A 62,754-nucleotide genomic window follows, 5' to 3' on the forward strand; every position below is an offset into this window, starting at 1 on the left:
TCCTATTGCAAGCGAAAAGCTTTCAGAAGCAACCAATCGTGCTCCGAAGCCATTCCAATCGTCATCACGGTTATTGAAGGAGAAACGAACTCTGCAAAATGAGAGACACGCGGTAAGGACGTAAATACTACCGTGCTAGGGGAGAACGCCGTATGAACATTTGAGAGTTGTCAAATTTCCTTCGATAAAATGTTAATTTTTGAGGAAAGTTATGAATGTTTCCCTTAAAATTTTAAGGACCTCTAGGTGATACAGCGACCAAAATTACCTGCAAAAAGGGAAGGAAAATATTCATAAGTTTAACGGGGAATTCGTGTTTTATCGAAGAAAATTTGGCAACGCCTGAAGGTTCATAAGGCGTTTTTCCTTACCACGGCAGAATTGGATTGCATTTTGCGAAAAGGAACCACGAGTATTGCAATGTTGCTAAGATTGTGCAACTTCTTTTGTCTTGGAAAAAAAAACCTGATTATACATTGGCAGTTTCTATTTTATTCGTTGAAAACTGAGAATCCAAGACAGAACTTACCATGTAAATTTCATATTTTTCATGATCTCAATTATTTTACTGCAATGGATGAATTTGCACAATCCTAGCCACATTCACTGAAAAAAAATTCTCGGCGTTTTTACCAAGGTCCGTTGGTACCTTTACCATCTCACTTTTTTTACCAATTATTGGTAATTTTACCAAGACAGACTGGTAAGCTTACCTAAAAACAGGTATTTTTACTGTTTTTTTTTCAGGTAAGAATACCACTTTTATTGGTAATCAATTCCCGGTGATTTGCCATTTTATCTCGGTAACTCTACCACAGTCGATAAAAAATATTGGCGTTTTTACCAAGGTCCAGTAAAATTACTGAGAAAGTTCAATAATTTTGCCGAGATTTCTCGGTAAAATTACCAATTCCATAAATGGTAATTTTACCAAGAAAAAACTGGGTTCAAATAGAACCCTGAATTCTTGGTAATTTTACCCTTTTCTTAGTAAATACACCGAGATTTTTTTTTTCAGTGCAGAATCCCAATGACCGAAAACTTTCGTGTTCCACAAACCGAAGTGTTTTCGTGCGCGGCAACAGCGCGAAGCGCGTCGGTGGAAAATCGGGTGTAGACCGAAGGAGGCATAAGCCATCAAAACACGGGTTCTCGGGTACCGGCTACTTGGCGGATCGGATAATGTAAACGAGTGCTGTTGCTGTTGATAGTCGCCTTTCTCTCTCGCCGAGGTGGGACGGGGTTCTGTCGGGGGGTCGTCTGCCGACCAGCCCGGTGAATCAGCGCCGGCTGGGGCCCGACCAAAGAGGATCAGTTCACGATCAGACGCCGACACCGAAGCCTCGCGCCGCGAATTCGGTTCCACTTCGGTTTCGCGCGCTTGGATCACGTTGCGTCATCCGCGAAGCTCTCTCTAACACGCTCCGTTTTTTAACCCCAAAGGTGCTATAGATTGGATCCTACGAACTGACTGAAAAAAGTGTCGCTCGTTGCGTTATTCGTTTTTGAAGGAGCTTTGCACATTTTCTCGAGACGCTCAGTTTTTTCAACTTCAGAATGTGCTATCCGTAAAATCCTACGAACTGACTGAAAAAAGTGTCGCACGTTGCGTTATTTCTTTTCGAAGGAGCTTTGGACATTTTTTGAGGCGCTTTGTTTCTTTGGCTCCGAGAACAAAATTGGATGCGAACCTTGTCGACTGATTTGAAAAAAAGTGTCGCATTCCACGTGCGCGAATTGCCAGTGATTGGTGTGTTACTGCCGAACAAGTATCGATAATTTTGTGTCCTAACACGTACATCCGTCTTCATAATTTGAAACTTCGGTTTAATGTGACATTTTTTCTTCAAAATTTGAATTTATGCACCTCCAAGCTGTTTCAACGGACGACATCACTGCCATATATTATGCTGTGATTCGATTCGAAATATTAAATAAGTTTATTTTGTAAAAAAAAAATTGGACTGTTTTCGCAATCGGTCAACGATACGTGCTTTAGGTGAAAATTAATAAAAAAAAATTCTGCAGAATTCATAAAAACAATTTGAACGTATTTGCCTCCTGTGAAATTTTTTGAGGTGTGTAATTTAAATTTTAATTGTGACCTGTGTTGATGTCTACATTGTCTCCCGTTGTTTTGGAGTCTTGTGCGTGCTCGACTCATTTCAAAGAATAAATTTCCACTCTCGAAAAAATTGAAAACAATTGTCTCATTTTTCAAGAACTGCACTGCCATCCGTTCCTGCTAACTTCAATCCCTGCAACAATAGGTCTCAATCATAAAAAGACCTAAAAAGAAGTGGTAAATATCTTCAAAATCTGTGAGTTTCCATCTACAACTGCAATGTAAATTACTCGCACCAAACTTTTTTCGAAGGAGAATCCGAAAATATTTCCCACGAGGGTTTTTTTTGTAACTTCAAAAATGTAAACCTAACGTCTCGCAGAACCAAATCCACACCATGGAAAATTTCACGTCACAAACTTTCTCAACCGAAGAGACATTCTCTTCCACCGAGCTCGAAAACATCGTCTTAAAGACGAACAAATTCAACGATTGCGGAGGGGGCCTGGTCAAAATCAAGCGAGGAATCTCCAGCGAGAGTGGCTACCAATCCTCGCCCAGTTTCGAGAACCTCCAATCCCTGGCCGACGAGGACAGCCCCCGCGGATCCCCAGCATCGAACCCAAGACCCGATTCGGTCCTCGAACCCCTAACTACCTACTCAAACCCCCAGTCATTCTACCAAAGTGCCAACGAAAGCGTTCAAAACGCCGCTCAAAACTTCAACGATGATGAAATCATCGGTTGGAAGGACACTTTCGACGTTCTGAACATTCTAAGGAGTGAATATAATAACGTAACCTGTAGTAACTATGACGTTGAAACCGTGCAAAGGCTACGCGATGACGTCCAAAGGTACGACGAAACTATCCAACAACTCCCTAGTCCAGAACTCACCGATTTATCTAATTGTAAGGGTGTGCAGAATTTGGATCCCCGGGGGGACCCACCGTCATATCCGGGTCTCCCGACCGAGAGCGATCTGCGCTACGATTCGGGGTTCGAATGCGAGCGATCCGATTGCTCTAGTCCACTCGGTGACGCTAATTATAGACTGATTTCCTGTGATCTTTCCGATATCTCTATGAATCTCATCCGGATGCCTGATGATTTCGAGTACAAAAACTGTGATAAGGACTTCTCGGTGAGCTCGCCGGCTACGTCGCTGACGTCATCGTTGGAGGAGCACTGCCAGCGGATATCCACCCCTTCGTCGGTTTCCGTTTCCGGGTCAACGCGTCCGCAGTCGGCGATGACCGTTTCCGGGGACGACTGCCCCCCGGCTTCGAACCAGAGTTTCCAGCTCCCTGAGACCCCCTCGTCGATGGACGTTGACGATGCCGTCAACGAAGACAAAGAGGAGACTGAAGACCAGCGAGAAGTGTTTGTTCCTACTGGTGAGTAGCCTGATTTTATGTATCGTATAGGAGCCTATTTTTACCCGTGGTGCACTGGAAAAAAAACACATTGGATCTAGAGTCCAGACTCTTAAAAACATCGACAAGAAAAAGTACTCTTGATTCAATCAGAATCTAGCTGAAATCAAGGACCAAGCCTCTTGATTTAAGCGGATTTCGTTTTGATTCAAGCAAAAATCCGATTGAATCAAGAGTGTTTTTTCTTATCAATGTTTTCAAGAGTCTGGACTCTAGATCCAACGTGTTTTTTTCCAGTGTGCCATTTTAGTTTATCGGAGATTTCGGAGTTTCCGGAATTTATTCCAATATTCCAATTTCCAAAAGTTCCGTGAAAAATTCAGATTTTTCGAAAGTTCCGGGAAAATATTCCGAAATACGCCCGGACTTGGTTCTGAAATTCGACCAGAAAATCATCAAATTTGATCAAATCGGTCAAACTGACGAAGAATCCCGAGATTCCGAAGCAGAGCTGGAAATTCCGGGAATGGAGAATTTGCACGCAAATTTTTTATTGCTTCATCTGAAAGTGCTTAAAGAGCTGATTTCACAGAATTTCTTTATAATGTTTTTCTGATGTGGGAAATGGTGTAAAAATAGATTTAAAAGTGAGAAAATGCACCGCCTAGGGACGTCATCTGGCGGCATTTCCCATTTAAACTCATGTATATTAGCATATTAGATCATTTTGTCATATCTTTTCCAATAATTGTTCGTTTCCTGAACCATAAGGATATCCCCGTGTTCAGTTCACTCAGTAGTTTCCGTTTTAACATGGAATTCATCAAATTTCAGACACCTGCAAATTCTCTATTCTGAAGATTCCGAGAAATTGCAAATGTTCCGAAATTAACTCCGGGAAAAGGCAGCACTTGCCCCGCAATCGCACAAACTGTGCTTGGTCTTGGCATCGTGGTGAATTCAAAACTGAATTTTTACAATTATTAACGATTCGTAGGAGCAATAGTTGGATTTAATTTTTAAAAAAATTTGGCGTATCCCGACATCACATGACGTGCCTGAGAGGACCATAGATATGGTCCTCCATGCTAATTTTGAATGAGATGGAACAAATTAATGGTGGAGATATGGCTGCGATTACTGATTAGAAATAGGGTGCGCCAGATGGACGGACACACATTTTTCAAGTAATTTTAAGTTGTTTCCACGATGACAATACTTTCTCTATCCGCGAGGGAAGCGAAAAAGGAAAAATTTAAGAAATTCGATCGCGAAAAGTCATCATGTATGATGCAATGGACCACTAGACAAGGTACGAATTTCAGCATTCAGATACATGTCTCTTAACCAAAATTTCACGTATAACACGACATGCACAACGAAAATTACCGAAATCAATACCTTACGAAGATATTTTATGATTCTTGATGCGTGAATTCAAACCACCCGCTCATGAAAACTCAATGCTCAACGTGATTCACATCGCGCATCGCGCGCTAAACGTTATCATGACAGTCTCTGCGATATAAAAATCTGGCAACCTCAATCTTGACGCTTTGGCTCAGCTGTAGCAAATTGCTAATAGTTTGAACAACGTATGGTGGGAAATGAACATTGCTCGATTGAGAGGCTTGCTGAAACCGTTGTAGTGCGCGATTTGACTCACGTAGAGCCTTGAGTTTCTTGTGAGCGGCAGTTCAAATTCCTCGTAACCAATGTGAAATAAAAACGTTAATATCTTTGTTAGGAGTTGATTTCAGTAATTTTCGTTGTGTGAATCGTGTTCTGCGTGAAATTTTGTTTAAGAAACATGTATCAGATTGCTTAAATTCGTACCTTGTCTAGTGGTCCATTACGATGCAAGATTGATACAATCGCTACATGATGCGATCGGTTAGTTACACGTGAGCTCATAACCTAGCAGGAGGGCCACATAAAAAATGCCAGCATTCATAAAAATGTTACATTTTTTTTATGAAACAGATATTTTCTAGGATGTTAAAACTGAACGTTTCTATAGCATAGATGGGTCCAAACAAAAAATTAATCATGAAATTTGTAAAATTTAGATTTTTCACTGATTTCACTTCCTACTATTGTTCCTGAGTTTTAAAGTCTTCTTATTTGGAAGCTGGCTTTGGAGTTTATTTAATTTTTTAATACCAACATATTTTTAAAAACTTACGCACGTATTTACTTACTTAAAACGTACGATTAAAAACTTTACCAATTTTACGCACGTGCAAAACGTAAGAAGTAAACATTTATAAATACATCGGCATCTTACATGGTAAGTATGCCCCCTTCCCACTTTTTGGAAGTTGAAAATTGGGTCTATTGCTAGATTTATCAGATGTTGGGGCTCAAGTCTTACTCAGGGTGTCCCGAACCAATATGTGGGTACTTTCATAATCAATGATGTGAGCCAAAACAAGGCTCTTTTGCTTCATTTTTTTCATATGGGTCATTTTAAGAGAGGATAATTTTTATAATGAAACTTTGCGTATCTTTAATTTAAATTGTACTCGTTTATTGAAATATTAATATATGAAATCATAGATCATTCTCAATAATTTTTTCTTACCTTACATTTTTTCAACGTAAAACTTGTGTAAGGATCATATTATTTTCGATTTAATAATCCATGAGCGTGTATCGTAAAATCACAATTTTGTGACATTAGCAACTATTTGTAGAACCCGTCTCGAACATGAAAAGTTCGCCTTTCGCAACATTGTCCTTATCATAAAAAGCTCAGTTCTCTGCAAAAAATACAGACCTCAAATATGTCCCAAATCTGTTGGTATAAAAATTGTGCCCGTGATTTTATGTGCACTCCATGCTCCGCGCCGCTTAAAAATCATGCACGTAACTTACATTGTGTATTTCGGAAAAATTGAGGTAGTTACAATACTTTGGGGGACTGATTCAAAATCATAATGATTGCAAAATCGTTTAAATTGATGCATGATTATGTTGCTAATATAGGTGGAAAGATTAGAACTGAGGGTTCGAATACGGTAAGACGTATTGTGCAATAAAAAAAAACGGTAATATTTTTTGTGAACTGAAATAACTTTTTTCTCAAATTTGTGGGGATTTTTTTTTAAGAATACAGCATAGACGACACACTGAAGGGTTTCAATTAATGGTTAGAGGGTAAAAAATGTATAGCCCCCAAATTTTTTTTAAAAAAAAATGTATTTGTTAAAAGGACTTGAAGAAAATAATTGATTTACTTTAGATCTTGTGTAATTATCTTGTGTGTGATCTCGTGATCTTGTGATCTTATGATCGTGTGATCTTGTGATCGTGTGATCTTGTGATATTGTGATCTTGTGATCTTGTGATCTTGTGATCTTGTGCTCTTGTGCTCTTGCGATCTTGTGATTTTGTGATCTTGTAATCTTGTGTGGATCTTTACAATGTGGATCTTGTGTGGACAATTGTGTGGATCTTGTGTGGATCAATTCAATTTTATAAGTTTTTCCGGAACGAGACACCCACTTGTGACTAAGATTTCTGTGCGTTTTCACGCGCTAACTCTCCTCGTAAGTTTTCTGGAAATTTAAATCGCAGAAAGTATAGAGGAATAAATTCTCTAAAGAAATCAATATTCTCTTGTTTGCTTTGAAAACGATTTCAGCGCTTCTTACACCAAAAATCAATATTGCTTATTCAAAATTTAGTTAAAGAAATGTTCCTCAGCCACTCATAAAGCGCTAATAAAAATGCGTTTGTGATGATAAACAAATAGTTTCAGTTTCTATATTAGCAACCAAATTTGAGTTGAACTCCTGACAAATTTATAAAAAGGAAATCTTAAAAAAATATACAAAAATAAAACATATTTGTTTAAAATAATAATAACAAAATCGTATTTTATCCCGGAGAGGAAGATGAATTTTGAGTACACACAGACACACCACTGCGTGTGTGGTAAATGATACTTCTGAAGCAGTGGATGATTTAAAAGTTAATGTAATAGCAAAATTTAATTAAGGATCAACTAGAAGCCATTACTTATCATTTAACTCATTTGCAAATCCGAGCTGGTTAAAATTTTCCCATGATTTTCTGTTGCCAAAGCGTTTGAATTGAGAACAGTCAGAAAAAACTTCCATTGTGTGACGATAATTTGGCCGGTGACTACACATCTTTTTAAAAAATGAGTTTGTCAATCAGTAATATCAGTTTATATTTGTGATCGGATCCGTGAAAATGAGTTTTTATTATCATCCGGGAAAAGAGTTTTTCTTAACTTTTTGCAATCACTTAAACCACGTTTCTTGTAATACCTTAGATTTTTTATCTTGGAACTTCATGACTCATGGACGTATTTTTAGCAAACGGAACTATGTGCATTAAGACATGAGCCCTGAGACTCAAAAGAAAACGATATTTAAAACGGAAAAACCTGCAAAATTAAGTATTTTTGCAAAAATGCGTCGTTTTCCCCCTCAAATCGCGCTAAAAATTACGTTTTCTCCGTAGAGTCCCAGCAGTTTATACGCGCAGACTCATAAACAAGTCATATTTCTGAAATTTTTGAGGAAAAATGGGTTTTTATAAGAGGAAGGCTGGGAACTCCTATGACTTGAGATAGACAGACTAAAATTTTTTAAAATCGAGTTTGGGACGTATTTGACGTGCGCGTAAAGGAACCTGTCAGAGTCAGCACGAGATTTGAGCTAAAGTTTTTGAGTCTGAGGACTAAACGTCCGGTCTTGTAGTCAAGAAATTCTTGCATCCTTACAGTCATAAGGAAATAATAATACTTATATAAAGGGATTAAAAACTAATAAATTGTTGAAGGTACCGTCTTCTATCAAAACTGTCGCATGCGTCGATAAACCAAATCTGTTTTTCTTCTAGTTGAAATTAATTTTAAACCTCGTCAAAAGGAATTATTTAAAACTCAAGCCGGAAGATAATTAAAGAGGGTCCTGACCCGTGTTTTCCGGTCGTTTTCTTCCTGCGATTCGCATTGTGCTCGAGCTTGGATTATAAGTCTGCCGTTTCAAGGAAGAACGCCGTATGAACATTCCAGAGTTGCCAAATTTCCTTCAATAAAATGTTTACTTTTAAGGAAAGTTATGGATATTTTTCCTTGAAATTTTCAGGAACTTTAGGTGAAATTGCGAATAATATTATCTGAAAAATGGGGGAAATAATATTCATAAGTTTACCAGGAATTTTGTGTTTTATAAATGGAAATTTGGCAACGCCTGAAGGCTCATACGGCGTTTCTCCTTAGCACGGTGGTGGCCACGAGTCAATATCCGGATGACTCACCCGCGGGAGCGAGACCTCACCGCGGCCGGCCCGCGCGGACAGCGCGGAGTAGCCACAAGACAAAAAGCGACTCATGACTCAGCCCCCCTTTCCCCGCCACCCGCCACACCCTCGCGCCATATAAATATAAAATCGCGATTCCAGGAACCGACTCGGTCATTTGCCCGCTAAGCGCGAGAAATACCTTTGCATAACATTTTAGGATAAAGTTTTGTGGAACGTTCTGCTCGCGCTCGGTCAAAAGTGCCGTGGGAAAAAAATGGATCGCGTTTAGCAAAAAGGAACCAGCGCGATTACGGTGTTTTCAAAATCGTGCAACTTCTCCTTCTCTTTTAAAAATACTCAATGTATGTATAGCATTAAAATTTACACACACCGATAAAAAAAAATGAAGTTGAATGGTAATAGGAGAAAATGTCCAAAAATAAAAGTCCAAAGTACAAAAATGTCTAAAGTCAAAAAAGTCCACATCTAAAACATGTCCAAATATTTAGGTAAAAAGACGAAGGGAAAATGGAGCGATCCTATTGGTTGAAACGGGTGATTCTTACAGACCATTTGGGAAAATGATGGAGTAACTACAGAGTCTTGAGGGGCCCGCCTCCACCAATGGCATCGCTCCATTTTCTCGTTGTCCTCTTTCTGTACAGTTTTTTCTATCACGTTCAATTATCAGCCTGCTGTGCTGAAAGGAAACGCCGAATAAACATGTGCTTGTTGCCAACATTCTTCTAATAATACAGTAAATGTCTGGAGAAATGTCGTACATTTTCCCTGAAATTTCTCTCAGGCTTTTATTCGCAATATTCAGTAAGAAGAAATTTGGCAACCTTTACATTTTACTCGTCAAACGTGTATACTAAACAATACGAACAGTGGCACCTTTCTTTTCAAAGGTATCACAATTTTTTTTCAGATATTTATGAAGAAACAAAAACATTATGAGCTTAATTCAACAAAATCTTGACGAAAATAATCATTAAGGAAACTCAAAATCATATTTTTTCTTAACACATCCTCGGCCCTAAAATATTCTATTTCTGATAAACAGTCCATGAGCCACTCAAGTAAAGTAAACGACTTGCAATGCATCAACATTACAGAGGCGAAACTCCCTGCGATCGGCGCGGCAGGTGACATTTTTAGGGATACGACTATTCGAACTCCGGTGTCGTGCGTGTGTATCAAGCGAGTTTGAAGGCGCATCATAGGTCTGACGCGTATCGAGACTGTTGCTATACGAGGCAACGACAACGCGTCACGCACGACGCGACGCAGCAGAGAGCGCGCGTTATTTTGAGGTATCTACGAATGATTGTTGAAAATTGCGTGAGGTTTTCTATTTCTAAGTCAAAAAATGAAAACATTAAGATCATTTGTCACACACTCTGATTCATCTGATTGACAAGTGATGCATTCTGGATCGCTGATAATCTAGTGGTTTTTTCTTTTCTTTTCATATGAACTGATGTGTTTTTAAATCACTCCGGAAGTAGTACCCTGACCAATTTTCTTCATACAATGTCTGCTTGAACATAGATTAGGAGCAAGATCACATCTGCAAAAATTTTAGAGGGAAAACGTTCTACCTGCACAGAGGTACCGTCAAAGCCATTTCAAGTTTAATATGTCCATGGTGCAGAGCTTTGTTTTTATAGACATTGTACCGAACTATAATTTTTTGTGAGGCTAGAAGTGCACCTCATCTAATGAGGGTCCTGGGGCAGTAAGATACAACCCACATAGAGAGATCGATAGATGCCCGGGTGGTCTTCCAGGGAAAATTTGGTAAAATTTTCTGACAGCTTCGTTGAACAAATTCTCTGTAAAAAATGAAGTTGCGGCGGACATTTTTAAACGTCGCAAGGAGATTTTCGATACTTTGACCGGAAGGTGATGACATACATCCAAATTTTAAGAAGAAAGTTTTAAACAATCAAAATGATTGTCAGTGGTTTGCGAAGTTTTCCATCGGTAACGCACTAAATAAAAAAAAAACTAAAAATGTCAATAAAAATAAACGAAGATCTCTATGCTTGATGCGATGTATAGCCACGAATGATTCAAATCCAGCTGTAACTTCTGCAATTTATCACCTCTCGCCGTCAAACACGTGATTATAGATTGTTCTGCCCTCAAGGTTCTCCAATCACAGATTTACTCACCAACAGTCAAAACGAGTACAAACCCATTAACATGCGATGAACCCAATGTCACAACCAAACTTCTGAAACTCTTTGCCTCCCTTAATTTAAAAATCTAAATTTTTGTATGTACACCCATCTTCCGAATTCTCTGTAAAGACGTTAATAGCCTAGGTTGCTGAATGTCTATAAATAAACTAACTAACTAACTTAATTTCGCTTGTGTCGATACGATTCCTGGATCTCAATGTTATGTGCTGGTTACATGCTCAAATTCCCATCAATTTCCGATCAAATGGTGACTGGTGCGCACCATCTACCATCAAATTTCTGCGGCCTGCAAAAATTTGATGGTAGATGGTGGAGCTGTGGGGCTCATCCATCATCTGATTTCCACACAACCGTGCTTATTTCATGCTTATTTCAATCAACCCGCTCTTTTAATTATTTTACTCATCAATCTAGATTACTTTCGACCGTCATCTTGGTCATCATTTTGATCGGAATTTGACGGGAATTCGATCGTGTAACCAGGCCATTAAAAGCACTCATGTTTTCATCGCCTATTTAATGTTTTCTCAGAGCTTATCGTGAAACTAAACGTATACATTAGTTGGGTCTGCATCGGTCAACAATGTCGCATCGCATTTCGCGAGAAACAAAACTATTGTTCCGACCGCCAAAGACACGATATCCCACAATCATACAAAAGCAATAATTAGTTTGAGAGCCCCCCCCCCCCCTCGGCTAGGGCGCTCAGGCGCGTGGGAGATAAAAAAAATCAGTGTCCGCAAGACTGGCCGCATGCAAGGGCCGAAAGCAGCAATCAGCCGTTCTCGGAAGCGAGGTCCCAGGTCTGATCTGTGAATAAAAATGAAACACCTCGTACCATAATTTAAAAGGACGAGCTCACCCACACACGCGCTCGGACCTACTCACACACGCGCGAGCAGAAAGTTTTTCTCAGAAAAATTGTCCAACCGACGCTGCCTCTCGCACGACTCCTGAAACTTGCTCGCAAGTTCTCTCTCTTTCTCTCTCCCTCTCTTGTGTTTTAGACTTCTCTCTCTCTTCTCTCGCAACTAGGATTTCTGTCCTTTTTCATTCCTCCCTACCTGACCGCATCTCTCCCTCTCGATTCTAATTCCTCCTGTCTGCCCGCTCCGATTTTTTGTGGCGCGCTTAAATAAGTTTTATTGAATTTGATTTTAAATTCCTGGGCGCTGTTTTTTCCCAGCGCGCTAGTCGGAAGGATTTGTTGTTGCTAAGAGCCTTCAAGATGACGGTTACCTGGAAAACGTTTTGTCTCCAGACGAGAAGGCTTATATACAGCTGGAATTTTTTATGTTCCTAGACCAGAGGCTTGTTGAAACGATCTCATCAAGACTTTTCTTGAAATAAGAAGTTAAGAAACCAACGATGAGCAAACTCGTTTTCGATACACTAAAAATTAGAGGAAATGATACACTGAAAAAAAAGTTCGGTAAATCCGAACTAGTTAGGATCATATGGCACCAGGTTTTGTTCGGTACACACAACCGAATTTTTCGGTCTGTTCAACCGAATTGTTCGGTTTGTGCGACCGAACCATAATAAATTCTTACAGTTCGGTTCAGTGGACCGAACAGTTTTGCTGAGCAGACCGAATAATTCGGTCGTTTCTACCGAACAAAATCGTGGTTCCATGTGATCCTAACTAGTTCGGATTTGCCGAACTTTTTTTTTCAGTGTAGTTTAAAATTGTCACTTCCTTGATGAGTCTGAAATGCTAAAGAATATAATTGAGTCTTGGGTCTTTGCCAGTGTTCTCCATTTCTAGACACCTCGCCTATCAATTGAGGGGCCTGGGAGACAAAGCGCATAAGGACAGTTTTTCGGACCGGATCGATGTAGGTTCTCTTGAAGCAACTATTTTAACTCGACGGATGCGCGGGAAGTGAAATTGATTTTTGAAGGCGCACTGACTTTACAACTTGAAATGAGCATTAGTCAGATATTCCGCGTGTAATAGGGGACATTTGTTGCAATTGTTATGAGCTTGGCTGGACGGAATTTAATAGTCGAAGTCAAACATCGATATCTAAGTTACCGTGCCACGTATTTCGGTTTGCGACATTGTAAATTTCTTTCAAATTTCTCTCTTTTGAGGTTATAATTGAGGGGCTTGGAAGACAAGACGCATAAGAGCAGTTTTTGGTATCTCGAGAAACACGTGTTTGAAGTTCTGAAATCACATGGATTCTTATGACGGAGAGAAAGTTCAAACTGACTTTTTGATGCTTAAAAATTGGAATTTGGGAGCGAATTTTTCACCGAATATTCATTGAGATTAGTTTTACTTGAAACCATTAATTTTTTTAAAATTAAATCTCATTTTTCTTCTATACTGCACTTATGCACCTTGTCCTCCGAGCTCCTCACATGTTCAACGCAATTTTACCATGAAAAAAGTTCATCAATAATATACCGCCGTGCAAAGGAAGAACGCCGCATGCACATTCGAGAGTTACCAAATTTTCTTCGATAAAATGTTCATTTCTGAGGAAAATTATGAATATTTTTCCTTGAAATTTTCAGACACTTCAGATCAAATTACAAACAAAACTATCTGAGAAATGGGCAAAAAAAATATTCAAACACTTTCCTGAAAATTAGTGATTTGCAAAAGGAAATTCAGCATCGGATGAAGACTCACATGGCATTTTCCCTTAGCACAGCAGAATACAATCGCACATCTGGAGTAAAGTCGTAAATTCCATAGCTTCTTCTGAATGTATGATTGCAGACCCCGGTGACTGGACGATGGAAAACATCAAATCATGGCTGTGTTGGTGCTCTGAGAAGTTCAATTTAAGGTCTTGTCCTGACGCAAAGAAATTTCCTCCCGAGGGGGCCAAGCTGCTAGAGCTTTCTTTGACTGACTTCGTTTCTTTGGCAGGCTCCAAAAGGGCAGGAAAACTTCTCTTCGTGCACCTTTCCTACATGAAAAGCACTTTCAACGGAACAGTTCCTATCGACCTGGATCTCTCTGACACCGAGGAAGAAATCGGTGAGTCTCTCTTCTTTCCCTTTATCATTTTCTGATGTCTTCGTTACCTAGACTAGAGTCCCTTTATACTGAGAGTCAAGACAATTTGAATCCATTTCTGATTGGTTCCCGTATTTTAGGCCTCCACAGTGTCACAAACGGGAATAAAGATTACATTATCACCAATTGCAAAGATTATAATCTGGAATGGACCAGGGAATTACGGGTTCGGCAAGGAACAAACGGAATGAGAGGAGGAACGGAGAAAGGCATTTGAGAATGGGCCGATCAAAGATTACGAAAAACGTTCAATTTCTGTAATCTTTATTCCCGTTTGTGACATCCATGAGCCGAATTGTCTTGACTCTCAGTATAAAGGGACTCTACCTGGACGTATTTCTATCAAACGGAACTAAGCGCCATCGGGGGAGGAAGGGAGAGGGGGGCTTGGATTGGCGGGTGTTGCGGAGCGCGATGCTCGTTCCGTCCTATACTCGCAATGCTTTTCCATAGCGCTTGGGTCCATTTGACAAAATGCGCTATCCGGGATTCTAAAATCCTCAAAAGGAACTCAAGTTGGCGCTTAGTTCCGTTTAACAGAAATACGTCCACCTCTGGTTTGACCTACCTATTGAAACTTTTCTAAACTTATTTTTAACCTCACAGACACTGTGTACGAATTTCAACTCCGTCGAAGGAGATTTTCTTTAACGAAACTCCACTTATTTTTCATGCGATGCTTCTAAAATTCTATACTTTTGTCGATAGATAGATATAGGAATCATACTTTATTCTTATCCTTAGGTATATAGGTCCCAGGTATATCATCTTCAATATTTAAAATTTTAAAAGTTTTTATGAAATTAAAAATCTGAAAATTATAAAAATGCTAAACGGTGATTATATACTTGAACGTACTTATGCTAAAAAGAACTGTGTGCATAGGGTTTGTGTGAAACATAGTTCCTTTTAGCGTAAATACGTCCACTTAATGGAAAGAGAAAAAACACTAAATAATGCCTCAAACTGTATGTAACAAGCTGGTGAAATGGTGCTGAGTCCACACAATTTCGCTTGGAAAACAATGAAGCCAAAAATTTCCAAAAGTTGAAATTGTTGGAACTTTTTGACTTTGTTTTCCCCGCGCAATGGTGAGGACTCAGCACTATTTTACCACCCTCTTAATAGATAAACTCCCCCTCAGTTTCGCACTGGTGCGCATTAGAGTTCAAAAAAATTAATTTGGACTCTAATTTTAATTTTTGGAACTTCTTGGCTTTGTTTTCCCCGCGAAACGGTATGGACCCAGCACTATTTCTCCTTGTTACATACAGTTCGGGCCACTTCTTAGTGTTTCTTTTCTCCATTAATAGATAAATCAGTTACAAAAAAAATTGGAATTTTTTGCTTTTATGAAAAGACTGAAGCTTTCTCGAGCGAGAACTGGCAGCGACGCACTATGGCGAGGCTCGCGAGAAGGGGTAGTTAAGATGAAGGGTGGTGGAGAAACAATTACGTCGGTGTGAAGTCCGAGATGTTTATCTCGGCCCCCGTTCCGCTGGGAGACGGGATTAAGGAACGAGTCATTTACCATCGGAATGGTCAACGGTCCACTCCAATGCGATTTAGGGGGCTTTCCGTTTATTATCACGCTTTCCCGATTACCCCGTCTATTCATCCGTCCAGTTAAGCAATGAATCGTGACCGGACCTTTTGAGAAAAATCGATCGAAGTCAATTCGTGGATGAAAAAGGACATTTTGGGATTGAACTTTGTTTTATACTGAATATCGAATTTTCACGGTTAATTTAGATTACTTAGGTGCTTGGCCATAGAAACAACGGTCGCAAAAACATTTTGGCTGATTGTTGAAATTGATAGACAAAGCGATAGATAAAGAAGACAAATGGAGTATGGAGCGATTCTAATGGTTGTTTCTTATCAACTAAGGGGGTAAATTATAGACAAAATATGGGGTCTTTGTTGGTTGCCGTTAGTTAGTTTACTACCTAAATCCTATGTCCACTGCGACCACCCGCTTCCACAAATGGGATCCCTCCACATCCTTCGTCTTCTTTGTCTATAGCTATGTCTATAAATCTCAAAAATCAGCCCGCAGAAAATGTTACGTGTTCAATAAGAGTCGAACTTTTTCCTCATTGGTGTAGGTAACTCATTATTTTCGCGAGTAAAATTTCCATCACCACTCAAACGATTCTAATAATTTTTTGTAAGAGGCTCTGAATGGTGGCAAATTTTCCAGGTGTGTTGAATACAACAATTCGAAAGTATTTTGTGCTGAATGTAAAAGAAAGTGCAGTTGGTCTGCGGAAATGCGTGGAAGTCAACATAGATTTAGAATTTCTATCAAAGGGATTCTTTATTTGTCACCCTTTCTTCCTGAATCAAGCATCTTTCCGTCGGTTTGCCGTCGAAGTGGCGCAAAATCCCGGTATCGAAGTCTTAAGAATCTGAACTTTACGGGCTTTCGATGCAAGGTACGTGCTCGAAACATGGTTGCCAGATTGTGCTGACAAATCAGTACTTTTATCCTATTTAAACTCATGTGAAGTATCCGTATTTTATCGCATGCTCTGACAACCGTGCCCGCGAATCGTAAAGCACGATGCGCCACTTCCACCGCGGTTCGACCGAGGGATTTCCTCCGCCCCCGCCCTCGTGCCCTCGCCTTTTCGCCGGGAACTTTTTGAGGCGTCGAAAGTTCGGCGGAATTAAAGAGCCGCGAGGAGAAGAAAAGGCACCGGAAATGAAGCGCCATTTCGCGCCGAGCTTTCTTATTCTGGAGACGATGCCCGACTCGAAATGAAAGGACTCGCCGTTGCCAGATTTAGGGGGTATTAGGGGGGAAGATATTTTACTGCCTCCGAACTGTACTGCCCCGCCAAAAATGAGGACAGTATGTAAGGCATAGGCGCACCTAGGTCATTTTGCTAAGGTACCTGGCCCCCCCCCTACCACGAGGGGTTCTGGGGTAATGGAATACCCCCCTCCCCGCTTAAGGGGGTTCGGAGGGCCTCCCCAGGAAAATTTTTGAAATTCAAAATCTATTTTGACTTCCATGCATTGCCGCAGACCAACTGCACTTTTTTTACATTCAGCACAAAATACTTTCGAATTGTCGTATTCAACACACCTGGAAAATTTGTGAAATTTTAACTTTATTTGGACGCATTTTGAGGCTTCCATGACTCAAATTTGTCATCAATTTCTGCAGAAAAATTACGGCTTTTCATATTTTTAGCAATTAAGCATTGAATGACCCCATATTATGTCCGTCGGACCTGACTTTTCAGAAAAGACAAAGAGTGATGAATAAACTTATACGGTTATGTAGTTTAAGAACACCTTCATTTTCGGCTAGATGGCATTCTGCTTGCTGAAATAATTATTAACTCGGAAAAATAAAGGCTGTCACGGTTGAACACGTAGCGTTTTCGTGTTTCTATCGGAAATTCCAATAAATATCCATAATTTATAATCAAATTTGAAAAAAATTACGAAAGAAAACTACACAAATACACCTTGAAACTAAAGGCGATTGCCCCCTCTTTGGAAAAAAAACACATTTGATCTAGAGTCCAGACTCTTGAAAACATTGGCAAGAAAAAGGACCCTTGATTTAACCAGATCTAAGCTTAAATCATAAGGAAATCGGCTCAAATTAAGAGGCTTGGTTCTTGATTTAAGCTTACATCTGATTAAATCAAGAGTATTTTTTCTTGTCGATGTTTTTAAGAGTCTGGACTCTAGATCCAATGTGTTTTTTTTCCAGTGCCCCCCTTTCATTTGATATTTTACATATCTTGATAATCTTGATTTTCAGCGCCTTCCTCGGTATTTTTTTAAAGTTTTGCCCCTTCAGCAAATTTTGTTCTCGTGTAAGAGCCTTTGCTACACCTCCAAGATGTTATACTAAGAATAAAGTCTCTGCACAAAATCGAGAGTTCTTTGCCACAGTCGGCATCAGCTCACTCTGTCGGGGCGAAAAGAAAAAGGCTAATAAATGCACCCCGCCCCCTGCGGTTCCGTCTTAACCCCCCACCCCCACCCCCGCGGTCGACCTGCGCACTTTGTCAACCAATGGGGTTTTATGAGTTTCCCGGCCCCCGGCTGTGAGGGAAATCCGCTCAGGAAGGAAGGAAGGAAGGAAGGAAGGAAGGCGCGCAGAATCTTGTCGGAATCTAATCCTTTCCCGCTGTCGAATGTCTTCGCGATAAGTCGATTTTTTTCTCGAACAGCCCCTCGTTGCTTCTTCTCCGTGCACCACTACACCCTTATAACCTGGCCTTATGAATGTTTGGACTACATTTTGCAATATAAAACTACAATTTCTGGCTCAATTTAGACACATAATATTTGTATTGCGTTTTGCAAAAAGGAACCAAGATCATTCCAATGTTGCTAGAATTGCACAACTTACATTCTTTGCAAAAATGTATAGAAATCATGAAAAAAATTAAATTTACAGAGGTGATTTTTGTATTAAATTCACAATTTATAGGGAGTAAAGATGAAACTTTTTCAAATGATCAGTTTCTATTTGCAAGGTGAAACAAGTTGCACAATCTTAGCGACATTGGAATACTTGTGGTTCCTTTTTGCAAAATGCAATCCATTTGTCATTAATGTCCTTATGAAAACAAGTGATATTGCGGATGAACCACAAATGGAGCGCATCATTTAGCAAAAAGGAACCAACGCGAATACAGTGTCGTAAAAATGTTGCTTTTTCATAATTATCAAAATATTCTCCCAGAATAACAAAAAGTTTTTGTTTCCCACCGAAAAATTGAGAATTTTATAGGAAAATAATTGTGTGAATTTAAATACCGTACATATTTCGAGTACTCAAAAAAAGAAGTGGCACGATTTTGAAAACACTGAATACACTGTATTTCACCATCAGATCCGATTTTGTTCCTCGACAGGCTCCAACTCATACTTCTCTTTCCTTTTTTTAACGAAAGCATGCGAATTGACTTGAATGAAACATTAAAAGAATATTTTCATCATATCTCGGAAAATTATTGGCAGATTTTAGTATTTTTATTGATCCAGTTAGAGAAGGCACTGAGAGGCTTGCAACGCTGCAAATTAAATAAGATAAATGTATTTTACTTCAGCGTCGATGATGAGAAAATGCGTCATTTCACACGCACCAGAGTGTGATTTCTACGGTAATCGTGATCTGCCAGGCGCTCTGAGCAACTATTCCGCCACAGGAGTATTGCACAGTATCAGACGGAAATGAAGGCGCACTAACTTTCGCAAATTGCCTGGTACCAATTGTAAAGTCCTACTGATCGGCTACAGTATGATTCATTTTGGTGAGGATTGGTGTCGGGGGCATTTTTTGACGTAAAAGTCGAACCTTCAGTCAAATTTTCAAAATTTATAAAATCCAATATGGCAAAAGTGGCCTAAAATGCTATCTTAGCCTCTTCGGAATCATCCTACTTTGCAATGGAGGTATCTGTTTTTTTTCTGTTCAGTTTCAAAATCGACGTACTCTCTGTGCAGAGTATAATTCAGCGGTAATCGTGATCTCGTCACCTTCCGGCTGAAGTATCCCAAGCGCCATGCGACGTTTCAAAATTTCCGACGCCTGTTTTCTTTTTTTACAGAGAAATTGTTCAACGAAGCTGTTCGAAAATTTCGCTGAATTTTCTTTGTGCTGCCGATAAAAATCAGTTAAATTTTCAAACGGATTCAATCAACAATTTCTCTGTAAAAAAATAAAATAGCGGTGGAAATTTTGAAACGTCGCATGGCGCTTTTGATACTTTGGCCGGAGGGTGACAATCCTCTGACATCGAGTCGAAGCGATACTTTTGAGGGCGTTGTGAGCAACTACGGTTGGCCCGGTCAAGCTCAGAACTAGGACCGATAGTAAGTCGCAATTAAGATCAATATCTTCTGGTGGGGTCAAAGTTGTTGTTGAGTCTGAATGCTCGCATCTAAGGACTCGATTTGACGTGGATAGAATTGAAGGGTTTCTTGATGAAACGGCAGATGAGAAATCCCATTTGAAGGGTTGAATTTCAGTATACATCCCAATCGCTATTGAGTGTTGCCAAGACTGGGTAACTGTCCTTTTCAGTACAAGGAAATCTAGCAAAGGAATGGTTAAAGATTTGTATTGCAATTAAATCCTCATGATAGAGGTAATAGCTCATTTGAAACAAAATTGTTTCTCATAGATTTTCACCGAAGAAGAGATTCGGTCATTTGAATCGTACGATTTAAATTTATTGTCAGCCTTATCAGCTATTGCCAAATGTGATCGGGCAATTTAATTTTTGAAATGAAAACGATGGTGCGGATTTTTGTGCAGATTTCAGTGGAGTTTCTGCATAGTTCGAAGCGAATTCTTTAAAATTTTCAAAGGAATCCGCACTCCGTTCTCCGTTCAAAGGAATCCGTTCTCTTGTAAAAAATTAAATTGCCCAGTTAAATTTGGTAATAACTGATGTGGCATGGTTCCTACCTGCTCAACGCGGTCCATTTGTCGCTGCGGGAAATCGTACTTTAATAAGCATTTTCCGTCCATCGTGAAAAATTAAATTCAATACTGATTTTTACTTACACTCAATAGCAAAATCACCATGTCTCTGCTGTGTTTACATCAGCTAATCCAGCTCAAGATCCAAGTTAAAATTCCAAAAGATTCGCGGCATCCGCTCTTTCCGGCGCCAAAAATTCCTGCCGGGTGCAAAACACGCGCATGTTTCCAATGACAATAAAATCGGGCATAAAAAATCCTGACGGGAACATGCCACTGTTCCAAACGAATCACGCTTTTATTTTCATGAATTTCATCGAATTTTTACTTGATTCTTGCTCTGCTACACAATGCGAAAACCGCATATCTGCAATGGTTTCCTACCGAACTTCTGCGCTTCTTGCGTAGCATGGTAGAGCTCCGCCTAGAACCTAATAAAATTCCTCCTCCTTGATGGGGCTCAGTGAGAAAATTCAAGTTTTCCCTCGCCCACACGCCAACCCGAGGGGTCGATGCCTTCTCAAGGTTTTCTTCTCGAACGCAATTATGCGATTCATAGTCCAAAAATAACCTCTATATCGAGTGGCCTTGAGTCACATGCTTCAAAATTTCCAACGGGCTCCTCGGACAATTGTGAGTTATACATGATTGCCAGGTGGTGGAACTGAAAGAAAACTTTGATTTGTGTAAACGTCTTGTGGAATAACCTAGTTTTACTTTCTAATATTAATTCAGCGGAATTTCCATTTTTCTCGACGCCGAATGGAACAACTGCCAAAAATTGTACCCTGGAAAAAAAACACATTGGATCTAGAGTCCAAACTCTTGAAAACATTGACAAGAAAAATTACTCTTGATTCAATCAGATTTTTGCTTTAAAAAAGGGAATCAGCTCAAATTAAGAGGCTTGGTTTTTGATGTAAGCAAAAATCCGATTGAATCAAGAGTATTTTTTCTTGTCGATGTTTTTAAGAGTTTGGAGTCTAGATCCAATGTGTTTTTTTTTCCAGTGCATTGTTGAATGTGCATTTCTGCCGTATTTCCTAACAGCTCGGGAAATTATTCAAAATGGTGACAGAGTCGCTAAAAAAGCATCTTATTCTTGCTATCCTCAAGAATCATTATCCTTCTTCTGACAATAAGGAGGAACGAGACAGTTTTTTTACTCTCCTGGATAATCGTGTTTTCCGAGATACGCTCTTCTGCACTTTCACCATCGATTAGTACCTAACACATAGCGGTGGCATGCTGCCAGCGCGGAACGCGCATCAGCGCCTACAAACCTAAGGGGATACCTCAAGCATTGCGCGGAACGCGCATTGGCGCCTACAAACCTAAGGGGATTCTTCAAGCATTGCGCAATGCGTGAAGTATCCCTGTTGTATTTTTTCTTGTCGATGTTTTTAAGAGTCTGGACTCTAGATCCAATGTGTTTTTTTTCCAGTGTATGTGAAAATATTTACGGGGTTTTCTCTGAAAAATTGCAATTCAACACCTCGATTATTATCTGCACCGCAAAAAAAGATGCAGATTCAACATTCTGGATGTAAAGAAAGTGTGCGACAAGGGACTCGCAAAACGCTGAATTAACCGTCACAACAGTTAGTTTTACATCTTGACATCGCTGAAGTAACTGCTCTCGCGGTTAATTCAGCGTTTTGTGGATCATCGCACACTTTTCTACACCTAGAACGTTAAATCAGCATTCTTTTTTTTTTCGGTGTGATTTTTGTCATTATACCTACGAAAAGTCTATTCACTGGACGTTACCTAAGGCGTGCAACAGATCCATTCTGGAGATTAATTTTCAGTCAAGGACTTTTTCAAGGGGAACCCTGAGTTCCAAAATTCCAGCCTGCATGTACCCTCTTAATCTTGCAGAAATCTCGTCATCTCCCCGGGAGAAACCCCGCAATGGACCACTAGACAAGGTACGAATTTAAGCAATCTGATACATGTTTCTTAACCAGAATTTCACGTAGAACACGATTTGCGCAACGAAAATTACTGAAACCAACTCTTAACGAAGATATTAACGTTTTTATTTCACACTGGTCCGAAGAATTTGAACTACCCGCTCACGAGAAACTCAAAGCTCTACGTGACGCACTACAACGGTTTCAGCAAGCTTCTCAATCGAGCAATGTTCATTTTGCACCAATGTGTTGTTCAAACTATGAGCAATTTGCTACAGCTGAGCCAAAGCGTCAAGATTGAGTTGCCAGATTTTTATATCGCAAAGACTGTCAAGATAACGTTTAGCGCGCGATGTGAATCAACGCCAGAGGTTGAGTTTGTATGAGACGGAATGTTTTGCAGCGATGTGAATCCAAGTTGAATTTCATAAGCGGATTTTAAATATTTAACTGAATCGAAATATCTTCGTATAGAGTTGATTTCGGTAATTTTCGTTCTAGCTGCGCATCGTGTTTTACGTGAAATTCTGGTGAAGAAACATGTATCAGAATCCTGAAATTCGCACCTTGTCTAGTGGTCCATTCTCAGCCCCACTTTGCAACATGGCTATTTCGGCAATATTCTTTTTTATTCGCACGGCCTTGGCACGGCTGCGGGCGGCGACCGCCATGGCTGACTCAGAACTGGGCGCGAATTGGCGCCATTTTCAATCTCTCCCAGGTTTCGGGTTGGGCTCCCGGCCGGTCCGCTTGCCTAATTGTACCTGTCTCATAAACTTCGATAAATCAACACGCAGGTGAGCTTGCCAGGAATGGGATTCCTTTTATTTTTATTTTATTTATCGCGTCAGGGCCAACGGCTTATTTATCGCGTGCGATCGACTGGTTAAATGAATGTATTCAAACCGAAAAGACATATCTCCATCCTACCGTGAGCCTTGTCATGCATGTATTTACATAGGCTCCAGGGCCAATCTCACCAATGGAGATAATTCATTTTGATTTCAATGAACTCAACTGACGGATTTCCCAATCGTTAGGGCGGCCCTCGGAAAGTAAGCCAAGGCGCATGCCGACTGTTTAATCTTTGCCTCTCAATCGGACGTATTCCTGTCAAATGGAACTATGTGCATTAAGACATGAGCCCTGAGACCCATGAGAATATATGCATAACAGGGCTCACGTCATAGTGCACATAGTTCCGTTTGACAGAAATACGTCCAATTGAACACCATGCTTGGAAAATAGCATTATTTATCGAGGAGCCCCGAATCACTTACGTCCTTCTTCAAACAGTCTGTCGGATCCAAATTGATGCCTTTAGCGAGTTAAACAGATTCTTTCTTTACCAGTTATATCCTTAACTCCATTTTTTTCTTTCACAACGTCCTCTCCAAGTCCTTCAAATTCTTCTTCTCCTTCTTCGTCCTCGTCTCTTTTGTCGGCCACTTACTTACCAACCTTCGCAAATGACGACTTGTAATTTTTGTTTTCGAGATGTTGTATTTCGGGAGGTAAAAAATCGGACGAGATGAATTCAGGTACTTAAATTAGGATGTTTAGATGTGATGAAAAGGCACGCAAATACACCTGATGAAAAATTGGATGAATGACATCTAAAGGGAAATTTATATTCGAATGTGTCAGGAGCGTTTTAAGACAGAAGTCTACTACCTATGCTCTTAAGAATGGTAGTTTTTTATAGATTGGAAATAATTTATAAGCCAATGGTGGCAATAGTTTTTTTCCCCCTTCTCGTTCATCCATAATTTAAATTCAGTCAGTTTCCCTCTTTCGTCGTTTTTTTAACGCCTTATTTTTGACTCCTAATAAAAGAGACAATATTTGTGTTCCGTGTACAGTAGGTACAAAAAGAGGTGAATTTCATTTTACGAAAAAATTGCAGTATTGTAAAGATTGTGCAAATTCTGTTCAAAATAAATGAGCTATAAGCAACCATTGATCATTAGCCATCCCTATTCATGCGCAAACAGAGACTCAGATTGAATTTTGACTTAAGTACACTATTTTCACGAGAGAAAATGCATTTCAAAATCCTCATTAGTTGCATGGCACCGTTGCCACGTGGTGTTAGCAACTTTTTGAAAAATTCAGTCTACTAGTTATACATTCTGTCATAGTTATTTACATACATGCATATGAGTTGCTGTCACAGCGATCTCTGGCGCTTTGCGACGCATGATCGCCACAAAACTCGGTCCTTCCACTGGAATATTATAGTTACTTACTCATTCTTTTTTCTTAATCTTCTTATGAGAAAAAGTCAATCAAGCAAACAATCAAACGTTAAATATTTTCTAAAATGGTTAAATAGGAATCAACTTTTGAAAAGGCGCAGCACCTCAACCCCCGTCGCGTCACCAAAGCAATGTGTGCATTATCACTCAATCCCTAGAAATCACAGATATTTGATTTGTAGATGACCCCTCCGCCCTCCCCCTCCCTTAATACATCCCCTCTCCCATCCCTGCTCGAGTAAGGGTTGATGCGACGAGACAAGCCCCCTGCTACATCTCCATGGCCCACTGTGACAGAAATTGACTTTTTTCTCGCATTAACCCACCCTTCTTCCTCTTGTTTTAATAAAGTCACATGTCTGCTAGCAGCGTTGTCAATTTGTCACTGTTTCGTAGTTTTCCTCGGAATTATGTTGGAAGGTCGCTTCAGAGATTCCAATTTACTTAAGCTCAAAAAACGAGTCATTTTCATTTGCTATCAAGCCTTCCCTCGGTTTGTTTTCACGTCTCTTTCCAGCTTTCATCCTTGTCTCTAACATTAGAGCCATCGATATTCCACGTACCGATTCCGTAAACTGTCAAAATTTGACTACCGGCCTAGGCATCTGATAAAATGCCTGATTTGACTAATTGCCTTCGACACATATATTCGTACGGGTCTTAGGGCGTATGTTCACTGAAAAAAATATAGTTACGGGCTATATAGACATACCGTCCGTTCCGGGCTGAAAGGCCGAAAGTTCCGGGTGCTGGAGCCGTATCTTTGATTGCTCCGGGTGCCAAGCCCGGAACTTTCAGCCTCTGAGCCCGGAACGGGGACGGTATGTCTACATAGCCCGTAAGTACGGTCTCCACGGCCGGAGTTTTATTTCAGCGTAATGTGCATAGTTCCGTTTGGTAAAAATACGTCCACTTGAGGAAGGACTGCCAATTTTTGAGCCACACCGAAAAATAATTCTCGGCATTTTTACCAAGGTCCGTTGGTACCTTTACCTTCTCACTTTGTTTTACCAATTTTTGGTAATTTTACCTAGACAGACTGGTAAGCTTACCTAAGACCCGGTATTTTTACTGTTTTTTTTTTTTTTTCAGGTAAGAATACCACTTTTATCGGTAATCAATTCCCGGTAACCTTGCCATTTTATCTTGGTAATTCTACCACAGTCGATAAAAAATATTGGCGTTTCTACAAAGGTTCAGTAAAATTACCGAGAAAGCTCAATAATTTTACCGAGATTTCTCGGTACAATCACCAATTCCATAAATGGTAATTTTACCGAGAAAAAACTGGGATCAAATAGAACCCTGAATTGGACGTATTTCTACCAAACGGAACTATATGCATTTAGACATGAGCCCTGAGACCCATAAGAATACATGCACAACAAGGCTCACGTCATAATGCACATAGTTCCGTTTGACAGAAATGCGTCCAATTCTTGGTAATTTTACCCTTTTCTTAGTAAATACCCCGAGATTTTTTTTTCAATAATAATAATAATAATTTATTGTTTCTTTTGATTTAAAACAAAAGATTACAAAGTCAAAGTAAAAATTGTTATAAATCTAATATACATAATTTACTCTAAATATTCATCAATACTATAGAATACATTCTCCTTACAAAATGTATCTACTCTTCTTTAGAAGGTGCTTCTCTCTTCAATTTCTTTAATATATCTAGGGAGTTTGTTGTATATCTTTGAGCAATTGTATTTGGGCCCTTTGGCAATCATTCCTTTTGGTATCTCTGATATACTTGTGTCCACCTCATTTCTACCTCTATAGTTCTCTTTTTCTCCATTAAATTCGAAGTAGTGCTTATTTCTATTTACAAACAAAACTGACTCCCTTATATAAATATTGTATACAGTCATTAATTCATTTTCTTTGAATATCAGTTTACATGTTTCTCTTTCAAGCCTTCCCCATCCAAAGGCTCCTGTGAGGAAGCCCACGAGAAAGCGGGTAGAAATTAGGTTGACAGAGACGCGGAAACGGGGAATTGAATGCGGAGCGATAAAGCGCGTAATAGAATCCGGGAGTCAACAGGGCGACGCGGGGTGAAGCATTTAATTACCAGATGATTGCGGGCCGGGGGCCGGGGCGAGGGTTGCGGGTCAGAGGTTAGTTGTAGGGGTGCATTCGAAATGCGCCCCACCCCTCCCGCGCCCCATCGCGGCCTCGGCTCATGTTTATAAACTGTTTCCATTTATCACGGCGGAAAATCTCTCAATGTCAAGTGGCATTACTTAACATTAAATTCATATCAAAAGCCCGCGCCCCGAACTTAGCGCCGTGTCAGACAGCTTTCGTCCCGAGCGTCGCCGCGGGTGCCGGCTCGGCCGTATCTCCGTGGTCCTACGGAAAAGAGCAGTATGTCCGGAAACTGGGATTTTCAAGTTTTCGAAAAAATAACAGAGAAAATCGCATGCGGGTTGTAAAAATCCGTAGATAAAATTGAAAACTGTGGCCCTATCTTCAAAACTGGTAACATCGGGCTAGTAATTATTAAAATTGGTAAAATTGGTTGGATTTGGTCTTTTATAGTATTATTTTCATTCTTTTTATTCAAAGGGGCCAAAGTAAGAAAATACCGAAGAAGAGGCAAAATATTAAATAACAAGAGGCCCGCGCTCCCTGGTTTCTACGCGGCCCAACCCCCAGAGGACACTTCGCGCTCTTCAAGGCCCACCTTCCCGGCCTCTGTATTCTAGAGGCGGTTTGAAAACAAAAAGCGCACTCATCGGCTGAGCGCTTTAAAAATAAATAATACGAAAAAATAAAAATAGACTTGACAACTCCTATGATTCATCTTTATGAACTTCTTTCCGTATAATATGGACGTTACATTTCACCTTGCTGTTTGAGTTTCGATGGTGACTTCAGACGTCTTTTATCATTTATATTTTCCTCCTCTCCTACCCACCGACTCCACTTTCTTTATATCTTCACCCCGGGGGGGGGGGGGGGGGGCTACTCGGACAGCTCCTGCTCTTCACTTAATTTTGATGTCATGAGACTTTCCATCGGAGCTCCACTTTTCTCCAACCGACAGCCACGCCACGAAAACCTCAAAAGCTCTCACCGCTTAACTTGATATTAAAGGTACAAGAGATTGTAATACTACGATTTAGATCATCATCAACATCTTCTAGACTCAAATATAAGCACATCATATTTGGACGCAGCACTGCAGCAGCAGCAAATCTTAATGTACAATAATTGGACAGATTTCTATCAAACGAATCTATGTGCATTATGACGTGAACCCTGTATTGCATATATTCCTATGGGTATCAGGGCTCATGTCTTATGTCTTCATGCACGTAATTTCGTTTGATAAAAATACTTCCAATTGTACATACGCCCACCAGGGTGGCACGAAACGTGCGAAAGAATTGAAATATCGGAAATTTTAGAAATATAGGAAATTTTAGAAATTTTGGAAATTTTAGAAATATTGGAAATATTTCATGAGATTTCACGAGGCTATGAAATATTTCATATTTTTCAGAGGGTAGAATTTTCGCCCCGCACTCAGACACACAAAAATAAAAGAAAATTTCGAAATATAGCAATAATGGAAATACGTAGTTTGGCACTTTGGCCATCGTTATATGACTTGATTCCTGTCTGTTGCACCCGGTCAAAGCGCTGCATGTTGCAACCGTATCTCCTGTCAGTTGTCAGAATCGTGCCTTCAAGAAAAAATTTATCGTGCAATTCTCCCGAGGATTTCGCACTTCCGCTGAAAGTGGAAAGTTGTAGAAAATGCGACTGTGGCGCCACTGCGTGGAGGAATATCGCATTCCAGCGACCGTAAGTCCCCCGATTGCTCAACCAGCAACCGGTGAGTCACCTGAGACTACGTGAGCAACTCCAGCTAGCTCGTGAGTCATTTTGTGTGAATTATCTTGTCCGATTAACCCAGAGCTTCCGCCTATTATAAAAAACAGTGGGTCACACACCGATGACCAGTATCAAGATTTTTAAAAGGAAAAAACGAGTGGGTGGTGGTTTGCTCATCGACATCGACGATGGTGCTTACGATCTTTTATTTTTTTTTTTTTTTTAAAAAACTATATTCTGTATTCATATCGGAGATGAAATGGAGTCTACTTTGGCACTAATTGGACATATTTCTGTCAAACGGAACTATTTTCATCAAGACATGAGCCCTGAGACCCATCAGAATATGTGCATAACAGGGATCATGTCATAATGCACATAGTTCCGTTCGATAGAAATACGTCCAATTAAGAGTCGAGTTTGACTTCATTTGACTGAATTTGATTATCTTAATTACTTTAATTGCCAGTAAATTTTACTCTATCCGCACACTTTTCAATTGGACGCATTTCGGTCAAACGGAAGTATGTGCATTATGACGTGAGCCCTGTTATGCATATATTCTTGTGGATCTCAGGGCTCATGTCTTAATACACATAGTTCCGTTTGACAGAAATACGTCCAATTGACTCAACCTATTCTCTACACCTGTACAGAATATCTTACTTACGACAGTGCATGGATGGGCATTTATTTTCTATATCCAAAGGCTCTATCGTCCTTCCCCTTTTCCTTCTCAAAATAACGTAACTTCATTTCAATGTTGCCAAATTTCCCCCTCGCGAATTGCATATTAACCAAAAGAATCTTGGGCAATTTTTACTGAAAATTTTACTGATTATTCCCCAGATTTCATGCCGAAATCATAAAAATTTTGGACAAAAACTGCACAGGGACATTTCTGTAAAATTAATCAATTGTTTGAGTCAATTTGACAACCTTGGAATGGAATTACGTTCCTTCGTCCGGGAGACGACGCTAAGTGTGTGTCAGTGGCGTGGCGTGCTTTGCGATATATCGATTGTCATGCCATATTTAAACCTATGGAAAAGGATCGATAAACAGCAAACACCTTAATAATCGATTCTTTACCATAGGTGTAAATGGCATAACAATCGATATATCGCAAAGCACGCCACGCCACTGGTATGTGAGCTAGTACAACTTGACTTGCGTAAGCTCGCTATCTGTGAAATCAGGTGGATGTTGAAACACGGTCTGGGTTACGTACATCTTTACTGAATGATATATCACATATATTGAGGGCAGTGAGCTGGTTTTTAACATTTTTAGACGTAATTCTTAGATAAATTACTGTATATCATGCCCGAAATCCTTACGTAACTCAAATTAGAAGGGTTGATGGCAATGGCTACAAACCTGTTCTGTGTTCATGCTCCAATGACAGGCCACGGGCGTGACTGAGAAAGGCACGACTGAGGACTCATAATTGGACTGCATTTCGCAATTTGGAGCTATAAATTCTGGTTCTTCTGGAAAAACACTTATGTGCATAGAGAAACTAGTGGCACATACGTTGTTTTTAAACCGGGCTAGAATTTATAGTTCCAAATTGCAAAATGTAGTCCAATTTCAAATCAAATGCACGTTTGTGTCATCCTGGTGTATCCGGAATTCTTCTTTAAACTTTGCTCAAATTAAGTTTATTCTGCACTGAGAAAAAGCTGAATGGTTAAAGTTACCAAAAAAGTGTTCTCTATAATACGAGATCTTAATCAACAGTCGTCGTAAAAGCTTCCTCAGAGAGGTCGCATATCCATAGTAAAATCGCATGATCTGTGCCGCGGTTGTGACTTTTTTCTTTCATTTTTTAGAGAGAAACTAGTAAGCTTCATCGTTCAAAATGCTCACGAAATTTCGATGGTGTGAATGGGGAAATGCGCATCTCCAATTGCGACGAGGCATATTTCCACAGTTTTTTTTTTTTTTTTTTTTTTTTTTTTTTTTTTTTTTTTTTTTTAAGATGCACTGAAAACAAATTGCGGCCATCAAAGCCGTACTTACGGGCTATATAGACATTCCGTCCGCGTTCCGGGCTCAGAGGCCGAAAGTTACGGGCGTAGCACCCGGAGCAGTCGAAGATACAGCTCCAACACCCGGAACTTTCGGCTTTTGAGCCCGGGACGGACGATGTGTCTATATAGCCCGTAACTTTTTTTTCAGTGTGAACAAACGGTATTTCATGGAAAATTCTGTGCGTTAACTTTCATTCGTGCAAAAATATCAACAGCTCAGATTTCTTGAAAAAATAAAATATGTACAGAGTTTTTTTAACGTTGTAATGGAGGTATACCATACCCATTTTCCGCCTCCAGTAATCGATACCTATGGTCGAAGTGCGAAACCCTGTATCTCCGTTTGCGGCGTTGTAGACTTCCTGTCATACTTTATTTTTTCCAAGGGAAACTAGTCAATTTAATTTCTTCAAAACTTCCTTGATTTTTCTTCTCTGTTCGCAGAATATCCTGTTTAAATCTCAAGCTATAAAGTTATCCTTTTTCTCTTCGATAAAATAAAATTGTAGCGGAAATTTTGAATCACTTCAATTAAGGTATGCATTTTCGGACTATAGTCATCATTATTCTATGAAAGATGATGAAAGATCAATACAAAGTCCAAGAGACAAGGTTTTTTGGTTCCCCTGTGAAAAATAATAAAAAAGTACACTGATAAAAATATTTGTGTTCTTGTGTTACTTTTGATTAATATAAGTGGAACAAACCAACACTTCTGTGTTGATTTTGTTAGGTATTTATTTACCACTCGCGCTTTTTTTTTATTGAATTTCTTCAAGCAAAGCTGGCATTCTCTCTTGAAATTGTCAACCGAAAGCTAGGATTATTTGGGTCAAATTCATCAAAAAGGAACCAACCCACATCAAGTTGAAACTGAAAAAAAGAGGTTTGAAGTTTCGCATCGCTCAATTCAAAAAATAAAATTTATCACCTATCTTCACAAAGAAATTTCCTTTTTTCGACTTTCAACATTTAGCAGGAGAGAATTCACGGTTAGCGGTTCAAAAACATTCTTAACTCGATTTTTTCCGAAAATATGGGTCGAATCCTTTTTGATAAACTCGATGCATTTTTTTTTTTTTTTTTTTTTTGTGTTCCAGTATTAACTCAACTTTTGGGTTGAAATTCCTCCCTGTGCACAAGTAATTCTCAACGTTTGAGGGTTTGCAATCCTCAAACGTGCCCTAGGACGACATGTAAAGAAACGATGGCTAGGTACTTGGAAAAAATCTTGACTCACTGCTTGCGACCCAAGTCTCGTCCGCTCCGAAGTAGCGGTTCGTGAAGGCGGAGACCTAAGTCCCACATCCCGCCCTCGTACCCACCCAGTCATCTTGGCTCCACCTCCAGCAAACGTTGCCTCAACGCCACGATTATCATCGTTTTCGTCGGCCTCGCTGCCGTGCTTTGGAAGAACGCCGTACACTGAAAAAAAAAATCTCGGTGTATTTACTAAGAAAAGGGTAAAATTGCCAAGAATTCAGGGTTCTGTTTGATCCCAGTTTTTTCTTGGAAAAATTACCATTTATTTTACCGAGAAATCTCGGTAAAATTATTGAACTTTCTCGATAATTTTACTGGACCCCGGTAAAAACGCCAATATTTTTTATCGACTATGGTAGAATTACCGAGATAAAATGGCAAAGTTACCGGGAATTGATTACCAATAAAAGTGGTATTCTTACCTGAAAAAAACGGTAAAAATATACCGGTTTTTAGATAATCTTACCAGTCTGTCATGGTAAAATTACCAATAATTGGTAAAAAAAGTGAGATGGTAAATGTACCAACGGACCTTGGTAAAAACGCCGAGAATTTTTTTTCAGTGTATGAGCCCTTCGTTCAAAATTTTGTGTACTTTTTCTGAAAATTTTAAGGAAAAATGAAGCGCGTTAGGCAGAGAGGAACCAAGCCACATCAAGAATTGAAAAATTTTGTTTACAGATTTGATTTTTTCCATGAAAACGATTGTGCGCATTTTTGTGCAAATTTCCGTGAATTTGTTGCATAGTAAGAAGCAAATTTCCTTAAAATTTTCGAAGGAATCCGCACTAATGTTCTCTTGTAAAAAATTAAATTACCCAGTTATGGTGATTCAATGGACGCTATATTTTGTGTCTGAACGACATGCGGTATGTCGCATCGATTACTTTCATTTTTTTCAGTTACTTGTCATTTTTCTCAAATTTTGAGATCGGAATTCTGTTTTCGATACTGATATCGAAACTGGACGCGAATGCGATATTTTCTCCAAAAAAAACACGCCTATATTACGTTAAATTTGTTTCTCAAAATTGGGAAGTGAATTTTTCAGTCTCCTGACAACAGAATTGCGATCTTAAAATTCGAGAAAAATGACGAGTAGTTGAAAAAATGGAACCAAGCAATGCATTGAAAAAAAAAAAGTTCGGTAAATCCGAACTAGTTAGGATCATATGGAACCAGGTTTTGTTCGGTACACAAAACCGAATTATTCGATCTGTTCAACCGAATTGTTCGGTTTATTGCGACCGAACCATAATAAACTCTTACAGTTCGGTTCAGTGAACCGAACAGTTCGGCTGAGCAGACCGAATAATTCGGTCGTGTGTACCGAACTAAATCGTGGCTCCATAAGATCCTAACTAGTTCGGATTTACCGAACTTTTTTTTTCAGTGTGCGATATATCGCATGTCATTTTGACACAAAATATGGCTTCCACGAATCACTATAAATTTGGTACAAGCTGATGTGGCTTGGTTCCTTCCTACGAAAGGCGGTCCAAATATTTTAAGTTTCCGTTCAAAAATAAGTATTTTTTTTTTTGGTGGAAATTTGGCAGCGTTTGAATGCTTAAACGGCGCTTTTCAGTTGGGGTGGAATTTCGTTGGTTTCCGCCGCAAGGAAGGCGAGCTTCTCGCTTCCTTCCGATAGCCGAGTTTTCCCGGCACTTGTTGACTTCCTCAGTTCCGTTCCCGGGTCGCGCTCTTTCCGGTCGATTCGCCTGATTTTTCCGGTTCCGGCGAAACGACTTACAGTGGATTTCAGTGTGCGACGACTTACGCGCTTTTGTGTGTGCGTATTCCGTGTACATTCGTGTCGAAAAAGTGCCGGGTGCGGATATTTTAGGCTCTCTTTCCCCTTCCCTTCCGGTGAGATCCGTGAATCTTGCTGCTGACCCCTGCCTCTTATTTTAAATTTTCACATTTCCACAATTTCACAATTGTGAATTTTCGCAATTATTTCAATAAATTTTTCACATTTTTTCCAATTTTTTTTTTTTTTTTTTTTTTTTTTTTTTTTTTTTTTTTTTTTTTTTTGTGGTTTTACGATAACTAGGATAGTTTTGTCGCCGTAACAGACAACACATTTTTCGGTCATATTTTTAGTAGTAATGATAATCACTCGAATTTTTAAAGGGTTACGTACTATAACGCTTTCTAATAATTTTTTGCTCTACTTCTGAATTAATATTATGGAATTTCCGAAAATGTGCTGTCTGTTCCGCGGTAAAAAGTCAGAGGAACAGACAGCACATTTTTGGCCATTTATATATTAAAATTGAAAAGTAGAGCGATAAAGCGTTGAAAAGCATTATAAGGCGTAACCCTGTGTAGATTAATGCAAAAAAATTCGAGTGATTATCATTACTACTAAAATTATGACCGAAAAGTGTGTTGTCTGTTACGGCAACAAAACTTCCAGTTATCGTGAAACCACCCTTAACGCCGAATTTGGCTGGCTAAGCTATTAACGGAACGGCACAGTAAGTGAAACATCAAACGAGATTAAGTCCAAACTTCAATTCAGGTTTCAATAAACCACGTATAGATAGTTGAATACGCTGAATTATTTTTTGGCATTTAGCTCGTTTGATATATCATTTACCGTATCTTTAATTTTTCAACGTGTTTATTTTTTGTTCGCTTGGCCCGTGTTTTCGAAAGTTCATTTAATTACGCATTGAAAAAAGGAGGGAATATTTGCTAATAAAACCAACTTCCCGCAAATCTTACCCCGCTCGGTGAAGAAAAATAAGAAAAAAAAAGTTTTTGCATTCACTATAAACACAGTTTTTGTGTTTTATCAAAGAGAACTTTGCAACGCCCAAAAGTGTATAAGGCGTTTATCCAAAGCACGGCAGCAGTGTACCAAAGATGATTAAATTCAAATATTTTAGTATATATTTTAGAATTTTAGTATATTTTATTGCCGTCAGTGCTGGCCTCAAGACTTAAATAACATGCCTATTTTGCCCCATGCAACTGAGCTTCCTACATATCAGTGTTGTTTTGTGAGCTTCTGATATTGTGAAAAGTATTTCAAGTGCGTTTGAAGTATGTAAGAGAAATTAGTTTATTTAAAATAACATCTCTAATACAAGAGAGACATCTCTGGTGTGATGAAAACATGGATATGACGGAGCCATTCAACTGTGTGAAAAATGACTTATGTGCAACAATGAAATGGCGGGCGACAGAAATTCGAAAAATATGCAAAGGAATATGATGTGATGTGGCCTTTGACTGCTGAGCATGAGTTCCGACGGCACTTGCACACTGCACTGCACGCGTGCAAACATCTTCAGCATGCCTCAACGATGATTTACAACGGTAAAATAGTTGATTCTTTGCTCCCGTCAAAATGAAGGAAATATTTTTCGAAAATTATTAGTTTTTGTAAAGTTACACGTTAGCTTTTTTAATGAAACATTAGAACTCTCTCTGATTAGAAACCTCGTCACCAAATAGATGCGCCGGATTTGTTTGTTCTCACATCAAACTTAACGTATTCATCCGACTCGATTTTTAAGTTGCGCACTCGGTGCGCCTTCAAAAATCGATTCCACTTCCCGCACAATCGTCAAGTTGAAATAGTTACCTGCAGCAGAGTTGAAGGCGCGAGAACCATCGAGGTTTAACTGCAATGCATTGCAACATTGCATTGTACAGTTTTATTTGACGGTTAATTTTTTAAGAATGCCTCGAGTTTTCTTTCTTGCTTCGAGCACTCTTCGAGCTCTCTGTTTCTTTCTTTTTCCCCTTCCAAATCGACGAAATTAAAGAGCCAAGCGTTGAAACGGTACTTTGGTATCATATTATGTGAAAATATTGCAAGAGGCTGTCAGCTCACCGCAAGCAAACAGGAAGGAGATACGGCTGAAAGGCGCGCAGGGAAAGTAATGAGCGGCTGAAATTGAAGCTTCCGAAGAAAAACACACGTCTCGACCCGGCCTATTTTTATCATCTCTTCCGTCAATTTTCCGTGCAGATTTCCACGGAAAATCCGTCGCTGCTATCACCGTATAAATCACGAGCATCGCTCAGGGCAGAAGCGTGGTCAGAAAGTTTCCCAAAGAGCCCTTTTCTGAATTGTTCTCTCGTATTTTCCACCCTTTTCCTCATCGGAACTTTTTGAATAGCTTCCTTTAAAAAAAATGTCGATAGCTGAAATCAAAACATATGTATCTTTCCCAACGTTTTAAAATTACCGATTGTTTTCATGGTTGCTACAGTCAGGGAAAAGCGGGAAATGTCAGGGAAAATGACGAAAATGTCAGGGAAAATTTGCTAAATGACCTCTATTTGCCTTTTAGAATGGGTTTGAGGTTTCGAACTACAAATTTTTCCTGAAAACTATTTTCAATCGTGCCTTCTTAACCATCCGTCACATCTTCAATTGTCAGGGAATTTCATCAAAATGTGTCAGAGAAATCAGGGAAATGTCAGGGAATTTCATTTTCTAAATTCTGCGGCCACCCTGTGTTTTTCATTTTTTTTTTCAAAAAAAACTAACTATGGCGGTTTTGTTTTAATATTTGGGAAGTATGTTTGAATAAGTGAGGCAAATTTACAATGATACAATCATTGCTCAAGATACCCAGGACTATATCGATGGTGAAACTGCAGAAATGCGTATCTTGGTTCGCGACGTCGCAGACTCCCTGTCATACTTTACTCTCTACGTGGAAAACTACTTACCGTCATTTAAGCCATGACGTTGGTTTGGTCCTTTTTTGAAAGAGAAAATAGGAGCGGAAATTGCTAACACCGCAACCGAGATTCGCCTTTTTGTAGTTTTATTGTCGATGTTTAGGGAGGGTATGGATTCGATCGACATGAATCGATCGAAAAATGAAAACGTGAATCGATCGACATGAATCGATCGACACCGATTCGATCGACAGTTAATTCAAAAACACCCGGATCGATTCGATCGTTATGAATGGATCGAAAAATCAAAACGTGAATCGATCGACGTGAATCGATCGACAACCGTGAATGGATCGACAAACCCTGTGAATCGATCGACAAACCCCGTGAATGGATCGACAAGCCCGTGAATGGATCGACAAACCCGTGAGTCGATCGACAAACCCGTGAATCGATCGACAAACCCGTGAATGGATCGACAAACCCGTGAATGGATCGGCAAACCCGTGAATGGATCGGGGGGCGACGTTTTGGGCGAGTGCTACTGAAAAGAGGGCGTTTAGGGCGGGGAAATGGGTGTCTTTTGGGCGGGGATAAAAACGGATGTTTTGGGCGATTAATTAATTAATGTAAAACAAAAAGCAACACTGTAATGTGAACTCACCAGTCGCCGGTTGAAACGGAGATTTTGAAGACATTTTGGCGAGTACGATGAATTTTTGGGTTTGGTTGGCAGGAAGTTCTCAAACACGGCTTCTGACTCAAGAAACCGAATTTGGGAGCTTCCCTCCCCCCCAAACCCTGATTAATAACATGAATTGCTTCCAAAATGTAGCCGAGGAATTTGTCATTCATTTCAAATCTAAGTACTGTATCAATAAATATTGGAAAAACTCCTATCTGACCCCTTAAACATTCAAAACAATTGAAATTGTCAGTTAAGTTAATTTCACTTTTTCCCACCTTTTTTCTCTTTCTTCCCTTGATGAAGATACCCCATTTCTTTTAGGTATTTCAAACGGTCGGTGTGAATAGTAAGGTGACAAGATAGTTGAAAACAACACTGCCCGAGAATGACAGCGTTGCCACATTTTCTGACTTCGCCCAGTATGTCCAAAATACCGCCGTTTTTTCCAGCCCCTTTCCTCGCCTAAAAGAGACCCAAATTTTGGATGAGTTTTATTGCCTCTCGCCCAAAACATACTTCCCCAATGGATCGACATATCCGTGAGTCGATCGAATTTTGTCGATCGAATCGGTGTCGATCGATTCACGTCGATCGATTCACGTTTTGATTTTTCGATCCATTCATAACGATCGAATCGATCCGGGTGTTTTTGAATTAACTGTCGATCGAATCGGTGTCGATCGAATCGGTGTCGATCGATTCATGTCGATCGATTCACGTTTTCATTTTTCGATCGATTCATGTCGATCGAATCCATACCCTCCGATGTTTAGTCTTGTTGTATTGACAAACTGGTAAAATATTGCCGGGTCCACACTATTTTGCAGGGAAAAGAAGGCCCAAAAGTTCAAAAATTTCAATCAAAGTCAAGAATATTGAGCTTTCATGAGTATCAGTACACACAGTGGTTTCGAATCCAAAAGAAAAAAAAATGTACCTAAAAACGGTAGCAGGGGGTGAGTCTACGGTACGCGTGGACTCAAAAGTCGCGAAAAATCAAAATCTTGGCTGATCCTAGTTTTGAGATATCTCAATTTGAAGAATTCATACTAAATGCAAGTTTTCTACTGACTTTGATCTGTTCTTTTTTTAATTCTTTTTCCATTAGATCGGTTTTGATCGGATCACGTTTTTATTTTTCGTTAGATTTTTGTCGATCAAATACACACCCTCTTGTTACATGCAGACTACCTGTCATTTTCGTTTTTTCTTTAACTGAACAATTTGCCTTCAGCTGCGTCTGCAGAAATTGTTGTTACGAATGTGTTGTGCGTGCCAATTTCAACTCATTACATACTCGACTCTCTGAAGGCGTTTCAGGTGCGCAAGTAGAGCACCCTGTTAGAGAATAACAGAAGTGAAATTGAACGAATCGTCCAATCCCTACTTCATTCCCCGACAGATTGCGCTACTTTCGCACATAAAACGCCTTCACAGAATCGAGTATGTAATGAGTTAAAATCAGCACGCACAGCATATTCGAAACAACAATTGCTGCAGACGCAGCAGAAGGCGAATTTTTCAGTTAAGGAAAAAAAAGAGTATGATAAGTAGTCTACGTGTAACGAGAGGGTATGTATTCGATCGACATGAATCGAACGTGAAACGTGCCTCTGAACATTTCCCTCTGAAGTTTGTGAACTTTTTTTAAGTTTTGATGAGAATGCTCTTAATTTTCTCGCTGTAAACATGCCTCCGTTAAAGAATGAAGGAAGAAGTCATCAGGTCAGATATGCAGCAAATCCCTCTCCATGGTTCTCATGCTTTCGTTTATCCAATTTTATGTTCGAGACGTAAGATCAAGCTCTGAAAACGGGGTACAAAAAATACACTTGAATTAAATTTTACATCCCGAAAGAATGGAAAGAGGCCTGGACGTCCCTCTAAATGACCAAGAAACGCTTTTCACGCTATGCTTTGCTGACGACCTGGTAGTCATAAGTCAAGATCACGATGACGCGGAGTATATGACCCGGAAGTTGGTGGAGGAGTACCGCAAATGGGGCCTCGAGGTTAGTGTCCGTAAGACAAAAAAGATGTCAGTCGGAGGTGCTCAGCAAAGCATAGTCCTGGAGGATGGTCAACATATAGAAAGTTGCGAACAATACAAGTACCTGGGGGTGAACCTGACTTCGGATGGGAAGCTGGATCAGGCCATTCGGGACCGTAATCTTCTAGGAAGGAAAGCCATCGCCATGCTTAATGGGATCCTTTGGGACCAAAGGATTTCCAAAGACAACAAGAAGAGGATTTATAACTCGGTTGTCAAGCCTATTATCACCTATGGCAGTGAAGTGTGGCAGTTGAAGAAGCGGACCCAAGAAATGCTCAAGGCGACCGAGATGGATTTCTGGCGAAGATCGGCTGGAATCTCGAGGAGAGAACGTGTCAGGAATGAACGTGTCCGAGAGATAATGGGCGTTGAGGGGACGATTGTGCACGATATCATGACCAAGCAATTGGTATGGTATGGGCATGTGCAGAGAATGGCTGATACCAGGTTGCCGAAGAAGGTGTTGGAGTGGGTCCCCCCAGGTAGGCGACGGAGAGGGCGTCCAGCCAAACGGTGGGTAGAGGGCATCCGTGAAGAGATGGAGAGATGCCAGCTTCCGGAGGATCTCTACCATGACAGATTCCTGTGGAGAATAGGCGTCGCAGAGCGCCCTAGTGCGCCGTAAAAGCGGCTCATACATACATACATTAAATTTTATCGAATATTAGTCCTGCTTATTCAATGTTTGATATTATTTACAGCTATTCAAATTGTAATTCCAGAATATTTAGAAATGGAATAATAATAGAATATTAAGAAAATCGATGCTTTTTCGGGATTGAAATTGATTATTCTCTATCCGTGATAGGAGAAATGAACCCCACATTGTGGGAGTACATAGGTTCCTATGCATTTTTACACGTAGAATCGATTTTTATCCTTGACAAGTTGATGTATCGATCTGACATACCAGTTTTTGCGATTTCTCAAGGAAAAGCAATGGTTTTTAAGGTAGGGCTTTAACGAAACCAAGAGATAGGATCAGGTGGGATGAGAGAGAAAGCTATCTATTATATCTAGTTCCATAATATTTGTCTTGTTAGATGAGTTGAAAAAATACATTTTTTAAAAGATTTTTTTTAAAAAAAATGGATACTTTTTTATGTTAAAAAATATGTTTTAAAAAAATGTATTTTTTCAACTCATCTAAAGAGACAATGATTATGCAACTAAATCTAATAGATAGCTTTCCCTCTCATATTTGCAGTGACATCACCGTGTGAACAGTGGCGTGGCGTGAATTGCGATATATCGATTGTGGTGCCATTTAAACCTATGAAAAAAGATCGATTATCAGGGTGTTCGCAGCGAACACCTTAATAATCGATTCTTTACCATAGCTTCAAATGGCGGGATATCGATAATCGATTGTTCACGCCACGCCACTGCACACCGTGTGAACAACGTGATACATAAAATTTTCATGAACAAACATCCGTCATTATAATCTCCCAGCACTACCGCTTTTTTGAATGTGCAAATGTGAGGACTTAAACGCGTATTAGAAAAATAGATACGACGGGAAAAAAAAGATGTTGAAAAAAATGTGCGACAATTCTTGGAAGTTGCCATTAAAGTTACATTCTAGGATGAGAGAAAAGTTTTCTTTCCCGAGACAATAGTTTCCTCTAGCGAGAGAGTAGTTTCCTCTCCTGAGCAAATAGTTTTCTCTTCCGAGAGAAAAGTTTTCCCTCCCGAGCGAATACTTTTCTCTCCTGTGAGAATAGTTTTCTCTCCGGAGAAAGAAGTTTCCTCTTCCGAGCGAATAGTTTTCTCTTCCGAGCGAATAGTTTTCTCTCCAGAGGGAGTAGTTTTCGCTATTAAAAAAAAAATGCTAATTTAAGCACCCCTGCTGTTAAATTAGCTTTTCACTATTATAAAATGTACATTTGAAACAGGTCGGGCATATTTTTAACATTGTCATTGTTAGATGGACCACATTTAGCAGAGGGGAACCAAACCACATCAGCTTTTGCCATATTATTTAATTGGGCAATTTAATTTTTTTATAAGAGAACGTTGGTGAGGATTCCTTTGCAAATTTAAAAGCATTTGCTTCGTATTATGCAGGAAATTCACTGGAATTTGCACAAAAAGCCGCGTAACCATTTTCATGTAGAAAGTTAAATTGCCAAATTAAATTTGGCAATAGCTGATGTGGCTTGGTTACTCTCTGCTTGAAGTGGTCCAAGCCAGCAATCAATTTTTCTCCATGTATGAGAGCAACACGTTGCACGTAGGGTTTTTCCCAAAAATCCCAATGTAAATGTGTCCCTATGGCTGCCGTGCTAAGGAAGAACGCCGTATGAACATTCGAGAGTTGCCAAATTTCCCCGGATAAAACATGTACTTTTGACGAAATCTATAGATTTTAATGATTAATTTTTTACGAGAGAACTTTCGTGCCGATTCCTATAAGAATTTGAGGGAATTTGCTACGCAACGTGCTGAAAATTTACCGAAATTTGCACAAAAATCCGCACATCCATTTTCGCGTAAAAAATGAAACCGCCTAATTAAATTTGGCACACATATATGTATATTTTTCATCAAAATTTTCAGTTGTTTTAGATTAAATTGCGAACAAAATCATCTCAAAAATTTGAAGAAAAATATTCACAATTGGACCGCTTTTAGCAGAAAGGAACCAAGTCACATCAGCCATTGTCAAACTTAACTGGGCAATTTAATTTTTTACGAGAGAACTTTCGTGCCGATTCCTATGAAAATTTGAAGGAATTCGCTACGCAACATGCTGAAAATTTACCGAAATTTGCACAAAAATCCGCACATCCATTTTCACATAAAAAATGAAACCTCCTAATTAAATTTGGCAATAGCAGATGTGGCTTGGTTCCTTTCTGCTTACCTAACGCGGTCCAATTTCGTCAATAAATTTGTATCTCTCCAGAGGAAATTTGGCAACGCCTGGTGGTTCATACGGCATTTTTCCTTAGTATGGCGGATTGCTTGTATCCACTCATTTACTATGATGGTATAATTTATCCGCAACTCGTTGATATGTGTGTTTGCAGATCCGTACGAGGTGCTGAACGCGGCGAGCCGGGGGCTGGTGGCCCAGGGCTCCGGGCAGATCCAACTGTGGCAGTTCCTCCTGGAGCTGCTAGCTGACTCGAGCAACGCCTCTTGCATCGTCTGGGAGGGCGCCAGCGGGGAGTTCAAACTCACCGATCCGGACGAGGTGGCGCGCCGCTGGGGCGAGCGAAAGGCCAAACCCAACATGAACTACGATAAGCTCAGCCGCGCTTTGAGGTGAGCCCCAAATCCCTTCGAGGTTTCACTGAACTACATTGTGAAATTAGGATGTGCGATTTTTCGCTCATCTGTGCACACAAAAGCTCAAATGGACTACATTTTGCAACTTGGAACTATAAACTCTAGCCCGATTTAAAAACAATGTATGTGCCGTTAGTTTATTCCCTATGAACATAAGTGTTTTTCCAGAAGAGCCAGAATTTGTAGTTCCAAATTGCAAAATGCAATGCAAATAATAAGCGCAGGGAGAAGAATGACACTTACGTTGTTTCTAAAATGGACCTCGTAAAGCAGAAAGTAACCGAACCACATCAGCTATTGCCACATTTATGTGGGAAATTCAATTTTTTACGAGAGAGCGTTTATGCGGATTCCTTTGAAAAGTTTAAGGAATTCGCTTTGTACTCTGCAGAAAATTCATAGAAATTTGCACAAAAATCCGCACAACCGTTTTCATGTAACAAATTAAGTTATTAAATTAAATTTGGTAATAGCTGATGTAGCTTGGCTCCTCCCTGCTTTCGCATTCAAAATGAACTGAATTTTGCAATAAGGAACTAGTATTTTTGGCTCATTTTGGAAACAACGTTAGTGCCATTCTTCTTCCTGTGCTTATGTGCGCTTTTGTGCTCATAGATGTGCCAAAAAAATCACTTCAAAATGGACCGCGTTAAGCAGAGAGGAATCAAGCCACATCTGCTATTGTCAAACTATGTGTGCTATTGTTACATGAAAATAGTTATGCGGATTTGTGTGCAAATTTGAGTAAATTTTCTGCATAGTACAAAGCAAATTCCTTAAAATTTTCAAAAGCACCCGCTCACACGTTCTCTTGTACAAAATGTAAATGCCCAGTTTTTGGCGGTAGCTGATGTGGCTTGGTTCCTTTCTGCTAAACGCGGTCTCTTTCAGACTTATCTGTATACACAAAGCTGGTACAAACACATCAGAGAGAAGAATGGCTCTTACGTTGTTTCTAAAATGAGCCAGAAGTATGAGTGAAAAATGAGTGTTCCTTTTTGCAAAATCAAGTTAATTTAATTCTCATTTTTTCAGGGATACCATACTTAAGTTTCACGATTCGAGTGTTTCATCTTTTCTCTTGCGAAATTCAGTTTTTTATTCTCTCTCTCTCTTTCATTTTAAACTCTACGGAACATTTTTCGAATGATTTGATCCGGATAGCTCAAGGAAAAATATTCAAGTGATGAATTTAAGTAATTTTTTAACTACCGAAAATATCATCCAAAAAACTACACGGTTTATGAAACGTAGTGTTCAGAAATATGCCGTTGGGCGTGATACCACTATTCGACCTCCTAGGAGCTCAGTGTGCCTATTCAATTAATTGAAGGCGTTTTTTTCCCCGTCGCGTCGCTTCACGCTAGATTCCTATGAACTATAGTAACGAGCAGATTCTCATTTGTAACTGTTTCTTCTTCGAAGACCTTTTCGCATAGGATGTCTGAGCTACCGCACAGTGGGCGTTGAAATTGATTTGACTATTTATTGAAATTGATAGGCACAGCCATAGATAAAGGAGACAAAAGAGATATGGAGAGAGCCTATTGGTGGTAGCGGGTGGTTGCAATGAACAAAAGAGGTAGGTAATAGACTAACCAACGGCAACCGCACGAGAGACCCGACAGTTAGTCGGTCATTTTCTCCCTCTGTCCATAGGAACCACCCATTTCAAGCACTAGGATTGATCCATACTCCCTATGTCTTCTTTGTCTATAGCTTTGCCCATCCAGTCCGCAGGGGAAAAACGCCTTAAGAGCATTCGAATGTTGCCAAAATTCATGCACCTCAACGATTATTTCAAAGGCAATAATTTTACCATACAATCGTAGTTAATTACAACCTGTAATACTTGGGAATGACACTCATTATTACTGCTAATTGTTAAATTTGAAATAACATTGCTGCCTTGCCGAGGAAGAAAACCGAATGAGCCTTAAGACGTTGACAAATTTCTTTAGACAAATCACAGATTTTCGGAAAAATTTGTGAATATTTTTCTTCCAATTTTCTAGACAATTCCGTAATTGAATCTAAAAAGTCGAAAAATTTCAAGTAGAAACTTACTTCAATTTTTTCTTCAAATAAATGTTTTCTGGTAAGAAATTTGACGACTCTCGAATGTTCTGAATTCGAATCCGTTGCACGGCAGTATAGGGTTTTTAAAGGACTATCCACTCTTTGCAAAATTGAACGGGAATGAAAGATTTTGGTTTCCACCTCCAATCCATTTAGACCGCGTTTAGCAGAAAGGAACCAAACCGCACTTAAGCTATTGCAAACTTTATCTAGGCATTTTCATTTTTTGCAAGAGAACGTTTGTGCGGATTCCATAAAAAATTTGAAGGAATTTAATTCGTACTATACAGATTATCACTGCAGTGTGCACAAATATCCGCACAACGGTTTCCTGGCAAAAATTAAATTTTCCAATTACATTTAGATGTACATATTTATGCTAAATAGAACTATGTGACAATGGAAAGATGGGGTGTGCTCGTTAATGCTCGGGCCATAAGAATGAATAAGAATTTTAAAGCGCCAGTGACGTCAGCGGTGACGACTGGGCTCGACGACGTTAACTCATGAGCCTTGTCCATAAGGCTCTTGCCACATGTCCACGGCTCAAGAGTTAGTGCTCAGTTCCTTTTGATTCAATGTCAAATCCCGCTTTTCCATTTTCTCGAAAGGAGCTATACCTACTTATACAATGTTTCTTATCCAGCGCACCACGAGCACACCCCCATCTTCCCAATTCCACATAGTTCCTTTTTAGCATAAATACGTCAATTTTGTAACAGGGCCAGATTAAGGGGGTGGCCACATGGGCCGCGGCCCATGGCGGAAAATCTAAAGGGGGCGGCAAATTTTGCAATTTTGGCGCGTATACGTAGTATACCGCCTTTGCGATCGTTTCGAACCCTGCTCGATACAATAACCGAGTCCCTTAGTTCCTTACCGAAAAGTGACTACCGCGAACTTCTGAGATTTTCCAAAGCGTGTAAAAAGTTTATTTATCCATCAATAATTATGATTTAAAGTTGTTTCTCATTCTGGGGGTCTCTAGTTTATGTGCAGTGAATACCAAGAGTCTACGTTACTTGGTTTTTTTAAAAAAAGCCTAAGAATGCGACGCGCTGATTTAAAATATGCATATATAAGAAGAATCAAGCGAATTGATTCGAGGATGGCTGAGCAGGTCGGCACTCTCGGAATGAGAATTTAACTCCTCCGTTTTGTTCAAAACGTTGCTTTGACAGATCTGTAACCTCGGTTATAATTTTCAAAAGTTGGTACCCGTGCTCTGATAGTGCAATCTGTGTAAGTGCAATCTGTGATGAGCCTCGAGACTCATTAGACCATTAGCTAAACGTGGCTCATACAGGAATCCACTTACCCTTCTCTTCCCCACGCTCCTGCTCACTGCGTCGGCGTCTCGACGAACAATAGCTAATGACGGTCGCCAAGCGACGATCCTCAGCCCCTCGCCCAATAGATCGTATTCGATACATCAAACGGGTGAGATTGTATCGATATCGATTGGTTCAAAACATAAACATAGCCTCAAAAGTAAATTCAGAAATCTGAGAGAACGGATCTTTTGAAACAGATTTTTTATTCTTTTGAGTACCAAATGCCAATGCAAAGTGAAATTGTCAGGAAATTTCTCATTTTCAGCTTATCCAATTAAAATCCTTGCAGTTTGGTTTGAGGTTATGTTCTATTGTTTTGAACCAAACGATACATCGAACCGTTATCGAATACGGTCTATTACTTACGCTTCATTAACCATTTCACCGTCACGCTAGGATTCGTCCAATTTTCAAAGAAAATTGTTTCGCGAGTTTTTAGCAATTTTTTCCTTCCTCTCCGTTAAAACACGAATTAAAAGAGGTCTCATTCATGAAAATCGGCCAAATAGAAGAGAAGTTACAGTATTCGAAATCCGAAGAAATCAACAAAACTTCTCCAAACAAAAAATAAAATGAAGGGGGAAAAAAGGAATGTATAAATTACAATTTAATATGATTGACCTCAGAATGTGACAAGCAATTCAATTATAAAAAGGAGAAAAAATTGAGTGAAATTACAAAAAATTAGCCTCTTGCACGGGGCTTCCTTGTATGAGTTTTGACCTGAAGACAAGTAAATCCCGTTATATTATTAAAACGAAATTGACTCCATAGTTTAATGCCTTAGTTTCTTGAATACAATTATTTTAAGCACTCGAAAATTTATACCAGCAATTTTACCCATAGGGTGATTTCCTAAGAGCTGATAATATCACGAATTTCTCATAGAGCCCTTCAAAAATGGCTTGCTTTTTGGGCAGCCGATTCGGCCATCAAACCGGAGTTTAAATGGAAGCTGATTACAACACAAAGCTCTGAGAAACATTTTGAGATGAGTATAGGAACGGTTTGTAAATTACGAGGAGATGCGAGCATTCTGTTCAGCATATCGATACATAAGTATTTTCACACGTAGAATTTAATTTTCACGTCAGGGAGTCGACATATTTTGATTTTTTCGATTTTATACGGAAAATTTATGGTTTTTCGGGATTGAAATTACTAACAATTGTTTCATGAAAAATGAATGCACCCAAAATGACTATAGCATTTTGACTTTCACATACGTGCACTCACTAAATTGATTGGTAAATTCAAAGAGTGGGTACATCGACCTGGTATATCAAGTTTCTGCGATTTTTTACGGCAAATCGGTAGATTTTCGGGATGTGGATTGCTTACTTTCAATTCATGAATGAATAAAGCAACGACATGGTTGAGCTTCTTTGCATGAAAAGGCGATTAAAATAACAAAATCAAGACATATTTAATACAATTGCATTTATATCGAGTCAATTTCTTTTCAATAATATAACGGGATTTATAATACCGGTGATTTGGGTATTTTAGCCCCAAAATACCTTTAAATCGACTTTATCTTCTAGGAGTTCGACAGAATTTTTCCTTTCTTCGCTTAAATTTTTCCGTAGCACTTTTCTTCAAGAATCTGATAAGATTTTGCTTGAGGCAGATCAAAAAACTTAAATTTGTTCGAATAGCTTTCTAGATTCACAATACACGGTCTCGTCAAGGTGCGTCGTTGACCTTGCAGTGTTGGATCGTGAATTCTCTTGTTGTGCTGCTTGCCTTTTTTGAAATCTCTGTAAATGAAAACTAAAGGGTTTGGTATGTGCGAGTTAATGACGCGCCTTATCAACACATTGTGTTGGAGTTCACTGCTTGTTTTAAAATGTAGGTATAAAAAAAATTCGGATTTAGAAAAAAAATACAAACGAGAAAAGGCGACAAAATCTCTAATTTTCTAAGAGTATAGTAATTTCTACTTTTGTCGTCTTTCAGCTATACAAGAGGCAGCACCTTTAATTAGTCGAGTTAAGAGAGAAACCAAACACGCAATTTGGCCTGGAACGGCGCGACTTACCTAGAGAGAAATAATGACGAGGACTTGAGATGAAAAGGAGAGGCCCTCGGCGCGGCGATCGGCATGTAACACATATTAGCGCCTACAAGACTGCTCGAATACTTCACGCATTGCATCAAACACGGTGCAGTCATTGCGGACAGCGTGAAACGGATAGCGCCTACAAGAATGCATGAATACCTCACGCATTGCGGCAAACACAGTGCGATCAGCGGGAGACGCATAGCGCCTACAAGACTGCGTGAATACTTTACGCATTGCGTCAAACACACTGCGGTCTGCGAGGCGCGGCGGCGGAAGTTACAATCATTAATCCACATTTATGTTTGTTCTTTCATAATTTTTTCGTTCATTTTTTATGAATGGAGGGCCTTGTCCACACAGAGATAGGTTTACGAAACTTAACTTTCGCGCAAAGTTCGGTGAACTTTTGCTGGTGGTGTTGACAGGGCTTTCCCAAAAAATGTATTCAACACCAGTAAACGCGTCTCATGTACCCCTCCCCCGCTGGCAAGTTCATTTGACGGTTTTCATTGATGTTTCAAAATGAATGAGAAGGGGGCGGCAAAATACTAGCGGCCCATGAGCGGCAAGTAGGTAAATCCGGCCCTGTTTGGCAATAGTTTATGCGGCTTGGTGTCTTTCTTCTTGAAGTGGTTCATTTCTACCTGCTGCAGTCGGTTTTTTAAAAGTTTAAAGTACTTTCTTAAAATAAAAAAAAAAAAAAAATTAAAAAGCGCGTAACAAGGCTACAATTTCACATACATAAAACCAAAACGTTTCGGCTGAAAATTCAGCCATCCTCAGTTGGATAAATCAAAATAAAAATGGTTAAAAATCTAAAATAGTACCCGATAAGTGCCTTTCAACTGGGAATGTTGTTATTATGACAGACATTTTCCAGATGCCCGTTTTCGGTGTTTTTCTTGACTATGTTATCAAAATGTCCGTCATAATAACAACATTCCCAATTGAAAGATACTTATCAGGTACTATTTTAGATTTTTAACCATTTTTATTTCGATTTATCCAACTGAGGATGGCTGAATTTTCAGCCGAAACGTATTGGTTTTGGGTATGTGAAATTTTAGCCTTGTTACCCGCTTTTCAAATTGTTTTTTATCGTATATCTTGTCACGGGCTGCAGAGCATCTATCATATTTCATGTACTTTCTTAAAAGTTTCCGGTTATGCATTTTTTAAATTTTCATGATGTATTGTTCCAGGTATTACTACGACAAGAACATCATGACGAAAGTGCACGGAAAGCGCTACGCCTACCGCTTCGATTTCCACGGTCTCATGGTGGCGTGTCAACAGTCGACAGCACAGGGTGGTTCGATGGGGGGCGGCGGAACCCCCGGAGCCCTTCCCCCCCTCCCGGCCCTCCCCACCCCCACCACAGAGCTCTACAAATACCACCAGCAGAGCCCCACCTCCACCGACCTGACCGCCTTCTACCCTCCGACCTCGACGAGCAAGTTTAGCCCCCTTCCAAACTCCTCGATCTCGCAGGCTATTTACCACACTTCGCCCTCTTATTGGGCGTCCACGGCTAGTCTCTCCTCCATTTATTCCATCCCTCCGCCCCGAAGTATCCTTCTTACCCTTGAGCCCTTTCTCGGGTCGAACCCACCTAATGCCTACACTGAAAAAAAAAAAAAAAAAACACATTGGATCTAGAATCCAGACTCTTGAAAACATTGACGAGAAAAAATACTCTTGATTCAATCGGATTTTTGCTTGAATCAAAACAAAATCCGCTTAAATTAAGAGGTTTGGTTCTTGATTTAAGCTAGATTCTGATTGAATCAAGAGTACTTTTTCTTGTCGATGTTTCTAAGAGTTTGGACTTCTGGATCCAATGTGTTTTTTTTCTTCCCAGTGTACTTAATAGTGGGGACTGTTAAACAGTGGCGTGGATAAAAAATTTTCAAAATGTTTCAAATTCAAGATTCCTCACCGAAAAAAAAGTGATGTTGATTTAACATCCTGAATGTAAAAAAAGTGTCCAAGAACTTTCAAAATGCTGAATTAACCGCTATATTACTTTAGAAATGTCAAGATGTAAAACTAACTGCTGTAGCGGGTAATTCAGTTTTTTGTAAGCTCTCGCACACATTTTTTACATCTAGAATATTAAATCATTATCATTTTTGTTCAGTGCTGAACATTACAAAAATGAGGTTTTTGGGGGAAATTTTTGGGTCGAAAGGGGGCAAGGTCGGGACCCTCTGGACCTCCTGGTTACGCCACTGCTGAGTATTGTTAAATGATCAGAAAAAAGAAATTACCTGGTAAAAGCGTATAAATGCACGTGAAATATGCAAATTAAGGAATCCTTTCAAAAGTTCTTCACAGCGAGCGAAATTCACGTAAAAAGGAAAACATCACTGTGCGAATTTTCAAAAGTTTAAAAATCGTAGCTACCTATTTAATACGAAACGCAGAGTGGAATTCATCTCTTGATTGTGACGTTGCTCACCTTTGCCTATTTCCTTTTAAAAAAAACTAATATATGTAATTGTTTCTTTACATTTTCTGAGAATTTTCCTCCATCACTCAAAAAAATACCCAAGAAATATTGAGATTAGTTTTACTTTAAAAAAATTAAACGTGATCAGAGATGTTTAAATGCTTGAGTGGAGGTACCAATTTTGCGATTTTTTTCAATCGATAATATGAAATAGGTATAAAAAAATCAAGCGTTACGTAATTTTTTTTTGGAAAAATTAAATAAAAGGATAAAAGTACACTGGGCGCATAAAATTTTCAAAGAAAAAGAACCAAAAAAAAGGGACTTAGTTGCACTTCGTCATTTTTCTTTGAGCGTTTTTTCCCCAAATTTGCGAGTACCTACTTGAATTTTTCTCTTTTTTTATTTTTACAATCTGTCAATGCTATTAGAGTGCACTTACTTACCTTGCATGATCCACGACGGACAGACACGTTTGCAATGACTAGATCATAACTTCATGAGCCTCAAAGGCCAAATTCTATGATCCATTCTTTTTTTTTAGAATATTATTTTTTTCTCCTTTTTCCCTATTTGCTTCTTCCTGCGGATAGAAGATGTACATAATTTGTAAGACTGTATAATGTTCCTACCAATGTTGTTGTAATTGAATTGTACATTTGTATCACTAATTTCATTGAGTTGATTGTTTTTCCCTCGTAAAAATGATAATAAAAGTTTCTGAAACTTTCTTGCCTCCTCTTTATTAACTGAATACGTTTTAGCATGATTCCGATAGCCTCTATTCCCTTGTATTATTTGCTTCTAGGGTAATTAGACGTAATCGGCAGAAGCCAAATGAAAGTATGTCCAATGAAACATGAGCCCTGAGACCCATAAGAATGTATGCATGCATAACAGGGCTCACGTCATATTGCACACAGTTCCGTTTGACAGAGATACGTCCACTATACCTGCTCAGGCCGAGTCAGGCTTCTCGGTCAAGAATCTGGTATTTTACTTGAACCATTCTTCAAGGTTCCTTCAAGCCAAGCTTCTTCAGGCCTTCTTGTGGCGTACCTACTGGAAACATTCTCTGGTGCGAATAGATTTCAATAATGGAGTGAAGCAGGTACCTGCTCAAGAATGAGGTAGAAAGGTGCCCCTTAAATTGCATTGGGCGAGATTGAAGGAGATTCAACCTTCCTGATTTTAGTTTGTTTATGTCACGTTCACGTACACTCAGTTCCAAAACCTTGAAAGAGTTGGTGCACCATAGTCAAGGCGCCTGGTAGCTAAAAATGAGGCTACCTGGAATTTCGGGTACACAGCGATTTTTTTTTTGGCTTACTTTATGTTATTTGGGTCGCTGAATCCGAATCTGAAGTTTTCTACCGCGTATCTGGTGAGCATTTTCCGCCATTTTGATAAAATAGCCTGAAAAGGCCTTTTTTGCGGTTTTCTTGATGTAGCGGCTACGCATGAGAAAAAGTCTCGGATTTAGTTAATATTTTGTATAACTGACATGACTTGGAAGAAAATGGTGTATACATATTCTAGGTTTGCTTAATAATTGAGGAACCTCGGATCTCGAATCTTTGGAACGCCTCGGAACTTGGCAGACCGCGGCGAGCCGGATCCCGCGTTGACGGGTGCGCAGCGAAAACGTCAATGGGCGCGATGTTCAATTTTTAAGCAAACCTAGCATATGTATACACCATTTTCTTGCTTCCAAATTATGTCGGCTATTCAAAACATTAACTAAATCTGGGACTATTTCTCATACGAACCTCTTAATTTAAAAAAACCGCAAAATAAGGCCTTTTCATGCCATTTTTTAAAAATGGCGGAAAATACTCACCAGATACGCAGAAGGAAACTTCAGATTCGGATTCAGCGACCCAAAAAACATTAAGTAAGCCAAAAAAAAATCGCTGTGTAACCAAAATTCGAGGTAGACTTACCAGGCGCCTGGACTATTAGAACCCTTAAACTATGGCCTTAACGGTCGAAACTGCAGTAGCGGCACAGGAAAACCGAAAAACCACGCGCACGGGGACGCTACTTCAATATTTAGCTTCCATCGCCTTGCAAAGGTCCAGGGATACAACTATTTTAACTCTCAGGAACGCGTGAGGTATAACGCCTCAATTGAAGGCGTTTTGGAATCTTCTGTATTTTCATGACGAGATTTTCCGAATTGTTTTGCAGTAAATTGTTGATATGAGTTCTCTATCATATTTCGTTAAATTACTACTGCTTCTTAAATTTTAATTATTCTGCAAACATTATCCATTCGCGAAGTACAACCCTGACTTTCGCACCCTTAAACTACGGCCTTAAAGGTCAAAACTGCAGTAGCTGCACAGGAAAACCGAAAAACCACGCGCACAGGGACGCTACTTCAATATTAAGCTCCCATCGCCTTGCTAAGGCGCAGGGATACAACTATTTTAACTCTCCGGAACGCGTGAGGTATCACGCCTCAATTGAAGGCGTTTTGAAATATTCTGTATTTACATTACGAGATTTTCCAAATTGTTTTGCATTATATTGTTGATTTGAGTTCTCTTTATTATTTCGTAAAATTACTCCTGCTTCTTCATTTTTAATTATTCTGCAAAAATTATCCATTCGCGAAATGTAACCCTGACTTTAGCGCCCTTAAAATACGGCCTTAACAGTCGAAACTGCAGTAGCGGCACAGGAAAACCGAAAAACCACGCGCACGGGGACTCTAAAATTACTCCTGCTTCTTAATTTTTAATTATTCTGCAAAAATTATCCATTCGCGAATTACAACCCTGACTTTAGCGCCTTTAAACTACGGCCTTAACGGTCAAAACTGCAGTGGCGGCACAGGAAAACCGAAGAACCACGCGCGCGGGGACGCTACTTGAATATTAAACTTCCATCGCCTTGCTAAGGCGCAGGGATACAACTATTTTAACTCTCCGGAACGCGTGAGGTATCACGCCTCAATTGAAGGCGCTTTGGAATCTTCTGTATTCAAATGACGAGATTTTCCAAATTGTTTTGCATTATATTGTTGATTTGAGTTCTCTTTATTATTTCGTTGAATTACTCCTGCTTCTTAATTTTTAATTATTTTGCAAAAATTATCCATTCTCGAAATAGAACCCTGACTTTAGCGCCCTTAAAATACGGCCTTAACGAGCGAAACTGCAGTAGCGGCACAGGAAATCCGAATAACCACGCGCACGGGGACTCTAAAATTACTCCTGCTACTTAATTTTTAATTATTCTGCAAAAATTATCCGTTCGCGAAATACAACCCTGACTTTAGCGCCCTTAAACTACGGCCTTAACGCAACTAAAGGCTCAAAATTGGACGTATTTGACTCAAGAAGGTCGATGTACAATTAAGTTAAAAACAAAAATTGCGTGCTTCTAGTTTTTTTCCCCTTTTTCAATTTTTGTATAGTTTCTTCCATCACAACTACGGCTCATTGAGATTCATATCGATGCCATTGCTTGGAAAAGGTTTTACAAATATTTAGGTACCTACCACGTTTTAAAAATGTAAATGCTTTTGAAATGAAGTAATCAATTTCATTTAAAAAAAAAGAATGTTCATTTAAGGCATATTTTATATCGGAAATTTCAAGGATAAAAATGACACCAAGTATTTACCAAAGACAACTTGAAAAGATGAATCACAAGAAGAAATTAACATTTCATTTAAAATATGGGTTACGATAAAAACACCTCATTCTCTCTTAATTTTCTTATTTCGATACTGTCAATATAATTTTACACGCGGACTAAAATATAACGCTTGAATTTGATTTTAGTGGACTTTACTTAGTGGACGTTTAAGTAATGGACTTAACAATAGTGTGGGTTTTAGAACTGTGGACGTAAAAATTGTGGACGAAAAGTCTGTGGACGTAAAAAAAGTGGACATGAAGTCCGTGTAACGCGCAATCGATTCTACGCATGGAACTACGTAGGACTTGACACTTATCTCGAAGAAATATTTCTCGTCCTCAATTGAGAAAAATCGACAGGGGTACAATGGATTAACTTTTTGGGGTCAAAATCGAAAGTTCTTCGATCGGGCTGAAACCAAGCTACTCCCCTGGGAAATGACCCGCTGAGTCCGATTTTCTGGTCTGAAATGCTCCACGAGATCATTCGAACTCTCAACTGGCAAATAAAAAAGCGACTTCATGAGATCACAATCTTTCTAGATCCCCAATCCCCATTTAGGTATCGTGTATAATCAATACTGTTAATACAAATTGTATTGGTACCAATGCAATTCTATCAGTTTTCGTCAATACTGTAGGGTGTTCAGCATTGACAAGTGACTGACAATACATGTTTGAGACCCCAAATCAGGCCTCCCGCAGATGTGAAGAATTTGAGTAATTGAGTTCCCCCCTTTAGTCTATTTGCCTGGCTCCATTATAAATCCTTAAGGTATTGGCTGAAATAGTGATTAAAATCTCTCTTCCAGTTGCCGAAATGACTACTGCTGGATTCAATAATTATTCACGGAGTCGGATCATTCATAGATGGAAAGAAGACAGCGTGTGTTATGAAGGGATTTAGTGCCGGGAGTATTTCATCATCTTTTGGTGCTGTGTTCCTTGCAACTGCCTGAGCATAATTAGGTTTAAAAATCAAACTATTTAGATTTGTTTTAGCTAGGAGCTAACAGAGACATGAACTTCAATATATAGATTGCATTGTGCGAAAAGGAACCACAAGTATTCCAATGTCGCTATGATCGTACAACTTCTTATACCTTCATATAAACTGATCATCTAAACAAGTTTTATCTTAACTCCCAATAAATTATACTTTCAAGATGATAATTACCTTCGTAAATTTAATTTTTTGCATAATTTCAGTAACGTTATTGCAGAGAATATAGGTAGCACAATCATAGCAACGTCAAATTGCTCTTGGTTCCGTTTCGCAAAATACAATCCATATGCTGTACGTTTTTTTGCCAGAGGGAACCACAATTCTTTCAAATGATATCACTGCGCAGCGCATCATTACATTAATCACCACACAAACAATTGATCGAAATCTCATTCATGCACGGAAAAATTCATTTTTCAGCCCCCATTTGCTAAACATTTGCAAATAGAAGGTAGGATTTAAAAAGATTGGTGTGTTCAAGAAATCATACGGAGAACTAAATTTAGAAATAATGAAATTCACCTAGTCCTGAAACCCCCTCCTATTATCCATTTGATTTAAGAAAAAAAAAGAAGAAAAAATCAATGCCCTTGCAAGTTTTTAAAAAGGCAAGGGAGGATAGAGTTTGGAAGAAGAAAAAAAAACAGATAATTTTCTTGAACATGGCGAACTTCATCATCGATTTGAAAGTTTACAAAAACGGACCGTACAAAGAGAAGAACAAAAAAAAATCAGAACATAACAATCTGAGAAAAATCAAATCATTATACAAATGCTCTCTTAGAACTGAGAACATTAGCGGCGGTTTGACCACCTATGCAACATATTCATCTTTGTACAATAACTACATGCATTTACATCTAAGAAACAGAATAAAAACTGTACAATAATGTACAAAATATATTCACAACAATAATTAGACTACACTGAAGTATAACAAAGACTTCAATAATGTAGTGTCTTAAGAGATCCGTACCTACTATAATTGATACTTCGTATTCATGAAAATAACTTCTACAAACAAACGGGTTTACGACTCCCAAAAACGTTCATGAGAATGAGTATTCACTATTTCAAGGTTTCGTAATTTTCTAATTAGTTGAAAAAGTTACCATAATATCCTTAAATGTTAAGAGATTAGAGAACAGCTCTAGGGTAACATTATTTTTGATTTCTGAGGGAAAAATACTAAATACCCTTCAATGCTGCAGATCAGCGGAACAAGACGCTGATGACCCATATTCAAAAATGTGAAGCAGGAATACAAGATTTAATTATTGAGTACCATGATTGATAACGATTTTCATTTATGGTGAGCATTTATTAAAACTATTTGTTTAAACTTTGGCACATTTTGTAATTTGATTGCGTGAGCCAAGTAGGCCGATTTCAAGAGAAAACCATGCGCTACAATGCCGATCAGTTCATAATGTCTGAATCATGGGTCTCATTCTTTTGGCTAGCTCGTCTTCGTTCTGGACTAGCATCCGCTTCAGAATATTTGGGTTCTGGGCAAAGCCTTCGAGCTGATGACTTGTAGCCATTACTTGACAATTTGCAACTGAATTATGATCTACGACAATCTGGTCGACTCCCTGATTATGTACCAAAGTTTGGTTCGCTAACTCCGGCAGGGACATCCTATGAGCAATGAAAAGCTCGACCAGTCTCGGATCGATGCTTGTTGGGGGATATTTGCTCAAGATGAAGTCATACGTCTTTTTGGCTAGAACATCCACAGGGTCTGCATACGGCTGGGAGTGAAACTGACAAAATTGAGCTTCCAGTAGCTCGACTTGATCGAGCCATTGTTTTGTTGGTTTCTCCATTGGGAGACCTAGGTACTTCTCTGCTAGATGTTTGGCGAAGTCGACGATGTGTGCATTTTCTGGGGATATTTCAGGAGTTTCTTCCTGCAAATTGAAAAAATCATAAATCAGTTGTAAACTTGGAAGTCGTTTTTAAACTTTAAAGTAACACTCTGATTTTGCAAATGTTAGAGCAGCCAATGGAAAAAACTCTGGCCTGGATTTTTGGCTACTTCCAAATTCTAGAGTCCTCTATTTTTCCTCAGGTTTTCCCCCAAAAAATTTACTTGTGATTGCACAGAGATAAGAAAGACATAAATCTTTGTCAAAAAATAGAATTACATATAACCATCAGAGGCCAAAATTATCAGTGTTTACAGGGTTTTTTCCTTTTATCAGGATTATTTATGATGGTTTTTCCCATCAAATTGAATACCCAAAGTTCCTTGTTTCCTAACTTGTTGGAATCCCTGTCCTGCTTTTCTTGAGCTCCCATCCTAACTGCAAGATGAGAGGCTATGGAATTTCCTTGATCATTTAGAGGAGAAGTCACAAGGAAAATAATATGGCATTGTATGAAAGGATTGAAAGGGTGCAAGTAATTGATATTTACGATTTTTTGTCAGAGCAAAAAGAAGAAAACTTTTATTTCAGAGGAATTAACATTTCTGTTGGGTTCCCTTCAATATTTGTCGGATTTCGCAGTGGAGTACTCAGTTCTGCAAAGTAATGTTTATGACCTTCTAAAAATGCTTAAAATTTCTCCATTATTATCATCGCAACCATTACCGCTTACAGCTTGACTGGGAGTGGTACTAGCATCAAATGAACTACATTTTGCAATTAGGAACTCCATTTTTTGGCTCAATTTGGGAACAACGCAAGTACAATTAGTACTCTGAGTACATAAGTGTTTTTGCGGATGAGCCAAAACTTGTGGTTCCTAATTGCAAAATGTAGTTCATTTGATGCTAGCACCACTCCCAGTCAAGCTGTAAGTGGTAATTGTTGTGATGATTATAATGGAGAATTTTTAAGCATTTAGAAGGTCATAAACATCACTTCGTAGAACTGAGTTCTACATTGCAAAATGTAGTCCAAATGATAATGCCTACACAATTTTGAAAGAAAACAGGGTTGATAAAGCACAATGTGGAAATAAGGGAAGTATATTAAAGCAGTCTCTGAAAAATGATGATCAAATTTTGAGAAATTCCACATTTTGCAGAGGATGACTGTTTATCAGGGGCATTGTCATGTCAGGACAGTTTGACGATTGACGGGAATACAAACTTACCACATCCAACAGATCTTCAAGTTCTGTTACAGCAGTAGAGTTGCAGGGGGCAGAAAAGCTGGTAGGAACAGTAGCTTCTACGCTTGCAGAACCTTGACTTGTCTGGTTCATACCATTCCGATTCTTTTCGTTCTTCTCGCGGACAACCTGGAGACAAGAAGCATTCACCAAAATAACAGCAATTTTGAGCCACTTCAAAAAAAAAAATGCAACATGGACTCATAATAGAGACTGTCTTATTCCCTTGAGACAGAAATGAATATATGAGGTTAGGCTAAAGTTTCTTTCTCAAGGTAGAGACAAGCATATACACATACAAGTTACTACATAGGCTGTCCCAAAACAACTGGCACTAAGTCTGTAATTCGGGAACTACAATAGATATCGACATGTGGTTTGCGGGAGGTGATAGCTCATACTCTTAGCTCTTAAACTAGCCTAAGTTGAGCTAATTTGGTTAAAAACTCAACGAGTTACATCGATTTTCCCGAGACGTGTAAGAAATACCCCTACGGAATTTTTCGGTAATTTTTCATTCCTTAACTTTGCCTCCGCAAGCTGTGAAATTGGTTCAGACGTTATGAATCAAGTTTCCACTTCTCTGGATGCAAGTTTCCACTTGTCAGCAAGTGTTTCCATCACAGCCGAGAAGTTTTTTTCTGTTTGCAAAGTCAGTTTAGTGAAATTGTCCGGCCTGATAGAGCGTTTTTTTTGTGTTTCGTCATGAGTTCACCCGCGGAGTTGAAGCAAGAGCAACGATACGCAATTCGATATTGCGTTCGTCGTGAATTATCTGCTTCTGAAACATTTCTAAGCCACTGTCATTTCATTCACAGTTTCAGAAGCAGATAATTCACGACGAACGCAATATCGAATTGCGTATCGTTGCTCTTGCTTCAACTCCGCGGGTGAACTCATGACGAAACACAAAAAAAACGCTCTATCAGGCCGGACAATTTCACTAAACTGACTTTGCAAACAGAAAAAAACTTCTCGGCTGTGATGGAAACACTTGCTGACAAGTGGAAACTTGCATCCAGAGAAGTGGAAACTTGATTCATAACGTCTGAACCAATTTCACAGCTTGCGGAGGCAAAGTTAAGGAATGAAAAATTACCGAAAAATTCCGTAGGGGTATTTCTTACACGTCTCGGGAAAATCGATGTAACTCGTTGAGTTTTTAACCAAATTAGCTCAACTTAGGCTAGTTTAAGAGCTAAGAGTATGAGCTATCACCTCCCGCAAACCACATGTCGATATCTATTGTAGTTCCCGAATTACAGACTTAGTGCCAGTTGTTTTGGGACAGCCTATGTAATTACCATATTCTGGCATCCTAACCACTAATCCCTACTCTTCCAGAACAAACGAAACCTTCTAAACACTTCCTTTGCTCCCTGTTTCTAACCTTTTACTAAAAGTTCACGCTGCCTTCTCCTAGGAAGATTCCAATCACAGATATGTTCGGCAACCTTTCATCCACCATTTTTTGCACAGGCCGATAATAAATCAATTACTTGATTCTAACATTTTAGATGATACTATTCTTAACTCAATTATCTAACACACTTGTGACTCCTAATACAAGAACGTTTTTAAAACAAAAAAAGGTGCTTGACCTAACCTTGGTTTTCTCACGAGGCGAGTCTTCATCATGTTGGGTTGAGCATTCAATAGGGACATCAATTTCTGCTTGGATCAATGTTTGCGTGATGAGATATTCATCTGGTTCCTCTGGCGCGTTGGCGTGTTTAGTGTCAAATTTCTTGCCCAAAAGTATCTGACGCAGCCTTTTGATTATGATCTTTGGTGATGGATGTTCATGTAGCACGTAACCTGTGCGAAGCTGCAAAAAACGTAGTATGAAGTAGAATTAATTGAGTTCTCCGACAATAGGTCAAAAGATAAATTTGACTGATCAGTAAAACCTCTTCTATTTCGGATAACAGCGAAAGCTTAAATATAACTGAGAAAAATTCTTCTCACTCGAAAATATACTTTATTTTTGAAGTGGCTAGCATAAAATTGCGTATTGTGGTTGGAACGCTAGGGGGGAAAGCCAAACCACACTTCTGGGTACATTCTCTTTATTCTATAACATTTCTTGGCTGCCTCTCACGGGGGCCAGGCGGGGTTGTCTCCGGTCTTCACGCCTCATGCTGACTAACCCTGCACGAGCGGCATCCACGAGCTTTAGTGCCAACGCCAGAAGTTTTCGTGTCCAACTCCGACTTCCGAATCGCCGGAAGCCGGGGTCATTCTTGCCGCAAGCTCTGCGCTTGCAAAAAAAAAATTCTTCAAACTATTGACGATAGATTCAAAAAATTCCTTTGTTTCATGGAAAATGTTTCATTTGATGATAGCAGTACAATTTCCGAATAAATCAACTTATAAGATAACTAATTAAAACTCTAGTTTCACACTCAACAGAAAAAAAATTAAACTAACCAGAGCACAGAACTTCTCTAAACAATCCTGGTTGAGCCGTGCTGTCAGGATATAATTGATTCCATGCCTTGCAACCATATCCTTGAATAGTTCTTCTAGGGACTTGCACGTGATAATGACTGCTTTCTGGAAAATTTGCAGTGAGTTCTTGCCAACGCGTACCATGTTCTTCATCGTGATCACCATCTCCTCAAGGATATGAAACTGGGCATCGCGCTCCACCCCATATGGTTTCTTCGTTGGGATCTCCCCATCAGTATCACCTACCGTTAGGATGTCAAACCAGTTATTTATAAGCAATACAAAACTTGCTACATACTGAGCTTGTTCGCGGTCTCCAGGAAGGTGCCGCTGCAAAGCCATTGCTGTTGAATGTGAGAACAAGTCTTTCGCTAGCCTGGAAAAAAGGAAAAGGTTGATAATTTAACATCAACATCTCATTTGTATTATTTTACATGGTCAGAGGACTAAAAAATATTGTGTTGTAGTGTCTTTACTGTGGAAAACAGAGTGAAGTAATCATTCAGCAGTGCAAAACCACATATCTCAATTTGCGACGCTGCAGACTTCCTGATATATTTTATTTTTTCTTTGGAAAACTAGCCATTGTAATTTCTTTAAAACCTCCTTGATTCCCCCTCTATTCAGGCAGAATATACTGTATTTGTTATATTATGAATATTTAATTTCTGTAAATTTCAAGCCATAAAATTGACTTGTCTCTCTTCGAGAAAATAAAACAGGAACAGAAATTTTGAAACACTGCAATGGAGATACATAGTTCCCTTTTTGACCATCCATGAGTAACACTTGCAGCAGTTTAATTGTAGAATTGAAGAGCTAAATTTGTAGGTACAAAGATGTGCTTCATAAATAAAAAAAGGGAACTTGCGACAGTTATCGCAGCACGGCTGCATGGACCTTGAATTGCGCCAGAGGGCACGTGTGGTTAAAAGAGTTACTGTGGCTGGAGGGATATCATTCAACGGCATCTTGACTTCCTACGCAATGCCAGTTTAAGTAGGAGCTCAAAATACTCAATTGTGAGATCGTTCTTCATAGGTTAATATTGCTTAAAAAATCCAGGAAAATTCTTGTGAACTAAGGTCATACTACATTTTTTAAAAATCAAAAATTACTCATTGGGAGTAAAAACTGACACAGACTAATTTGGTACAACATAGGTCAAATTTGGAATCATAAATTCAAGTCACCCTGAATGAATTGAATGAAATTAAATGATTTGAATGAAATAATCTACAATTCAAAAAATTTTAAACTTATTTTGAGGATTGGGAATTAATGATTTTCAATTTATAAAAATTTGACGTACACGTGAGTGAATATAACTTTATGATTAAAACTAAGTTCTCGTGCAGGATTTCCTGTTCTTTCATTTTGATTTCCAATTTAGCTTGATTTCACATTCTGTTTTCATCATTCTGGAATGGAAACATTAAACTAAATGAACAAACCTGAAGTTAGCTCGATGGACCTCCTCGCAGGTGATATGCGCTGTGGTAAGAATCGGGCGCGAACTGATAGTCTCATCTGCTGGGATATTGATGAGCGCTGCGACTGGATCTTTGGTGACGAGCTTGCCCTGAATGAGGAATCCTGTGTCAAGAAACCAGTTGCGCAAGAGTTTGAGGAGACTGGGAGGGTCTGCAAAAAAGTGGATCTTCTCGCCCGTTGTGGGGTGCGCAATGTAAGTTGAGTCCATACTTACGCCAAACTCTTTCCAGATCCCTTGATTCACGCCTGAGCAGTTGCACGTACAGGCTACAACGCTGAATCCGATTGCGTCCAGTTTGGTGATGATCGACAGGAGGATTTCTTTGTTGATTTTCTTGTCGAATTCGACATAGACGGGCTGCTTCCAATTGTCAAAGAGACCTTGGGCCATTATCACCTGTGGTCAAAAATGTTCCACTTTTATTCTACTTTTTGTGAAAACGATTTAAATATAGATGAAAATGTATGTTGACCAAGATGACCACCAAAAGAATACAGATGATCAAAGAACGGTTTGACAGGAGAAAAACACTATATACAGGACTAGAAAACTGCATTGCAATAATCAAAATCTCATTTAACTTATTCCAACCATGATGCAAAATTTGAAAGAATTCTCAAAGGCTTAGAAAGCTGCATGCTTTGAAAACTCAAGC

At 39.3% G+C, this 62,754-nt stretch overlaps 1 protein-coding gene across 1 annotated transcript; it reads left to right on the forward strand.

The window, feature by feature from the left end:
* Positions 1-1,126: 1,126 nt before the first annotated feature.
* On the forward strand, positions 1,127-51,103 carry LOC109034183 (uncharacterized). Its single transcript, XM_019047185.2, has 4 exons — positions 1,127-3,462; positions 13,666-13,929; positions 42,183-42,420; positions 49,125-51,103. The coding sequence occupies exons 1-4, from the start codon at positions 2,463-2,465 to the stop codon at positions 49,579-49,581; spliced, it is 1,959 nt and encodes a 652-aa protein (XP_018902730.2). The 5' UTR covers positions 1,127-2,462; the 3' UTR covers positions 49,582-51,103.
* Positions 51,104-62,754: the final 11,651 nt, after the last annotated feature.

The sequence above is a fragment of the Bemisia tabaci genome, chromosome 9 (genome assembly GCF_918797505.1).
Source record: "Bemisia tabaci chromosome 9, PGI_BMITA_v3".
NCBI lineage: Eukaryota > Metazoa > Arthropoda > Insecta > Hemiptera > Aleyrodidae > Bemisia > Bemisia tabaci.

Excerpts from the sequence above, each read along its gene's own strand:
- LOC109034183 (XM_019047185.2), top strand. The coding sequence starts at position 2,463 with ATGGAAAATTTCACGTCACAAACTTTCTCAACCGAAGAGACATTCTCT. Across the intron at positions 3,463-13,665 it reads AGAAGTGTTTGTTCCTACTG|ACCCCGGTGACTGGACGATG; the intron begins GTGAGTAGCCTG and ends GTATGATTGCAG. Across the intron at positions 42,421-49,124 it reads AAGCTCAGCCGCGCTTTGAG|GTATTACTACGACAAGAACA; the intron begins GTGAGCCCCAAA and ends GTATTGTTCCAG.